General features: G+C 41.5%; 5 protein-coding genes across 9 annotated transcripts; 1 reads left to right on the top strand and 4 right to left on the bottom strand.

Annotated features, from left to right (window-relative positions):
* Positions 1–16,462: 16,462 nt before the first annotated feature.
* Positions 16,463–19,286, bottom strand: si:ch211-12e13.1. 3 transcript variants are annotated; one of them, XM_039001617.1, is made up of 5 exons: positions 19,196–19,286; positions 18,426–18,589; positions 18,010–18,252; positions 17,646–17,855; positions 16,463–17,483 (listed from the first exon to the last, which is right to left on the bottom strand). In XM_039001617.1, the coding sequence occupies exons 2-5, from the start codon at positions 18,472–18,474 to the stop codon at positions 17,281–17,283; spliced, it is 705 nt and encodes a 234-aa protein (XP_038857545.1). In that variant the 5' UTR covers positions 18,475–18,589; positions 19,196–19,286; the 3' UTR covers positions 16,463–17,280. The 3 variants fall into 3 exon arrangements, with proteins under 3 accessions (XP_038857545.1, XP_038857528.1, XP_038857536.1); XM_039001600.1 differs by having other exon boundaries at positions 18,753–19,280; XM_039001608.1 differs by having other exon boundaries at positions 19,072–19,280.
* Positions 19,287–19,383: 97 nt separating this feature from the next.
* LOC120053930 (immediate early response 3-interacting protein 1) lies at positions 19,384–20,831 on the bottom strand. Its single transcript, XM_039001286.1, has 3 exons — positions 20,673–20,831; positions 20,270–20,371; positions 19,384–20,100 (listed from the first exon to the last, which is right to left on the bottom strand). Exons 1-3 carry the CDS (start codon positions 20,761–20,763, stop codon positions 20,045–20,047), a joined length of 249 nt encoding a protein of 82 aa, XP_038857214.1. The 5' UTR covers positions 20,764–20,831; the 3' UTR covers positions 19,384–20,044.
* A 435-nt stretch (positions 20,832–21,266) lies between these two features.
* On the bottom strand, positions 21,267–34,912 carry LOC120053749 (mothers against decapentaplegic homolog 2). Of its 3 annotated transcripts, none has more exons than XM_039001163.1 (11): positions 33,548–34,912; positions 32,207–32,607; positions 30,106–30,195; positions 29,630–29,823; positions 29,273–29,407; positions 29,112–29,174; positions 28,887–28,940; positions 28,347–28,559; positions 28,048–28,185; positions 23,852–23,996; positions 21,267–23,503 (listed from the first exon to the last, which is right to left on the bottom strand). In XM_039001163.1, exons 2-11 carry the CDS (start codon positions 32,431–32,433, stop codon positions 23,380–23,382), a joined length of 1,383 nt encoding a protein of 460 aa, XP_038857091.1. In that variant the 5' UTR covers positions 32,434–32,607; positions 33,548–34,912; the 3' UTR covers positions 21,267–23,379. The 3 variants fall into 3 exon arrangements, with proteins under 3 accessions (XP_038857091.1, XP_038856941.1, XP_038857012.1); XM_039001013.1 differs by having other exon boundaries at positions 29,100–29,174; positions 33,548–33,997; XM_039001084.1 differs by having other exon boundaries at positions 29,100–29,174; positions 32,207–32,493; positions 33,548–33,997.
* Positions 34,913–35,781: 869 nt separating this feature from the next.
* LOC120050710 (very low-density lipoprotein receptor-like) lies at positions 35,782–44,221 on the top strand. Its single transcript, XM_038997280.1, has 21 exons — positions 35,782–35,827; positions 36,006–36,164; positions 36,379–36,608; positions 36,782–36,956; positions 37,265–37,477; positions 38,095–38,324; positions 38,607–38,736; positions 38,885–39,075; positions 39,210–39,396; positions 39,600–39,812; positions 39,939–40,110; positions 40,384–40,585; positions 40,911–41,075; positions 41,251–41,451; positions 41,760–42,300; positions 42,413–42,532; positions 42,745–42,852; positions 42,942–43,199; positions 43,461–43,800; positions 43,950–44,049; positions 44,148–44,221. Exons 1-21 carry the CDS (start codon positions 35,782–35,784, stop codon positions 44,169–44,171), a joined length of 4,005 nt encoding a protein of 1,334 aa, XP_038853208.1. The 3' UTR covers positions 44,172–44,221.
* Positions 44,222–50,784: 6,563 nt separating this feature from the next.
* Positions 50,785–55,398, bottom strand: LOC120054153 (RING finger and CHY zinc finger domain-containing protein 1-like). The gene is made up of 9 exons (XM_039001588.1): positions 55,327–55,398; positions 54,368–54,487; positions 54,130–54,245; positions 53,861–53,939; positions 53,499–53,543; positions 53,117–53,175; positions 52,895–52,924; positions 52,622–52,742; positions 50,785–52,346 (listed from the first exon to the last, which is right to left on the bottom strand). Exons 1-9 carry the CDS (start codon positions 55,375–55,377, stop codon positions 52,158–52,160), a joined length of 810 nt encoding a protein of 269 aa, XP_038857516.1. The 5' UTR covers positions 55,378–55,398; the 3' UTR covers positions 50,785–52,157.
* Between the last annotated feature and the right edge of the window lie 15,419 nt (positions 55,399–70,817).

The following is a 70,817-nucleotide window of genomic DNA, read 5'->3' as shown; positions in this document are numbered from 1 at the left end:
CAATGCCACTTTATATGTTTTCATACCCTACATTACTCATCTCATATGTATATACTGTACTCTATACCATCTACTGCATCTTGCCTATGCCGTTTGAGCATCACTCATTCATATATTTTTATGTACATATTCGTGTTCATTCCTTTACACTTGTGTGTGTATAAGGTAGTTGTTGTGAAATTGTTAGGTTATATTACTTGTTAGATATTACTGCATGGTCGGAACTAGAAGCACAAGCATTTCGCTACACTCGCATTAACATCTGCTAACCATGTGTATGTGACAAATAAAATGTATCTGATTTTTGATTTGATATCACACCAAGGCTATAAGAACTGAATCCATGAACATGGGACCATGAAATGTGTAAACTTGATGTCTATGTCCTTAGAAGTAGTCTATAGAAGCTGTCTGAATATAAAGTCACTGTAACCTTAGATGGCTGCACCAGACCAGTTGGTGGCACTATAGATGTCATTGGCACTAGTGGCACCATAAGATACTAGAGCAATAACTATTAACCTGTCTAGCCCCAGCGTTCCGCTAGCGGAACTCCTCCCACATTCCACTGAAAAGGCAGAGCGCGAAATTCAAAAAATATTTTTTAGAAATATTTAACTTTCACACATTAACAAGTCCAATACAGCAAATGAAAGATACACATCTTGTGAATCCAGTCAACATGTCCGATTTTTTAAATGTTTTACAGCGAAAACACCACATATATTTATGTTAGCTCACCACCAAATACAAAGAAGGACAGACATTTTTCACAGCACAGGTAGCATGCACAAAGCCAACCTAACTAACCAAGAACCAACCAAACTAACCAAGAAACAACTTCATCAGATGACAGTCTTATAACATGTTACACAATAAATCTATGTTTTGTTCGAAAAATGTGCATATTTGAGCTATAAATCAGTTTTACATTGCAGCTACCATCACAGCTACCGTCAAAAATAGCACCGAAGCAGCCAGAGTAAATATAGAGACCAACGTGGAATACCTAAATACTCACCATAAAACATTTCTGAAAAATGCATCGTGTACAGAAATGAAAGACAAGCATCTTGTGAATCCAGCCAATATTTCAGATTTTTTAAGCGTTTTACAGCGAAAACACAATATAGCATTATATTAGCTTACTACAATAGCCTACACACAACCGCATTCATTCATCAAGGCACGTTAGCGATAGCAATAGGCACGTTAGCGTTAGCGAATAAACCAGCAAAAGATATCAATTTTCACTAACCTTCATAAACCTTCCTCAGATGACAGTCCTATAACATCAGGTTATACATACACTTATGTTTTGTTCGAAAATGTGCATATTTAGAGCTGAAATCAGTGGTTATCCATTATGCTAACGTAGCTTCTATTTCCCAGAATGTGCGGATATTTCTATTAGACTCTCACCTATTCTGACCAAATAGCAATTCATAAACATTACAAAAAAATACATGTTGTATAGGAAATGATAGTAACACTAGTTCTTAATGCAATCGCAGTGTTAGAATTCTAAAAATATCTTCATTACGACATAAGGCTTATGTTATAGCGAGGAGAGTGGCCAAAACCTGGGCGCAAAACTACTAGTACACAGTTCGACACATATATGAAATAGCATCACAAAATGGGTCCTACTTTTGGTGATCTTCCATCAGAATGTTGGACAAGGGGTCCTTTGTCCAGAACAGTCGTTGTTTGGATTTAGAACATCGTTTTTCCCTCTTGATTTAGCAAGCACACTGGCCAAGTGGCACGAAGCTCCCCATCGTCAACAAACACAGACAACGCAACACGCCTAACGTCCCGAAAAAATTTCAATAATCTATTAAAACTATATTGAAAAAACATACTTTACGATGATATTGTGACATGTATCAAATAAAATCAAAGCCGGAGATAGTATTCGCCTATAACGACGGGTTTTCAAAAGGCAATTCCAGGTCCATCTGCGCGCTCTCCAGAAAAAAAAAATGGATGACTCGTCGTGCCAAGATGATTTATTCCACCTCAGACCAAGATAAACACTTCCTTTCTTCTCTCACGTCCTCTTGACATCTAGGGGAAGGTGTATGACGTGCATGTATACTCATACGTGTCATGCCCATTTATAGGCAGGCCCTTGAACAGAGCATCATTTTCAGACTTTCCACTTCCTGGTCAGAAAGTGTGCTGCCAAATGAGTTCTGTTTTACTCACAGACAAAATTCAAACGGTTTTAGAAACTAGAGAGTGTTTTCTATCCAATAGTAATAATAATATGCATATTGTACGAGCAAGAATAGAGTACGAGGCCGTTTAAATTGGGCACGTTTTTCCCCCAAAGTGTAAATAGCGCCCTCTATCCTTATCAGGTTCAACTGGACTTTGTCTCATGCAAATTAATGTCAGGTTTAAATTATACAATGTAAAATATTGCGATTAGTGTATCTGTATAATCACATATTGTTGCCCCATTATGTGGTCTGAATGCAGTGAAAAGTGGATATTTTTTTGGGAAAAAGAGAAACCAGAAGTCCTGCTGTTTGCCCAGTCAATGTATATATAAATGTATACATTAAGTAATGACTTTAATAATGATTACTTGTTGCATTCAAAGATAACCAACCTAGAGCATTAGACTAAACTTCACATCCTTGTGGTATTGCTAATTGGACATAAAAGGTAGATAGATCCTACATGATAGAGTGCTTGCTTTGTTATCCAACTGATCTTGCGTCCTTTGTCATCCCGTGAACCCCGTTTATTGCTGCTCACAGCTATATTTCTGATTACTTTTCTCAAAACATTTGAAAATAATATTTAGAAATTCTAAAAATGTGAAGTGTATTAATTGTACGATAATCAAAGGACAAAGATTTGTACATACAGTTCAAGTAAGAAAAGTTTATCTGAAGTGAAGAAGAGAAAGCAGAACATGAATGGAACATGAATAGAAATCAACACCTGATCACTCAAGGCCTTTCTATGCAGAGAACATATCATTCAGATAACAGTGTTCGATTCAAGAAGCATTCAAAGTATTCAAAGTTACTGTGAGAAATGCTGATTATTTACTATGCACCTTTACTACTGTATTACCCAACACTATAAAGAATGCAAAATCGATACAAAGACTGTGCAGTGACACATACTGTAAGTGAGACATGACAACATGACAAATAACCATAATTTAAAACCAATACACTTATTTTGTGCAGAATAGTGGGCAGCTTTTGAAGGCAATAGTGATTGATTCAGGAAGGTCAAAAAGTCCCACCGATGGTCACACAAAATGACAAAAACTAAAAATAACTACAGTTTGTGCTCTGCCTTTGTTACAGTGTGAATTGATGAAATGGTCATAAAAAGGAACAGATAGAATGATCATTGAATGGAAAAGAAGCAGCAGGACTGCTTTATAGTGTCAGTGTCTGTTTGTGCAGGGGGTGGAGGTTCCGGGGCCAGACTCTCCTCTTTACACTCATAGAACGTGTCATAGTGATGGACGGTAGTCTGCCACAGACCAGGTCTGCAATGTTAACATCCATGATGGACATGTCAGTGACAGTCTTCTCTCTTAGGGACATGTCACTGTCATCATCATCATCAATGAGGACAAACTCCTTAATGTGTACCTTCATTACACCCAGAAGGCTGTGCGTCTCCGACGACTCATCGATAGTGTGTGCATCCACAAAGGTCATAGTTGAAGTCTCTGTTAAAGTCTTGAAGTCTCTGTTGAGTTGTCCTCAGGCCCAGAGCAGGGCTGGCTAATGGAGGCATGACACATCAACATGGAGTTACTGTTCTTCAACATGGAGTTCTTTCCAGCTTTCTGGTCCTGTAAGTCTTTCTGTCCCCTGCCGTTCGTGACTACACCCGATGGAGGGCACGTTTCCTCCACCATCTCTGCTGGTGACCTTGCACAGACCTTGTCTCTGGGAGTGGGCACCATTCTCCATGGTGCAGACATCACCAGGGTAGACCTCATACACCACTTTCACCTTCTAGCCCTCATTGTAAACTGTCAAGCTGCTTCCATCAAGCTTCCTCTGGCCCTCCGCCACTGCAGAGGAGAGGTGGATGGCGCTGGTCTTACTTGAAATTTTTCTTTCACTTCTCTGAGGTGTGCTGCACTGAAATAGCAAAGGAAATGATCATCACCACACTTTGTCATAACATCACTTAGACATCTCTATTTTACTTGAGCTAAAAGAGCTACAGGCTTCCCAGCTTTTACGTTGTGATAGTTGTCCTCAGAGACCATGCTTAGTAATTATGAGAAATACTCAATTACTCAATTTCTGATTAGTAATTTAAAGATTTAAAACAATTGTCTGTACTGGTTAAAACCTTTAGATTAGTTTAGTACACAATACTGTACAAAACAAAACAGTCCATTCAGGAGTCTGTGAAATATTACTCATTATGGCAAACTCAGTGGTACAAAGAGGGAACATGTTTCCATTTAGTATTGGCCTTTTAAGATAAATTAAGTGAGTTCTTTCAAAATAACTGGAATTCCCATAGGCTCTGAACCCTTTCAGGAGAGGACAGCGTGGAGATTCTCCCTTTAAGTGAGTAACAGGGGGACAGTCACTAAAATGATCAGCTCCATAAGACACAACCTTCCCACATGCACGCATTCACCCTCACACACGCACGCAAGCGCACACAGACACGCACACATAGTGAGCATTTTTTAGTAGGAGTGACATCTGTGGCATTGTGTTGTGTGACAAAACTGCACATTTTAGAGTGGCCTTTTATTGTCCCCAGCACAAGGTGCACTTGTGTAATGATCATGCTGTTTAACCTCTACGGGATCGGTGTCCATATAACAGGACGGTTGTTGCTAACATGTGCTAATGTGACAAAAATGACATTGCAAGTAACATCCAACTTTCCAGGACATAGACATGTCTTATATGTGCAGAAAGCTTAAATTCTTGCTAATCTAACTGCACTGTCCAATTTACAGTTGCTATTACAGTGAAAAAAATACCATGCTATTGTTTGAGGAGAGTGCACAACAACAACAAAAACTTTTATCACGGCACTTGGTTTGATACATTCACCTCTGAAGGTAAAACATGTACTTACATTCAGTAATCTTGCCCTGATTTGTCATCCTGAGGGCCGCAGAGATAAAATGTAGCACAGTTTTGTTTGATAAAATCAATTTTTATATTCAAATGTAAGAACTGGGTTCTAAAGTTTGAACCCTTGCTGTTTCTGGCCCCACACACAGGTTAGTGTCTTTTCTGTAGGGAAGCTCATTTTCCATCATTTATGACCTTCCTGGGAGTGTGTAAACTTACATTTTTGTATTACCATATCATTTTTGCATGTTCTCTATAGTTATGTACTTGAAAATGTACATTTGTGCAGTATTGCAATGCTTCACTGGATCAGTCTGGAACGTTGCACATACACCACTGCCATCTAGTGGCCAAAATCTAAATTGCGCCTAAACTGCAATATTATATTATGGCATTTCTCATGCATTTCAAAGATGATGAAATAAACAAAGATTTGAAAACGCATGTTTTTTTGTTTGTATTATCTTTTACCATATCTAATGTGTTATATTCTCCTACAATAATTTCACATTTCCACAGTGTTTCCTTTCAAATGGTATCAAGAATATGCATATCCTTGCTTCAGGTCCTGAGCTACAGGCAGTTAGATGTGGGTATGTATTTTTAGGCGAAAATTATAAAAAAGCGTACGATCCTTGTTAACTTGAGGATCCGCCCCTTTAATTTTTTTTGTTGCCTAAACTGACATACCCAAATCTAATTGCCTGTAGCTCAAGCAAGGATATGCGTATTCTTGATACCATTTCAAAGGAAACACTTTGACGTTTGTGGAAATGTGAAAGGAATACTGGAGAATATAACACATTAGATCTGGTAAAAGATAATACAAAGAAAAAACAACCGTTTTTTTTTTTTGTTTTTTTTTTGTACTAGTGTAACGGATGTGAAATGGCTAGCTAGTTAGCGGGTACGCGCTACTAGCGTTTCAATCAGTTACGTCACTTGCTCTGAAACCTAGAAGTAGTGTTGCACCTTGCTCTGCAAGGGCCGTGGCCTTTGTGGAGCGATGGGTAACGACGCTTCGTGGGTGTCAGTTGTTGATGTGTGCAGAGGGTCCCTGGTTCGCGCCCGGGTCGGGGCGAGGGGACGGTCCAAAGTTATACTGTTACATTGATGCTGTTGACCCGGATCACTGGTTGCTGCGGAAAAGGAGGAGGTTGAAAGGGGGGTGAGTGTAACGGATGTGAAATGGCTAGCTAGTTAGCGGGTACGCGCTACTAGCGTTTCAATCAGTTACGTCACTTGCTCTGAAACCTAGAAGTAGTGTTGCACCTTGCTCTGCAAGGGCCGCAGCTTTTGTGGAGCAATGGGTAACGACGCTTCGTGGGTGACTGTTGTTGATGTGTGCAGAAGGTCCCTGGTTCGCGCCCGTGTCGGGGCGAGGGGACGGTTTAAAGTTATACTGTTACACCATCATCTTTGAAATCCAAGAGAAAGGGCATAATAAATGATTCTAGGCCAGGCGCAATTTAGACTTTGGCCACTAGATGGCAGCATTATATGTGCGACGTTTTGGAGTGATCCAATGAACCATTGCATATCTGTTCAAAATGTTGTATCAAGACTGCCCAAATGTGCCTAATTGGTTTATTCATACACTGTGCACTCTCCTCAAACAATAGCATGGTATTCTTTCACTCTAATAGCTACAGTAAGAATAAATGCTCACTAACAGGGATGTAAAAAATAATAGTGCACATAATTGGGGAGAAATAAGCTTATTGTGCGTATGGAAAGTTTCTGGGATCTTTTATTTCAGCTCATGAAACATGGGACCAACACTTTACATGTTGCGTTTATATACATACGCTTGCACCCCTATTTTGAAAGTGGGGATGCAGTTGTTGCAGATTGTTCAGGCACCTATGGTCTTGCCCATTCACCCTCTGAATGGCACACATACACAAGTCATGTCTCAATTGTCTCAATGCTTAAAAATCATTCTTTAACCTACACTGATTGAAGTGGATTTAACAAGTGACATCAATAAGGGATCATAGCTTTCACCTGAAGACTTTACATGTTCTGTTCATATTTTTGTTCAGTGAAGTTTAACCCCAAAAAGTTTGTTTGTTAAGTAGCCATATTGACGTGATCTGTTATTAGCTGGCTAGCCAATTTGACGTGGTCCATCAATCAATATAGCCTATCATGTCTGTCAGTAGTAATTGTGATTAAACACTATTAAAAACAATGTTGAAAAGAGGATAATGTAGCTAACATCGCTAGGTAAGCCTACACTGGTTGGAGAAAAAAGTACATTAGGTCTACTTACCACTATGTTTAGCTAACTGTTCAAAGTTTCTACCAGTAACATCATCAGCTAGTACATCAGCACCACCACCACTCATACTTGTCAGGTATAGTTGACTTTTATAGCACTTAAATATCCAATTAATGGTGGCCAATATTGAGAGATATCGTGAGGCTACCCTAACGTATCTGAAATGACATGATCAATTGATATTTACTGATCATGTAAAGCATGTAGTTACTTGCTGTAGAAATCTGATAGAGTTAGATGTGCGCAATTGTTTTGCATGGAATAATCGGAAGTTTGTAGGCCTGACTATGTTCTTCAAAAGGTGATGATATTCAGTTATGTAAAGTACTTAAGTAGTACTTTAAAGTATTTTTACTTAAGTTGTTTTTGGGGTATCTGAACTTTACAATTTATATTTTTGACAACTTTTATTTCACTACATTCCTAATGAAAATAATGTACTTTTTACTCTATACATTTCTCTTGACACCCAAAAGTATTTGTTACATTTGGAATGCTTACCATGAAAGGAAAATGGTCCAATTCCCACTTATCAAGAGAACATCCCTACTATCTCTGATCTGACAGACTCACTAAACACACTTGCTTCTTTTGTAAATGGTGGAGTGCAACCCTGGCTATCCATAAATTAAAAAAATAAGAAAATGGTGCCTTCCGGTTTACTTAATAAGGAATTTGAAAATATTTATATTACTTTTGAAACTTAAGTATATTTTAGCAATTACATTTACTTTTGATACTTAAATATATTTAAAACCAAATACTTGTAGACTTTTACTGAAGTAGTACTTTAATGGGCGACTCACTTTAACTTGAGTCAATTTCTATTAAGGTATCTATACTTTTACTCAAGTATGACAATTGGGTACTTTTTCCATCACTGATGATTTTACAACCAAATAGTTAAAATGTATTTAACAATCCCTTGAAAAAGGCACGCAGTTGCCAATTGTTTTAGCGGAGCTGGGGGTCTCCTTGCCCCCCAGCAGGCAACTGGAACGTTGTGCACCTTCTTGCGACATTTTATTGATAACAACCTATAAACATTGATGAGTACAAACTTGCAGTGATCGAGGGAAAATAAATAAATAATGAAAATATGATTTTTAAATGACACAATTATTGCATTATATTCTTGGGGGTATGCTGTGAAAAAGAGCTTGGTTGGTGACAGTTTTTGATGTTGCACACACAGCACAGTAGTTGAACAATAGGTTCTACTATCCTGCTATCCACAGAAGAGTGTGTTAAGTCACACCCACATATTAAAGCGTCACTGTGTTTTCTGGCTTGCATTTCATGATAGAAACAGTTGCAAAAAATCTGATTGTGTTTAACTAAATCAAAGCTAATTTGCTTAGTTAACACAAATGGAATTTAGATAATTTTTCATTTGGGAAATGTCTTACAGTGCATTCGGAAAGTATTCATACCCCTTGACTTTTTCCACATTTTGTTACATTACAGCCTTATTCTAAAATGTATTAAATTAATTATTTTCCTTATCAATCTACACACGATACCCCATAAGGACAAAGTGAAAACAGGTTTGTAGAAATTTTTGTAAATGTATTTAAAAAACTGAAATACCTTGTTTAAGTATTCAGACCCTTTGCTATAAGACTAAAAATTGAGCTCAGTGTTATCTTGTTTCCATTTATCATCCTTGAGATGTTTCTACAACTTGATTGGAGTCCACCTGTGGTAAATTCAATTGATTGGACATGATTTGGAAAGGCACACACCTGTCTATATAAGGTCCCACAGTTGACAGTGCATGTCAGAGCAAAAACCAAGCCATGAGGTTGTTGGGAAGTTCCTCTGTGGAGATGGAAGAACCTTCCAGAAGTACAACCTTCTCTGCAGCACTCCACAAATCAGGCCTTTATGGTAGAGTGGCCAGACGGAAGCCACTCCTCAGTAAAGCTCCAATCCAGATGTGTGGGTCATTACTGAGACGTGGTTAAGAAATAGTGTTTTGAACGGTGATGTTAACCTTTCTGGTTATAACTTTTTTCGGCAAGACAGATCTTCCAAAGGTGATGGAGTGGCAAACTTTACCAAGGAACACCTTCAGTGCTCTGTTGTCTCCACCAAGTCTGTCCCCAAACAATTTGACTTGATGGTGTTATCATCCACAATCATCACCGGCCTTTATCCTAAATGCACTAAGCTCTCTCCTGGCCCCTTACCCTAAGTCTGAATTTGTACTGCTAGGTGACCTAAACTGGGACATGACTAAAACACCTGTCCAAGTCCTAAAGCAATGGGACTTCCTAAATCCCACAAGGTATGACTCCAAACACCCAGAAAAAGCTACTCTGGTGTTTTCTGTAATGACCTTAGTGATCACTGTTTTGCAGCCTGTATTCGTAATGGCTGTTCAGTGAAACAACCTGTCCTGATTTGTCATAGAAGCTTGCTAAAAAAACTTTAATGAGCAAGCCTTCTTTCATTTTATTTATTTAACCTTTATTTAACTAGGCAAGTCAGTTAAGAACAAATTCTTATTTACAATGACGGCCTACCGGGGAACAGTGGGTTAACTGCCTTGTTCAGGGTCAGAACAACATTTTTACCTTGTCAGCTCTGGGATTCGATCAAGCAACCTTTCGGTTACTGGCCCAACGCTCTAACCACTAGGCTACCTGCTGACCTGGCCTCTGTAAATTGATATGCAATCCACTTGATCACCTCTGTCGAAAATGCTTGGACCTTCTTTTTTTATATTTTCATTGGTATTGTTAACAAGCACGCCCCAATAAAGAAAATGAGATTTAAAAACAGGTTCAGCCCCTGGTTTGACTGTGATCTGGCAAAGTGACCACCTCAATAATTCAATTTGGCGAAAGGCACACGTATACTCAGACTGACTGGCTCTCGTTCAGGCAAATGAGAAACAAGTGCATTCAGGCTATCCGGAAGGCCAAAGTTAGTTACTTTGAGGAGCAGTTCTATCTCTTGGGTCTAACCCCAAGAAGTTCTGGAAAACAGTTAAAGACCTGGAGAATAAACCGTCCTCCTCACAGCTGCCCATGTCTCTTCATGTTGATGATGTGCTTGTGTTACGGATACAGGTATCCTGTGTGTGTATTTGTTTTCTCTCCTTCTGCCCTAGTCACAGGTGTCACTCATCAGTCGCCAATCAGAAGACACACATGCTCCTTTCCCTTACCCAATCACATTCCCTTTCCCTTGGTTTAAAAACCCAGTCAGTTGTTTTCCCAAGCTCTCTCTCTCTCTTTTTTTGATGGAGCTAGCTCTCTTTTGTTTTTCTCCTACATGTCACATTTGTCTGTAATTATGTGAGTATGTATTGTTGTGGTTCATGACTGTTTGTTTGTTGGTGGGAAAAGGGGGTACAAAGCCAAGTTGCCCATGGGCATACATTACCCGTAGGAAAACTTTGTCTAAGTACCCTAGTTAGAACTGGGAGGACCACCCACTGTATTTTATTGGTTAGTTAGCTAGCGGTTAGTGAAGCAAGTAAGACTAGCTTAGGGGTTTTTGGATATTTATTATTTATTTCCTTGGGTCCAGCTCAGCCCCTTTCCCGTGTGTTTAACAAATAAACCATAAGTGTTTGACGGTAGATTTAGGTTGTCTGTTATTAGTTCTCACTGTTCCTTTTCACTATTATGATTTGCATGAGATATGTTACGGGTCTCGTTTCCATCCCCCCTAGACTGCAGGGCAAAAGGGGTTCGTAACATAAGCGGGGGCTCATCCGGGATCTGTCTTTACTGACACCCATGCCGCTCGTGCAAATTATTGTGGTGGTCTAGTTCAGTGTTGAGTGTCACCGCTGGGACTAGCTGATATACCATTAGAGTTTGCTATTTGTTGGCTCTTGTGTATTAGTGGTAGTTCAAAATGGCTACTTTTGATTTGAAATCCTTTTTGGATAACCCTACGTGGGAGGTTTTTGACAAATGTCATAGAATTGATTTACTGACCTTGGCTGACCATTATTCTGTATCTATTCCACAGAGTTTAGTTAAAGCAGAGGTTAAACAACTGGTGTTAAATGTTTTGTTGGAAGAGCAAGTGCTTGTGTTACTGCTGCCTGTGCCTACTACCCCTGTAGAGGATGTTGTTGCTCCTGTAAGCCCGTCGGTGTCTGAGAACGAGGGCGAGGCTAAAGCTCCAGCCACATTGCCCCGTTTTGATCCACTCTCCCCACAGTCAAACGGTGATGCCATAAGGGATGTCCGTTCGATACAGTTCCAACTGGAGGTGGAAGAGAGAGCCCTAAAATCTCCAGTTGGAAATGTTTAAACTTGAGGCAGAAAAAGAAAGAACAGCGGCAGTTGGAAATGTGTAAAATTGAGGCAGAAAGAGACCAGCGGCAGATAGAACTGGAGGCAGAGACAGCGAGGCTAGCCTCCGTTCCTGCTGTGCCTGTTAGTGAGCCGTCCTCACCAGCTGTGTCTTCCAACACCTTTGACATTAGTAGGCAGATTGCCTTAGTACCTTTGTTCAGAGAGTCAGAGGTTGACTCCTATTTTTGGGTTTTTGAACGTATAGCTGTAGCATTGAAATGGCCTGAAGAGGTATGGTGCCTATTACTTCAGTGTAAATTAACTGGTAAAGCCCAAGAGGTTTTGTCAGCGCTACCTCTTGAAGACAGTTTGAATTATGAAGTGGTCAAAGCTACTGTTCTTCGCGCCTATGAGCTTGTGCCTGAGGCATACCGACAGAGATTTAGGTCTCATAGAAAGTCTTCTAGTAAGACTTATGTGGAATTTGCTAGAGACAAGGGAAATCTGTTTGATAAATGGCATGCTGCTAGCAAGGTAACTGATTTCAACTCTCTCCGGGAGTTAATCTTGTTGGAAGAGTTTAAAAATTGCTTACCTGAACGCATTGTAGTTTACCTAAACGAACAGAAAGTATCCTCCCTGTCAGAAGCGTCTGTGTTGGCAGACGAGTTTGTGTTGAAGCACAAGAGCGTGTTTTCGCCTCATACTGAGAGTAGAGCCACTGAATTGCCTACGTTTAGTCCTAGTCGGCCAGCAGTACATCAAGCACACCAGAAAAATGAGCGTCCCTGTTTCTATTGTCATAAGATGGGACATATGATTAATGATTGCTTCCTGCTAAAACGCAAACAAGGGATGCCTCTTCGTGCCAAGCCGCCAACAGGTGTTGGTCTAATTCGTACGGTTGTGAGGTCTGAAACGAAACAGGTGCCTCAGGGTAAATGTAGTTTGAAAGTCCCAGGCCCCGACCACAGTTATGAACCGTTCGTTTGTGGGGTTTGTTTCCCTAACGAATGACGAAGCATCTCAGCGCCCGGTTAAAATCCTTAGAGATACTGGTGCGGCGCAGTCGTTTAAATTGTCTGATGTGTTGCCCTTATCTGACAATACCTACTGGGGTTCCAGTGTGTTAGTTCAGGGTATTGAAATGGGTTTTCAATACCCAATATGAGATATGTTACGGGTCTTGTTTCCATCCCCCCTAGACTGCAGGTCCAAAGGGGTTCGTAACAGCTTGTAACAGACAAGGAGCACATGGCTGAGCTCTTTAATCACCACCTCATTAAGTCAGGATTCCTATTTGACTCTACCATGCCTCATCGCCCATCCAACATTTCCTCATTACCCACACATTTCCCTCATTTCCCACACCTGCCCCACTACAAAGTTTTCCCCTGCATTCGGTCACTGAGTCCGAGGTGCTAAAGGAGATCCTTAAACTTGACCAAAAAAACATCTGGTTCAGATGGTTTAGACCCTTTCTTCTTTAAGGTTGCTGCCCCTATCATCGTCAAGCCTATCTCTGACCTTTTTAACCTGTCTCTCCTCTCTGGGGAGGTTCCTATTGCTTGGTAGGCAGCAACAGTGCATCCTTTATTTAAAGGGGGAGATCAAGCTGATCCTAACTTATAGGCCAATTTCTATTTTGCCCTGTTTATCAAAAGTGTTGGAAAAACTTGTCAATAATCAACTGACTGGCTTTCTTGATGTCTATAGTATTCTCTCGGGTATGCAATCTGGTTTCCGCTCAGGTTATGGACGTGTCACTGCAACCTAAAAGGTCCTAAATGATGTCACCATTGCCCTTGATTCTAAGCAATGTTGTGCTGCTATTTTTATTGATTTGGCCAAAGCTTTTGATACGGTAGACCATTCCATTCTTGTGGGCCGGCTAAGGAGTATTGGTGTCTCTGAGAGGTCTTTGGCCTGGTTTGCTAACTACCTCTCTCAAAGAGCGCAGTGTATAAACTCAGAACATGTCTCAGCCACTGCCTGTCACCAAGGGAGTACCCCAAGGCTCAATCCTAGGCCCCATGCTCTTCTCAATTTACATCAACAACATACTGTAGCTCAGGCAGTAGGAAGCTCTCTCATCCATTTATAAGAAGATAATACAGTCTTATACTCAGCTGGCCCCTCCCTGGATTTTGTGTTAAACGGTCTACAACAAATCTTTCTCAGTGTCCAACAAGCTTTCTCTGCCCTTAACCTTGTTCTGAACACCTCCAAAACAAAGGTCATGTGGTTTGGTAAGAAAAATGCCCCTCTCCCTACCGGTGTGATTACTACCTCTGATGGTTTAGAGCTTAAGGTAGTCACCTCATACAAGTACTTGGGCGTATGGCTAGACTGTCCTTCTCAGCAAATATCAAAGCTGCAGGCTAAGGTTAAATCTAGACTTGGTTTCCTCTATACAAATCGCTCCTCTTTCACCCCAGCTGCCAAACTAACCCTGACTCAGATGACCATCCTACCTACGCTAGATTACGGAGACGTAATTTATAGATCGGCAGGTAAGGGTGCTCTCGAGCGGTTAATGTTCTTTACCATTTGGCCATCAGATTTGCCACTAATGCTCCTTATAGGACACATCACTGCACTCCTGTGTAACTGGTCATCTCTGTATACCCGTCGCAAGACCCACTGGTTGATGCTTATTTATAAAAACCTCTTAGGCTTCACTCCCCCCATCTGAGATATCTACTGCAGCCCTCATCCTCCACATACAACACCCATTCCACCAGTCACATTCTGTTAAAGGTCCCCAAAGCACACACATCGCTTGGTCGCTCCTCTTTTCAGTTCGCTGGAGCTAGCGACTGGAACGAGCTGCAAAGAAACACTCAAACTGGACCGTTATCTTCATGCAAAGACTCAGTCATGGACACTCTTACTGACAGTTGTGGTGCTTCGCCCGATGTATTGTTGTCTCTACCTTCTTGCTTTTGTGCTGTTGTCTGTGTCCAATAATGTTTGTACCATGTTTTGTGCTGCTGCCATGTTGTGTTGATACTATGCTGTGTTGTCATGTGTTGCTGCCATGCTATGTTGTTGTCTTAGGTCTCTCTTTATGTAGTGTTGTGGTGTCTCTTGTCGTGATATGTGTTTTGCCCTATATTTGTATATGTTTTATTTTGAATTCCAGCCCTCATCCCTGCAGGCCTTTTAGTAGGGCGTAATTGTAAATAAGAATTGGTTCTTAACGGACTTGCCTAGTTAAATAAAAAATATTTTGAAAAGGTACGACAGTCTGCTTGGAGTTTACCAAAAAGCACCTAAAGACTCTCAGACCATAAGAAACAAGATTCTCTGGTCTGATGAAACAAAGATTGAACTCTTTGGCCTGAATGCCAAACGTCACATCTGGAGGAAACCTAGCACCATCCCCACGGTGAAGCATGGTGGTGGAAGCATCATGCTGTGGCAATGTTTTTCAGTGGCAGGGACTGGGAGACTAGTCAGGATTGAGGGAAAAATGAACAGAGTAAAGAACAGAGAGATCCTTGATGAAAACCTACTCCAGAGCGCTCAGGAACTCAGACTGGGGCGAAGGTTCACCTTCTAACAGGACAACGACCCTAAGCACACAGCCAAGACAATACAGGAGTGGCTTCAAGACAAGTCTCCGAATGTCCTTGAGTGGCCGTGCAGCGACGCTCCCCATCCAACCTGACAGAGCTTGAGAGGATCTGCAGAGAAGAATGGGAGAAACTCCCCAAATACAGGAGTGCCAAGCTTGTAGCGTCATACCCAAGAAGTCTCAAGGCTGTAATCGCTGCAAAAGGTTCTTCAACAAAGTACTGAGTAAAGGGTCTGAATACTTAAGTAAATGTGATATCTCTGTTTCTTTTTTTACATTTGCAAACATTTCTAAAACTGTTTTTGCTCTGATGAGGGGAAAAACAATTTAATCAATTTTAGAATAATGCTGTAACATAACAAAATGTGAAAAAAGTCAAGGTGTCTGAATACACTGTACCTTTTAAAATACTGGATAGTCATGTTCATATGTCCTTGAATAGTTCAAGAATCCATTCATCTGTCTCTGCACGACGATGGATGAGAGGTGTAAATGCTGCTTTGTGGTCACTGAGTGAGGAACAAGAAAATGAGGTGTGATATATAACAACAAAAAAAGTATGATTCATTCAAAGCTTTGCTACACAGCATACTAAGATGTAGTAAGACGAAACATGCCTTTAAGTTCACTACCATAAAGTTATGTTTGATTTTCTGATCCTCGGTCATATTCAACAACAATCACAGAGCAATGTTTCCAGCATGTGCAAGAGCTGCAGGCAAACTTAATAAAACAAAAATGTTTTACCAAAAGTTGTGTAGTCCTCTGTTGTGCAGTCTTCCTTCTTCAAAATGTTAGGGGGTTACAGTAATGTAAATCACGTCACATGTGGGACGTATTGGAAGGATTTCATCAGTAGGCGGTCAGACTAAATATTGTCAGGTGCTGTTCAGTTATCCAGTGATATGGTCTACTAACGGAGATGCTTTTCTTCACAACCCCACCCCCTCTCCTTCCCTCAAACACGGGGAAAAAACACATATACTCTCTGTGCAATGAGAGGCAGTCACGGGATGCTCTTTTGATTACACAACAACCGTATACAGTAAGGCCGAAGAGATCCAGGCTTCTGAGCACATGACTTAAGGTTACATAAAATTGAATTTCCAACTCTACAACTTTAGAATTACATACATCTCTATGGGCATGCAAACAATATAATATTACTTCATCTAATCCACTCACAATAAAGATAATTGTTTCACCATATGAACTGAAACTACAATTCATTTTAGTAATATTTATTTAACATTTTACTCCTAGGCAGAATCTAATCACCACTCTTTGAAGTTTGGCAGAAATATGTAGATACTGACATTAAACATATGGTATAGTTTAAATCATGGATCTCTACAAAGCATTTCAGTGAACAATACTGTTTATGTTCCTCTACAAATGTCCTGTCTACAGTTTTACAATGAGTAAAACAAGAGAAAAGACTTTCATATACATGAAGGCAGGGAACAAGAATATCAAACAGATCAAATATTCAAGTCTCCATTCCCTGTAGGGACCTTGTCTGCATCAGCATACGCCTGGTACTGTAGCTTATGGTGCTTCTGTGGACATAGTAACATTAGAGAGTTGTAGAAGACACAGAAAATGCCTTAACACCACGGTTCTTGTTTGATGTAAATATCTATTCTAGAGGGTAGCAGTATTGGGGTACGTTGGATTGAAGATACATTTGTGTAAATCCCCTGCTGGACCATGAAGCCTATGCCGCACTGACTAGGATGCCACATAACGGCAAAGATGAGATGTCATTCCACTAATAATTACACAATCATCCCTTATTATTATGACTTTCATCTACCTGATATTTATACAATGTCATGTCATAACTGATAATCTTAAAGCTGGAATCCTTATTGGTGAAACAGCCACAACCATTTGCGATATTACAACAAAGAAATTACTGCAAACAAACAGTTTTTTCAACTCTGACATTTAACACATAAGAGTACTGCAATTGTTTTACCATGCTACGTGATGCTCATCTCGGCAACAAAAACAATAACAACAGTGCTGGGGTGGCCATTGGTGCCGTTTTCATCTTTAATTCACATCCTCTACAGTAGTCCTGCAGATTTGTCCCGTGATGTGAGGTATCTTCCTCTCGTATTGCTCCATTTGGAATCTAACACATTTGGACTGCACTCCCGCACTCTCACAAAATTTGATGGTCACTTTTCCTGGTACCAACAATGGTTCCTTGAACTGGGTGGTGACAGAGATGGGGGCTCTAATGGCATCAACTCCTGTGGAATCAATGGATGTTTGGAAAATATCAATCAAGGTGATAGATTGAGGATAAATAAAGTATGGACAGCAACAAAAAAAATACTGTTTGAGCCACCATCATTTTGCCTATAAATAATTCAGTATTGAGGTAGAATCACTAGAATAAAAAACTACTTTACCTTTGTGCTTTTCAATTTCAGCCAAGCATTTAGACAGCATCCATAGACTAGGAGTTGGGGTACATCTGTAGCCCAAGAGTTTAGCAGGAAGAGTTAGGAGACAATGTGGAGAGTAGTCAGAGAAAGCCCACACAAACTTCAGTCCTGTAGTCCAGGGAACATTGATATCCACCGCCTTCATGTCATCTGGCTCTGATGTGTCCATGTGACCTGTCAAAGTGTAAGAAAATATATTGGTTTAAGATGTGGGTCCAGATGTTCTGTGCTATTCAAACTTGAATAGAACAATTTCATTCAACTTCCTCAGGTTTGTTGACTGGTGGCAAAATTTAGAATGAATTAACTTAAGTATTGGTCTACTCACCATCATACCACTCAGGTTTAGGTTGAGTGTTTGGTGTTCGGCCTCTGTCCTGGGAGAGCATTGTCAAAACACTCTCCCATACTGGCTGGTCAGTGCGTGAAATGGCAGTTAGAGAAATGTCAACCTCCACCCCATCTTCAACGACCCTGTACTCTAACACACGAGCCTGCAACTTGAAGGGTCCCTTCTTCAGCTCATCTATTGGCTGCCATGTTCTCAAACTCTGACGTACCCGGACTAGACCTAAGGAAACAATGCATTGAAGTGGGTGGATTTTGTATGAACTACACATCTGGCTGAATTGAATTCATATATTCTACAGAAATGTAGGAAGAAAACTGAGTATCTTGAGTGTTGACATTTGGATGGCCTTCAAATACATGCACTACCCAGCCAGCAGAGGATGTGTTACTTACCCACAGGGCTCAATCTGAACTTCTCAGCAGATATTAATATGTCAAGCATCCGCAGACAGAGGGTTTCTGGGTAACACAGAGGGATATCCCTGAACTCAATGTCTGGGTAGTCCCAGCCATATCCAGCTGCACTACAGAACCTCTTCAGTAGATTCTTGTTGAACCTTAGAGAAAAAAGTACAGCACATAGGAGATAATTGGTCCAAACGTGAACAAATAAACAACCATCTTTGTAAGGCAGTGTGTTGTTTGAAATGATTATAATGAAATCAAACCATAGCCCTAAAACAAATTGGACTGCTACATTGTCAAGCGCAATCAGTTTACCTGCAGTTAAAAATGGTGAAGGCAACTTCACCTTTGACATCGCTATCGCAAAAGTACAAATGCCCCTGTCTTTTGATAAGAGCTCTGAATACATATCTGAGAAAAATGTAGGCTAAACTTGGAATCCTCTGACGACTGTCAAACACCACATTAGCTTTCAGTAGTTTATAAGAGCAATACATGTTGGCGTAAAGAAAATATATGGCACACGCTGGGAGCCCAGCAATGAAAACAATGGTCATAATATTTTCCATTTTCAAGTAATACATGAGAAGCATCCACCGACTCAATTGTACTTGGTCACTAATATGTACTATACTGTTATAAGAAGGCCTCCTCGGGAGAACGAGTGCTAGTGCTGAAGTTTGCAGCTAGTTCGAGAGTACACTGCCATGCCATTCATACACGGCAATTAAAATAAAAAAAATCGCCAACGTGCACACCATTTTGCATTTAACAGATATTTCTAATCAAGTCACTTTGGCCTCCTTACTGAACTTTTGACACTTTCAACCATGATCAAAACGAAAGTTGTGTTGAAGTACGGAGTGCGTTATGGGACAAAAAATATAACGTCAACATGTAATGTCGTTGGGTAATATCAGTTATTGATATGAACAAACTCAAAATGTGTTGTTATTTAAAACATCTTTATTTTTTTCAAGTAATTGATTGAAAGTTACTGCAAAAAAAAGTAATACATAATTAAGTTGTCTACATGAGACACAAAATATGATATATCCCGATTTATGGTGTTTATGTCTGTTCAAATTATGTATATTTAACATTTTGTCCAGGAAGGTGTGAAGAAAAAAACTTTTCGTAACAACATAAGATTACAATATGTTAACAGCAACATGCATGCCATAATCAGCACTGTGACACAATCACAGTTTCATATTAGGAGAAAGAAAGTTTAACTAGTCGCGTGCTCAAAGTAAATGATCCTTTGACATTGTGGAAATCATCCAGCAGCAACATGCTTTGGACTGCTTTGTATAAACATCATTGACTAACAGGTGTCTTTGAAAGAAACTGAATGGCGTAAAGGAGTAAACACTGACTGTTCCTGCATCTGAACTGTTACTCAGTCTGACCATGTAAAGTGGGAATAAATAAAAAGGAAATCAAATGTAATGCTGATTCTTTGTGATACAGCAACAAGTGTGTGTGTGTGTAATCTTCTTTGTTGTGCATGTAGGGTTTCTCCTTCGGGAATCATGGAGACATCCCCCTGAGCCCTGAAAATGTCTTCTCTTAGTTCAACATCCAAATTCAGTCCAGTCTTCGCTTCAGCCAAACAGCAGCAACAACACAATGCAGACCGAATTGACAGCAATCAAGGGCACTGCAAGACGAGAGAAAATATGATGAATAATGCCACAAACCAGTCTCAGTTCAGTTAGGTCAACATCATAAAATTGTTTGAAGCAAACAAGAATAATTTATTTAAAAAAAAATAGTATGCATGCAGAACGATTTGATATTTATAAATGGTATTGATTTTTCAGTCGTACCTCTCATTACTGTCCTCACAGAGCGGACAAGGTTCATTAGCTGCACTTTAATGCCCGGTTCATCACCAAATCCCCCAATACTTTGGTCCACACCCCAGCCAACTAAGTTAGAAGGAACAAAACAATTACATTAATGCAAACAAAAATGGCCCTGGCCATAAGAGGCAGATCAACGTACCTGTAAGCTTTTCCAACTCATTATACTGGTGTAGTTAGCTAGCTAATTTAGCAGTAACGCCAAATTATGCTAAAATGACTCATATCAACCAAATAACGTTACTTTCTTGCTTCCCTGTCTAGGTAAGTAGTTATCTATCACCAACCCATTTCAGCCGACTAGCTAGCAAGCAAGCAAATCATTGTTGAAAGTAATGTTAAACAAAATGTGTAGACGGCCACTTACTTTTACTTAAAAATCTTTCTTCGTGCAATACGGCGACAGCATTTACACACAAAATCACCGCTTGAATAAGGGAATATAATGTAAACGCCATATCTGTAACGTGTTAGCTGACGTTAGCAGCTTCAAGTATTTCCTTATGACGTTGCCTAAATGTATGGCATCATGAGAAGAACAAATTGAACGAGCAGTTCGAAAGCGTGACTTTCTTGACGGAATAAAAAAGTGGGTGCCCAACAGTAAATGGCCAATGTAATACCAATACTGTATAATAATAATCCATATTCATGTCCAAAGGGGTAGCATTTTGTGACTATTGATTTAATGGTGTAAGTGCTTGAAAACGTTGCAGTAGAACTAGCTAACATTCCTGTGAGGTTATGGGTGTATCTAGCCAGACACACCACTGGATGGCTATCTCCGTTAATAACACCTCAATATCTCCTTCATTTGCACTTGATTTACTAGAAAGGTAAAGGCATATTGCCAGAAGTTAAATTTCTGTAGATGAGAAAAGGTAAACACGAGTACACCACTGTAAACCACTGAGATCAGTGGAAAACATTCCTGTTAATAAAGATGGAAAGAAACACATGGTCATCATGAGAATAAAAATCTTTATTAGTGTTTTATGAAGTCTGCATAATATGCCACACGCCTGAGAAGCTTATGGTCAGAAAAAAAACCTGCTCTATCAATAACGCCCTCTACTGGTAAAACTGAGAGAACTACTGTACTGACTGTTTTGCAAATATTTAACTGTTAAATACACACTACTGTATAATGTACGTCTGGTCCACTTCAGATTTGTTATGTACTCTCTTCACATTCATATATTGTAGGCCAATGGTACAAGGATTCAACACTGGACCCTAACACATGGTTCAGTTCCCCAAATCCAAACTCACTAGTTGCACTTACAAAGTACAATCACTAGTGCCGTAAGGTTAATAGATGAATAACATCAATAAAGGAGATGGGAGAAAATAGATGTTAAAAGAAATCTTGCAATAGCCACAAAATGACAATGTCAGACTGCAAGCTCAGTCTTGTTGTACATACTGTATTTTATAGACAAGAACAAATACAATGCACACTAATACAGAAAATATGTCCCAGTGTGCAGTTTCATTTCTCTCCCTTTTGTGATGTAAGAACATAGAATACTGCCAAGTTTCTGTAACATTTAGCTAAAAAATAAATCACTTTTTTTGGTTGACCACTGTTTTATGGTGGACCTTTTATCCTTTACTGAGCACCAAACAGCTTCCAGAAAGCAAATGTGTTTCAAGAGTGAAGAGATGAATGAGTCAAAAGAAGTTCATACAACATTCCTCAGTCACATAACCCATCCATACATTGCAGGAAAGCAGATATCATGTTACAGGCATTTATGCTTTGATTTGTGTACTTCTGATGCACCAAGTTGATTATTTTAAAGAGACAGAAACTGTCTACATAACATGGGGCTGTATTTTTCTTACCAAGGCAAGGGCTTAAATTGGATTCAAGTTGAACCTTAAAAAAACAAACAAAAAAAACCACTAATGATCCATGCTCTCCATGTCACTTAAAAAGAGACAGTCTTGAAAATATTAACTTTAATAAAAAGTTGAACGACAGAAGAAAGTTTAATTATATTTATATATAAAAATACATGAGAATACAAAAAAGTAGCAAAAGAAAGGGGATATAGGCTAAAAACAATATAGAATTAAATTCATTGATACCTTCCATTCTCCAAGTGAAATAACTTTTTAATAATTCACCTCGAGAGACCTGGACACCCAGTGAGACATCAAAAAAAGATTTTACAGCTGATATTCTCTGGTCCTTGCCCGGTGCATCCAAACCTAACAGAGCCTAGAATTCACTAGCCTGCATCTGAGGCGGTGTGTGGTCCAAATGAAACATGGGCTACCTATAATAACATTGAAGGTGTCATATACTGACAGAGCTAAAAATGTATGTCAACTACAGCCGGATTGATTTCGCAGCTTGTTTCGTTTTTTTGCTAAACATTCCTATATGTCCATTAAGAGGTGTCTTACAACGACACATCTGGAATAAAAAAAAAAAGACATTGACAAAAGGGTAAAGAGTTAATTAGGTAAATTAAACAATTACATTTTAAAAACATAATTGAGCATTTCCCTTCGAGGAGAAAGCGACAAATGCCATCTTCATTTCTTAACCACGCTAACTCCCCAGACAAAAAAAGATGGGTCCATGTTTCCCAGAGAGAAGTTACCTCATGGCCAAAAAGATGGATGGATGAGTTAAACCAAAATTCATTTAGCATTCACACTTGTGTTACTTATACAAGCATTCTCCAATACTGAGAAACTATTTGTAGAATATTTTTTGGTATTTCCACTGCCTCCAATAATTCATACCTGGACTTTAAAAATCAATATACATTTTATTTGCATCACAAATATATCTAATATTAAGGATTTGGGGAAAAGCAATTTAACAAAGATGACAAAGATGGGTAACAAAGTGCCTAATTCTATTCTGAAAAGTATGTCTTGCTGTGTGTGTGTGTGTGTGTGTGTGTGTGTGTTGACAGGGACGTGGAGCTAGGCCACAAATACTATGAAGTATGTTAATAGCAGAAATTATTTCTGCAGCTTCTTTTCATGATAGGACTTGCAAGTTAGAATTTGATGATCTATGAGTGGGCGACGTTTTGGGTCGTTTTCTAGGATTATGACATACTGGAGCAGCGTACAGAAGGGGAACCCATCTGAGTCAACACTTTGTCCAGCCATTGCAGAGGTCCATTCAAATGCAGTTCAATCCAGCAGGGAGTGCTTGTGACAGTCTGCCGTCTAGTAGACAAAAAGACAACAATGACAAATTGGTGAAATCACTCGGCATGCAAGCACAGGAATGTCACCAAAAAACAAATAGCCTGAACCTCTCTGACTTCTTCCATAACAGAAGTATTGTTTAAGAGGGACAAATCACATTTGAATACCCATCCCAACTCCTTAAACATTCCAAAGTTTCTACAAATACAGAAAAAAGGATCATTAGCAGGCTACAATGTTTTTTTTTAATGTATGCCAATGATTACATTAATATTACTGTCTTCCTCCGACTATTCATCTTCTACTAACTATGCCATTGTGTACAACTGAAAGAATAAAAAGTAACAAATCGGTCATCATGCTTGCCTGTATTCAGCCCCCCAGCCTTTGACAAAACTCATGCGGATGGTGCACATTCTGGTGAGCTGGTACACAGCCTCAAAGCCCTGGTTCACAGACTGGGCCAGCAGAGCAGCAAACTCCTGGTTGTTGAAGATCTTCAGGTTACAACCTGAGGGGCAGTGGAAGGAGAGGGTCAGTTGTGAAATGATTTATAATGCCCTAGTCAAATAAGCAGTGGTGTAAAGTACTTAAGTAAAAATACTTTAAAGTACTACTTAAGTAGTTTTGGGGGTATCTGTACTTTACTATTCATATTTTTCACAACTTTTACTTCACTACATTCCTTAAGAAAATAATGCACTTTTTACTCCATACATTTTACCTTATGCCCAAAAGTACTCGTTATATTTTGAATGCTTAGCAGGACAGGAAAATGGTCCAATTCAAGCACTTACCAACCCAACACATGGTCATCCCTTCTGCCTCTGATCTGGCGGACTCACTAAACACAAATGCATCTTTTCTATGGGTTCCCGAGTGGCGCAGCGGTCTAAGGCACTGCATCTCAGTGCTAGAGGCATCACTACAGACACCCTGGTTTGAATCCAGGCTGTATCACAACCGGCTGTGATTGGGAGTCAATTGGGCGGCGCAAAATTAGCCCAGCGTCATCCGGGTTTAGCTGGTGTAGGCCGTCATTGTAGATAAGAATTTGTTCTTAACTGACTTGCCTAATTAAATAAAACGGTAAATAAAATAAAAATGTTTTTTTTTTTGTAAATGATATCTGAGTGTTGGAATGTGTCTATCTACACATTTTAAAATGCCGCCTGCTTTGCTTGATAGAAGGAATTTAGAATACTGCCAAGTTTCTGTAACATTTAGCTAAAAAATAAATAACTTTTTTTGGTTGACCACTGTTTTATGGTGGACCTTTTATCCTTTACTGAGCACCAAACAGCTTCCAGAAAGCAAATGTGTTTCAAGAGTGAAGAGATGAATGAGTCAAAAGAAGTTCATACAACATTTTAAATTTTAAATAATTTTTTACTTTTGATACTTAAGTATATTTAGAACCAAATACTTACTTTTACTCAAGTAGTATTTTACTGGGTGACTTTTACTCTATATTTTTACTCAAGTATGACAATTGGGTACTTTTTCCATCACTGCAAATAATACATTTTGTTCAGATATCCAGATATTTATTTTGACTATTTAAAAAAAAAGTTTAAACTTGGGAACTGGCTTGCTGCGCAGCCTGCGCGACTTGGGAGAGAGGTGCCGCTCGGCATGCGTGCAGCAGTGAAGGGGCCGGTGAGTTTGATACGGGAGGGAGGGAGACAAAGCTTTAAAACAATGTTTGAGTGAACCCTGAATACAGAAAATTAATGGTGAACTCTTCTGGACACAGTAGACTCCTCATCACTCTACAATTCAGGTTCACTCTAGCATAATTTCAAGCTTTGTTTTACTATTGACAGTTACAGCTGATTTCGGGATTGTACAGTGCCTTCAGAAAGTATTCACACACCTTTACTTTTCCACATTTTGTAGTGGAATTTAAAATGGATTCAATTTAGATTTGTTTGTCACTGGCCTACACATAATACCCCATAATGTCAAAGTGGAAGTGCTTTTCGAAATTCTTACAAATTAATTAAAAATGAAAATCTGAAACGTCTTGAGTCAATAAGTATTCAACCCCTTTGTTATGACAAGCCTGAATAAGTTCAGGAGTAAGAATTAGCTTAACAAGTCACATAATAAGTTGCATGGACTTACTGTGTGCAATAAGTGTTTAACATGTTTTTTATGACTACCCCGTCTCTGTACTCCACACATACAGATAATTGTAAAGGTCCCTTAGTCCAGCAGTGAATCTCAAACACAGATTCAATCACAAAGACCAGTAAGGTAAAAAAAAAAAAATCCGATATTCAATATCCCTTTGAGCATGGTGAAGTCATTACACTTTGGATGTTGTATCAATACACCCAGTCACTACAAAGATACAGGTGTCTTTCCTAACTTAGTTGCAGGAGGGGAAGGAAGCCGCCCAGGGACTTCACCATGAGAACAATGGTGACTTTAAAACAGTTACAGAGTACTCCGGCTTCAACGCTCGTCGGATGTGGCAGGGCTTGCAAACTATTATGGACTACAAAGGGAAACCTGGCCGCGGGCTGCCCAGTGATGGAAGCCTACCAGAGGCTTTTAAGCGTGTTTCGAGGCAAGCAACACGGAAGCACGCATGAGAGCACCAGCTGTTCCGGATGACTGTGTGATCACACACTCCGTAGCTGATGTGAGCAAGATCTTTAAACAGGTCAACATTCACAAGGCCGCGGGGCCAGATGGATTACCAGGATGTGTACTCAGAGCATGCACGGAACAACTGGCAAGTGTCTTCACTGACATTTTCAACCTCTCCCTGACCGATTCTGTAATACCAACATGTTTCAAGCAGACCACCATAGTCCCTGTGCCCAAGAAGCGAAGGTAACCTGCCTAAATGACTACCACCCCGTAGCACGTCGGTAGCCATGAAGTGCTTTGAAAGGCTGGTCATGGCTCACATCAACACCATCATCCCGGAAACCCTAGACCCACTCCAATTGGCATACCGCCCCAATAGATCCATAGATGATGCAATCGCAAATCGCACTCCACACTGCCCTTTCCCACCTGAACAAAAGGAACACCAAGTGAGAATGCTGTTCATTGACTACAGCTCAGCACTCAACTCCATAGTGCCCACAAAACTCATGACTATGCTAAGGATCCTGGGACTAATCACCTCCATCTGCAACTGGATCCTGGAGTTCCCGACGCCCCCAGGTGGAAAGGGCAGGCAACAACATCTGCCACGCTGATCCTCAACACGGGGGCCCCTCAGGGGAGGGTGCTTACTCCCCCTCCTGTACTCCCTGTTCCCCCATGACTGCGTGGCCAAGCATGACTTCAACACCATCATTAAGTTTGCTGATGACACAACAGTGGTAGGCCTGATCGACAACGATGAGACTGACCTCCTCCCTATAGGCTGAGAACTGACAGTGTGGTTCCAGGACAACAACCTCTCCCTCAATGTGAGCCAGACAAAGGAGTGATCGTGGACATAGACTATAGGAAAAAGAGGGCTGAAGATGCCCTCATTCACATCGAGGGGGCTGTAGTGGAGCAGGTCGAGAATTTCAAGTTCCTTGGTGTACACATCACAAACAATCATGGTCCAAACACACCAAGAAAGTCGTGAATAGGGCACGACAATGTCCTTTACCCTCAGGAGACTGAAAAGATTTGACCTGGGTTCCCAGATCCTCAAAAAGTTCTACAGCTGCACCATCCTAACCGGTTCATCACCGCCTGGTATGGCAATTGCTCGGCATCTGACCGTAAGGCGCTACAGAGGGTAGGGCGTATGGCCCAGTATATCACTGGGGCCAAGCTTACTGACATCCAGGACCTACACGTGTCAGAGGAAGGCCCAAAAATTGTCAGACTCCCTTCACCCAAGTCATAGACTGTACAAATTACGTCAACTAACCTGTACCCCTGCACATTTGACTCAGTACTGGTACCGCCTGTATATAGCCTCTGTAGGTATTTTATCGTGTGACTTTAATTGATTTTTCAAAAATGACTTTTATTGAAAAACAGCCCCAGAGCATTATTCCTCCTCCACCAGCCTTTACAGTTGGCACTATGCATTGGGACAGGTAGCGTTCTCCTGGCATCCGCCAACCCCAGATTCATCCGTCAGACTTAAAATCCAGTCATTTGAAGGAGTGTCCACATAATTTTGTATATATAGTGTATAATGAGTAATCCAGGAATGTCACAAGTTAATTAGCGAGAAAACTTTAGAAAATAGCAACTCTACATATCGCTATGACTACAATAAATGGCTAAATTACTTCCGGACACTAAGGGTCCGCGGAGCTCCTCCTCACCACTCAAGTATTTGAATAATAATGTCCGTTCGGATATTCGAATAACCATGCCCATTCCTACTGGGCATCATGTATGGACTTTAAAAGAAAAATCATAACAAGTAAAGCCTGCAGAACCAACATGCAATCAGTTTTATATTGCCTGTAGAAACAAGTAGTTAGACTGACTAAATATGGAATATAAACACGTGAAAAACATTTAGTACTAAGTAATGATTATAGGAACACACTGAATATTAAAGAAATTGTGTTTGGCTGAATTACCTGGAGGAATTTTGCACACGGTTGCTGGGTGCCACCCATACCGCTGGTTGCAGTTTGGACTTTGAACAAAGATGGCGCTATCACTGAGACACTCAGCAAACACCTCACCACCAATATAATACAGCCTGACTCCTCGTCCTGTGGAAATAATAGAAAATTAGCATGAGTATTTCTGCTACAAAACATCTCTGTTCCCAGGCAAATCTGAATTGGCACCCTATTCATTTTAGCCATAGCCTTCAAAGGTTGTGCACTACATAGGAAATAGTGTGCTGTTTGTGACATAGCCCCTGTTGTACCTATATGCCTCCTGGTCATCTCAACAGTGGCGTTCCTGTTGACGTTGGAGAGCAGGCCAAGACAGAAACGCTCTGAGTTGGAAGGGTCTGTAAAACCGTCCACGGTCAGAGAGGGCTGCGAGGCGTGGAAGGTCTCTCCAACACGCTGGTTCAGCTCATAGTAAGCTATAGAGCACCAGAACGCAGGCTCAGAGTAGGTCACCGGCTGCAAGTCTGGGGTGAAAAAAGTGAGATGTCATGATGAAAGACAACTACACAGGTTGACAGGCATAGACCAATGATCTCCAGAGTTGGCACTGGGCTATTTAAATTGTACTCAATGGATGTTTACACAGGCACCCCAAATTCTGATATTTTTTTTCATCATGTCTTTTTCAGAGCTGGTCTCATTGGTCAAAAGACCAATTATTAACAAAACAAAAAATATTAGAACTGGGCTGCCTGTGTAAATGCAGCCAATGAGTTTAGTCAAATTTGTTCAGATGATCAATTACTGGTCCTTCAGACTTCGAGCAGGTCTAAAAAGACAATTGTTCTTACCCATGCTATGATTGACAGGTGAGAGGGTGCCAGGGGACAAATCAGCAGGAGAACCTAACATGGGAGAAAACAGGAAATGATAAAGTTGCATGGTCAGATTTATTTGCGCAAAGAATCTACTAAGATATTTAAATCAACAAATTTAAACTTGGCAACCATTTGTCTTTTATTATTTTATGTTAGAACTTCTTATTTGAGGTAAGTGGAATATACCTGTGTCCATACTTTGATTCATCGGTTGATCACTGGCTTCCCCATCCTCACTTATGTATCCAGGTGGTGGCGTTTCTATAGTAACAGGGGAGGGAAAAATACTGATGAGCTGAAACGGATACCTCGTTATCATGAATACCATTTGCATATCAACTCATGATAGATACACAAACCTGGTATGTAGTTATTTGGAGGCTCGATCCCTGCAGGAAAGTTTGTGTTCTCAGGTATGGAATGAGTGTAGTCATCCAATGGGGGCAGTTCTGTCAGAATTTCTGAGTGTCTTGGCACAAGGACAGGTGGCAGAACTAGAGGAAAGGTGGAGAAAAGATTCTTCAATGCCAAACAAAATTCAAAAGAAGTGACATCTTTACAAAACATAATTGAAGATTATGCTAACACCACTTTTAGCCTCCCATACAAATCTTTTTTCATGTCCAGAAATAAGAATGTCACAACTAGCTGTCAACATGGGCTTTGATGGCACATACAAGTCAGCACACACACTAGTGGTTCAAATGACAACCTACCTGGGGTCTCCACCCTCTGGTAGTGGTAGGGGTTGATGCAGACCTCATCCTTCTTGAGGTGGAAGGCGTACTCGCAGGCCTCAATGGCACGCAGCTCATGGTGGCTGTGCAGGTCGGGCCATCGCCACAAGCGGCAGTAGATGACATGAGGAAGACCCTTTCTGTGCGAGACCTGCAGGCGCCCATCCAGGGATCTGACAGGACAGGCAATGGAGGAAATAGGTGTGAAAAGTGAGTGCGGGGAAAGGAAGAAAAGGGGGAGGAATCGATAGGAGGAAGAGAAGGAGATGCATGTGGCCAGCAAAACAAAAGGTGGGGGTGTGGAGAGGGGAGGTGGGGTATGATGAAGTGAGATGAGAATGATAGAGGGATGAATGGAATTTGTGCTCTCAATGTCCCTCACCCCCCTGGAATGATTACTTCCCACATCAAGGTTGTACAACAGTATGTAGCATAGGACAGTTGAGGATAGTCACCTGGTTTGGTCAGGGTAGCTGTATAGGCCTGAGGTATCCCACTGTTCTATCGTATTTGGTGTACTCAGTCCCCATATTTCAGAGCAATTGCTGTGCACAGAAAAACCAAACAACAAAACAAAAACAAAATGATAAACATGGGGCATGAGTCATTCAGAAATACCAGTATGGGTAATGTAAACATTAAAAGGCATCTTTTATTAGAGTCATTTTCAATTAGGTATTTCATTCTTTCAGTCTGGAACTGAAAAAAAATAACCGTCAAATAAGAGAAGCCTTTTGACAGAATAAAGAAAAACAACAGCATAAGATGGGAGTACAGTAGTATACACAAAAAAACATTATACGAGACAAAAAGAAAACATTTCTGCTGTGGTATATCAAATTTTCGGAATAACTGAAACATTTCCACCACAGCTGTGTAGGTCGCAAGCAATTGACTTATCTTGAACATTTAAGTAAACACAGAAGACACAAAATGGGACTAAAAGGAAAGGAGGGAGCCATCTTGGAAAAAAGTACATTTCCAATTAACCACCCTCTATATTTCACTTTGTGATTGTAATGGACACGTAGAAAGGAATGATAAAAATAAACAACTCTGGAAATCAAATAAAAATGAAATGGGGAAATATGATGTGATAGTTGCTGCTCATACAATATCCTGACTTAGAATTCAGAGCTAATATAGCCTACCGCTGAAGTGGGACTGAATCTAAACTATTGGCTAGGCCTATATATTTTGTGTTCTAAAAGCTGAAATAGGTTCTAAACTTCATTCTAAATATATACGCATGACATGTAGATTGGTAAATTGCATTAAACTTTAATTTCTTTGCAAGACCATCAATTATAGGCCTACACAATATATGTATTCCATCTGTCAAAAAGCTCTATACAAATTTAGTCAGTGTCTAATAAACATACTAGACATCTGAACTGTTCTTAGCTGGTCATCATTGAACAAATAGGTATTTTACAGCACACAACATTTCCCAGAGAACATGTTCTACTCTAGGACATCAAGGTTAACTGGCTGATAAGGAATGTTCTCACCCTACACCCTCAGACAAATGTGATACAAGTACATAGCTGGAGGCTAAGTCAGTGTTTACAAAACAAACTGTTGCGCCATTTCTGAGAGTCAATGTTAGACAGAAAGTAGCAGCCTATAAAATGTGAAAGAATTTGGGAGTTGCTAAGACCTCTATGTATTGGGACCTTGTATGTTACATGCTGTTTAAGGAAAGATGAGGCGACAAGAGGGTTACCCGATACTAAATAATCACCTCCAGAAAACATAGAGGAAACTGCCAAAATAAAGGAAACATTTGCGTAAATGAGGGATAAAAAGTATATTGAAAGCAGGGGCTTCCACACAGGTGTGGTTCCTGAATGAATTATGCAAGTAACATCCCATCATGCTCAGGGTCATGTATAAAAGTGCCCTGTTGCGCATTATTTTGGCTACCATTGCTAGAACACATCTGTGACTTTGAAAGAGGGGTCTCAAAGGAGCATAGGGTGTTTAAAGGGTGGGTGTGTGTCAGTCACCAGATCTCACCCCAATTGAACACTTATGGGAAATTCTGGAGTGCAACCTGAGACAGGGTTTTACACCACCAATAAAACACCAAATTACGGAATTTCTCATGGAAGAATTGTGTCGTATCCCTCCAATAGAGTTCCAGACACTTGTAGAACCTACGCCAAAGCGCACTGCAGCTGTTCTGGCGGCTCGTGATGGCCGAACGCCCCATATTAAGACAGTTTGTCTGCGTTTACACAGGCAGCCCAATTCTGATATTTATTTCACTAACTGGTCTTTTGAACAATCAGATCAGCTCTGAAAAAGATCTGATGTTATTGGTCAAAAGACCAATTAGTGAAACAGAATTGGGCTGCCTTTGCAAATGCAGCCATAATGTTGGTGGAATTGGGCTGCCTTTGTAAATGCAGCCATAATGATGGTGTTTCCTTTAATTTGGCAGTTACCTGTAGGTTTCTGATGAATGGTCAACTGTTAATTCTACAGAACCATACAATGACTGTAGGCAAACCCTAGCTCTGTGTTACCTGGCATGGGGCTATGGTTACTTACCTGGGGATGGTGACACACTTGGTGTTGCAGTTCTGGGTGGTGATTGCCTTCTCCAGCTCGTCCAGCTGTCCAGTCTTCTTCAGCTTCTTCACCAGGCTCTTGACAGCCTTCTCACACCACTTCTCCTCCTGGCCGTTCTGCTCTCCTCCCCCGGCGCCACTGGCTGACTTCTTCCACCCCAGGAGCCTCTTAACTACCGGAGGGGTGAAAGGCAAGATGGAGGACATTTTGGTTGTAGCGAGGAGGAGTCTTGCGAGAACTCAAACACACACTGAGGCAGAGGGGACCTGGAGGAAGGGATGCACAGTTTAGCCCTTTCTCTGGTGTGGTCCCTCTGTTTCGTGAGGAATCACAGGGCTGGAGTGAGGAGGAACTGGATATGTGCAAAAGAGATGAGACACCTGAGGAGGTAAAATCAAACACAGGAATTTAGTAATCAATGTCTGAATAAAAAAAATTGTGATGACGAGTGAGTGCATTCAGTTGTGTTATGGGTGCATTTGAAATTTAATGGGTGGTCTTGAAAAACTTGTTAGATAAATCCAACCATCACAATTTCATTAGCAACAACTGTAGTTACATAATATATCTAATAATAGAGGCGACTTGAGCACTCAGTGGACTGAATCACTAGCAGCAAGTAAACATAACATACCATTGTTTGCGAATAGACATTTAGCCACAAAACAAACATTTCATACCAGTGTTGGTGGATGCTGTATAACACCACATCATTATAAAAGTGATTAGTTATCTACCGTGATATACTGTTCAATTGATAACCTCCATTGTTGGTTAGTTTATATATTGCAGCTAGTACCAAGCTAGCTACCTCGGCTAAGGGGCTAGTTAGCCCCATAGCTTGCTGATACTTTCAGGCCGGTTGGTTGATAATAGGCATTTTATCAGCAGTACAAATCTACTACGTTTAGTTAGTTAAGTTAGCAAATATTTACTCATAAGGTAGCAAGCCACGAAAGGCTGCAGAAATGATTGAGTACATGACTCGTATGGTGGGATTACGTTATCGCCAATACCTTTGTTGTGAAAACAACAATTACTGTAGCTAACTAACGTTAGCCACCTAACTCAGGCTTTCAATACAGCTAAATGACTGGTTAAATAACTTACAACGAAACAATGGTTTGATTGAGACATACAGCGCCATCATTGCCAGCTACAATAACAATCGTGTTTATTTTATGTTAACACTAGAAGTGATAAATAAGCCAACTAACGTTAGCTAGCTAGCCCAAATTAAAAAACTGGCTAACGTTAGCTTGCTAGCTGTCGTTAGCTAACAACATCAATGTCGAGGGAAAATTAAAAGCATTGCATTACCCTGATGATGAAGCTCACGAGCTCTTCTCTGTGTAAAGATATGTGCAAAAGACAAAGTGGGAAACTCCTCAAAAACAAAGGGATACCTTTTCTTTTTAAAAAAAACGATAAATGTAGCCGCTATCTCGACGAAAAGATTGTTGCCTTTTTTCAAATCTGATAACTAGCTAGCTGTTTAGCTTCACAAGCTATCAAGACCTGAACAAGAAACACACCCTAGCTGGCTAGCTGCATTCAGAATCTTAATCCCTCCTCTTATCACCTGATTGGATAAAACAAGACAATCATATTACTTTCGTAGACCGGATTGGTCGCCAGCAATGTCAATCTGTATTGTTTATTTGACAGCATGGTTTGTTTTACAATCTGTCATTGTCGGGGAGGAACTAGCACTCCATTGTTATTTTTTGTAGAATTTGTTATAGCCGTTAATCCTTTCTCATAATCCATAAAGACTAGAGGTGAAGAAAGACATATTGGGTGAACTATAACAGGAAGTGGTATCCTCTAATTTGTTAAGAAATTATGCACAATTGGGCCCACAGGAACAAAGATACGATTCCATGTAAAAATCCAGGCGAGGCTACTTTTTCACAACAAGGTTGATGAGATAATTTATGTTATGTTTTTGTTTCAAAGTAGCAACCGAGGCCGATGTATATTTCATTCCTCACTTGAAATAATCACCAATCTAACACATCTGGGTAAATTAAAGCACGTTTCAAAACTATTCCTAATACAGCATATGTCAGTAACCACATCGGTGAAGAAAGGATGCAATTAAAAAAATATTCCGACACGGCGACAGATTCAACATAACTCGAGGCTTTCCTGCAGAAGCAGAATTCCTGTCTGATAGTGATAGCAGAGAGGAAGAGGCGATGCGAGCTGGTTTCTTCCGCTTAAAATCGTCTCAAGTATTAAGCAAGTGAGGATTTTTGTATAGGGGGCAATGGGAGTGTCGAATTTAGTCAAGATAAAACCCATTGCTATTTTGATACGTGATCTAATAGAAGTATCGTAATGCTTAGTTTATTACGAATGTACTGATATGTGTGATGCACGTGACACTTTGTAGTTGTCACTATTGAAATTGGAGACGGCGTAGGCCTATCTGCATATCCATGAGGATAGCATAGACCCAAACGGCGTTCCATAACACAGTGATTCTCACACTCCATTGAATACATGTGGTTGACGTCAACACCCCTCATCGAACCAATCCAAAGAGAGGAATAGGCTTGACAGCCTGCCGTGTGACAACGAATCCCATTGTTAGGGCGGAGACACAAGCATCTCGTCATTATATCCAGTATCTCTGATGATAGGCAGGAGAAAAGGAAAGGAAACCAATGAGGGGGTTCGATAAATCCCACCCTGCCCCCCACGTAGGCGTGTTTTACACCGGCTGAAAGTTGATAGCATTCGATTTGGAACTTGGCTGCCTCCCGGGCATTCAAAAAAACTGGGAACTCAGAACTCTCCGACTTCAGTGGGTTCAAGACAACTGGGAACACGTAAAAAAACGAGCTCCGACTGGGAAACATTATTTTGAAAGGTTATCCAACTCGGAATTCCAGATCTGATGCCGCGTTCAAGTGCTAGTTGAAATTAGGAAACTCTGAAATGTTCGACTGGCTAACTGGTTATATTTATACACATGCCGCTTTTAACGAATCAGCAAGTCAGAAATTAGCTCCGAATGTAAAAACTGAACGGTCATCCAAATTCCCATTCGAGAACACGGTTCTCTTTCTAGACCTCCGACTTTCCGACCTGAAGATCACCGATGTCATGATTTGACCTAGTTTTTTTTCTCTCGAGTTCCCGGTTGTCTTGAAAGCACCTCCCTCCCCGCTTTCGTCCGATGACGTGACTGGCCTTTGCTCGGTTCAACAGGGGCCAGCATAAAGAACTCCCTCAGAGACGAATATTAGGGGGACAATCTCAATTGCATACTCCTTGCGTCCTCTCGCCTCATCTCTTTCCCGAAATGCCATTGGAGGAGAAGTCCAGAGGGGATGGACCTCTGGCTTTCTCATCCAATGAGTTTTGATAAGGAGGCAAAGAGAGAGGATGTGAGGAGTATGCAATGAGATTGAAATGGTCCCACACTACAAATTGGCCTACTGCTCCTCCCCCCTCACTGATGGTTCAATTGGTATCGCCTGGCATCATTATAAAATCCTTGACCTGTTCTGTTGTGTTATTTGGTCCACTTGCATTAATCAGGCATGGCTTTCTGTTTGCTTCTTTGTATAGCAATTTTGGAAATCACAGGTGAGCTAGTTGTACCAAAATGGATGTGAATAATCACCCCTCCATAGTTCACATTGGTGTATTTACTGAAAGATTATCTTGAATTCCCTTGAGTGTCGTAGTTCAGACCATCTCATATTTACATCTTAAACCTATAGACCGAATGTATGATTTGTTGTGCCCTACTTCTTCCAAACAGTATTGAGTGCAGCAGCGCAGATCCCATTGAACTGCAACCTGGGCACCAAACCTTGCAAGGATGGATCTGAGTGTGTACTCCACCAACATGTGTGTGACGGAGAAGCCGACTGTAGGGATGGTTCTGATGAGGAGGACTGCACTGTCGCATGCAATAATGGTAGGGCCCTGTTTGAGTACCTCTTCAAATGCATCCATTCCTATCTATGAAGAAATGGTTTCTACTCAATTTCTTTCATCTATTTTACTGTGTTAAATCAGGAAAGGGTCTATTTTAAAGTATTCACAGTAGTTATCCAAGATCTATTGAGTCAAAAAATGCACACTTTCAATCTGTCCGTGCATAACACTTGAAGTGTTTCATCATCCACTAGGCCAGTTTCTGTGTGCCCATGGGAAGAAATGCATTGACCAGCAGCAGGTGTGTGATGGTGTGGCCCAGTGTCAGGACCGCTCTGATGAGTTGGACTGCCTGAATCCCATGGAGGGCTGTGTTCACCACTGTGACAACAAGACCCGCTGCCTCCCAGACACCTTCCTCTGTGATGGAGAGTGGGACTGCCTGGATGGCACTGATGAATTCAACTGCGGTAATGCCCCCTCAGTGTCACTTGCCTTTAGTTGAATTTTGAAACCATGATCCATCCTTATTTATAGTTTACAGAAGTTGTGAGATGTTTATTTTTGCCTTCCTTCTGGTAGTAAGGTCAGTATTTCACCCTATCCCTAGATTCAGACTCTACTGATTATCTTAAAAAACATCACAATGTTGCTGAGGATGGCAACAATGGGAATACCACAATGTCTGCACCAGCACCCCCCAAGTGTCCTTTTGGCACTAAACCATGCCGGGACAGGATTGAGTGTGTTCTTTACAACCATGTGTGCGATGGAGAGGCGGACTGTAAGGATGGCTCGGATGAGGAAGAGTGTATATTAGAATGTGAACATGGTAAGAAAATCGTCAGTGATAATTAAAAAACATATATGAACAGTAGTTTGAAGTTTTGAGAATAATATTCCTGCCCTTGGTTTCATTGTACAATACATCATGACAATACTGCTCTTTAGTGTAAGATGCTTAAAGTAACAACCTTTGTACTAACTAGCATACTGGAATTTATTCACATGCACACAGAACATGGTTGCGTAGACCACTGTGCATGGTATGCATGTTTAGTGATCTGTCTTTGAAATGGTCCTCACAGGTCACCATTTATCAGTGTTATTGATTGCACATAAATGGTACTGTATATTCAGGCCAGTTTCAGTGTGCACATGGGAAGAAATGCATTGACCAGAGGCAGGTGTGTGACGGTGTGGCCCAGTGTCAGGACCGCTCTGATGAGATGGCCTGCCTGAAGCCCATGGAGGGCTGTACTCACCACTGTGACAACACCCGCTGCCTCCCAGACACCTTCCTCTGTGACGGAGAGAGGGACTGCCTGGATGGCACTGATGAGGCCAACTGTGGTAAGTTTCACTTCCAATGAACTACTGAACTGGGGCTATGTTGACCTTAAGTCCTAAAATGTGAAGGTGGGGGGGAAACTTAAGCTGACCTGGCACAATATTGGATCATGGTCTGTACAGGTGCATCAAAGCGGGGACCAAGTGACTAAAACAGCTGTTATCTCAAGGCCATGAGACTGTTAAATAGCTGTCACTAGCAGAGGCTGCTGCCTATATACAGACTTGAAATCATTGGCCACTTTAATGTCACTATTACAATGTTTAGTTATTTTGCATTACACATCTCATATGTATGTACTGCATTCCATATTTTTCTACTGTATCTTAGTCTAAGCAGCTCTGACATTGCTTGTCCAAATATTTATATATTTTTAATTCCTTTACTTAGATTTGTGGGTATGTTGTGAAATTGTTGGATATTTCTGCGCTTTTGGAACTAGAAGCGCAAGCGTTTGGCTACATCTGCTAAACACGTGTGTGACCAATAAAATGATTTGCTCGCTGAAAGAAATGATGGTTAATACTCCAACAGTGGCACAAACACCACAGGGTTTCCCACCGCTTTACTTTCACTGATCCAAACTAAGTTAAACTCAAATGTCCCCTTTGACCCATAGCTGATGATAGCTGCAATAGTGGTGAGTTCCGTTGCACCAGTGGTCAGTGTTTATCCGTAAGCATGCGCTGTGACGGGCATCCTGACTGTCGGGATCGCTCTGACGAGGAGAGCTGCACCAAGCCCCCCCAGTGCACCACCAAGCTCCGGTGCCCACAAAGCCAGGAGTGCCTGCTGGAGGAGTGGGTCTGTGATAGTGAGCAGGACTGTAAAGATGGCTCTGATGAAAAGGTGGGAATATTTAGGCTGGGTGCAATTGTTTCTGCTCTTGCCAACTCCTTGTTTGGCAAGACACATGTATTAGGAGTTGGCAAGTGAGCAGGAACACATTGGCACCCATGCTAGGTAATATTTGAGATTCCTGCGTTTGGAGGATGTAGACGTGACTAGACAGCTAAATGCATTTGACTCCCAATTGATTTTGAATGATGTCGTTGGAAACTAATGTGCTTTTGCCTTGTGATACAAATCAAAACTTAGATCTAATACACAGTATATTGACTTCTCTTTAAGAATTGCAAGATGGTCCAATTGAAGTGTGGTGATTTCCAGTGGGCCTGTACATCTAAGAGCCAGTGTGTTCCCAAAGCATGGAGATGTGATGGAACAAAGGACTGTGCTGATGAAAGTGATGAGGCAGGATGTGCGTATCTAAAGTTATTTCATCTATGTATGATTTGTTAATTACTGGATTAGTATGTGGTGACAATCTGTAACAGTAAATAAAAAAGCCTTTAACTGAGATAGTATTAGAAATCGATTAAGTTGGGTATTGTGTGTTTGTTTCCCAGGTGGTCAGGTAGCAACATGCCCTTCTCACCAGTTCCAGTGTGGTAGTACATGGGAGTGTTTGGACACAGCCCTGGTGTGTAACACGGTCAGGAACTGTGCTAATGGTTCTGACGAGGGTGGCAACTGCCAAGCCAAGTGTCCAGACAAAACCCAATGTGCCCATAACTGTTACAGCACACCACAGGGAACAGTGAGTAATGGGGGGGGGGGGGGGCTTGTGCAGTTTGCTACAACTACTATTACAAAGCTTCTTGAAGTACAGCTTTGTCATGTTTTAGATTTCTGAGTGACCCCTTCTAACGATTTCATTTTTCTCCGATGTAGAGGTGTGGCTGTAAGGTTGGTTACCGACTCCAAGAGGACACAGTGTCCTGTGTTGATATTGATGAGTGTGAAGGTGGTAGACCAGGTGTTTGCAGCCACCTATGTGTCAACACCCAGGGCTCCTTCCAGTGTCACTGCTACCTTGGTTACCTGCTGGAATCTGATGGCCGCCGCTGCAAGATCGCAGGTAATTATTAATAAAATAATCCAGATTTAGTGACAAATCATGGAAATTCCTTCTGCTGGATGGCGTCTTTAAATATATATTTTTAATTAAGGTAGACTGCACGAAAGTGAACAGAATTTGTGAATGCAGAGTATTGCCTGGAGAAAGTACTCTCCTATTCATTTAACATAGGCCTATAACAACCCACTTGTGTTTTCCCACAGGTGAGCCCTACCTACTGGCCTCTGTGCAGACTGAGCTGTTCCTGTTTGGGCTGAGAAGCAGCAGTCTGGATGTCCTGGTGTCCTCTGCTAAGAAAGCCATCCTGTCCCTGGACTATGACTGGAGGGATCAGAAAGTGTTCTGGGTCAGCCTGGATTCAGAGAGTATAAAATGGTCCTCTCTAGACCAGAAAAAGAGAGGAACTCTTGTCAAAGGTTAGTGTGGTTAAACTGAGAATCTGTAAAACTGGTTGCGACTGTAAAAATGGCACATCTTATAAAAAGCACAGGTCAGTGTTAACTAAAACCAACATAATCGTAATCCTTTTAATCTCGCTACAGGCATCAAATCTGATTGCATTGCTGTTGACTGGGTAGGGAGAAACCTGTACTGGATTGATGGCATTGGAGGTGGTCGGATTATTGCTGTTGGATTAAACTCTCTGGATCAGACAGTCATCCTTGATGAGGACTTCGAACAACCTCGCTCTCTGGCACTCCTGCCACAGAAGGGGTAAGTTTTCTTTTTTAGGTGTAACACAAACAGCACCCACTCAAACAGTATTTTATTCTAGTGATTTTGTATACATTTGGAGAAAGGTGATGTTGACTAAACTAATACATGTGGCTAAACCGTGTTGATCAGGGGCAGGCTCCTGCTTATTGAATTGGTTTCCACCTAGAGATGTCTAACTACTGTCCTATGATAGGATCATGTTCTTTGATGGCTTATGCATTACTGTCAGTAATCAATAATAAAATAACATTGATTTGGCTTTAACTGCAGGATCATGTTCTGGTCAGAGATTGGTAACGAGGCGAAGATTGAGCGGGCAGGAATGGATGGGTCTGAGAGGAGAGTAGTGGTCAGTCATAGCCTCAGCTGGCCAGGCGGTCTGGCTGTGGACACACTAGGGGAGAGGATCTACTGGACGGACGAGAAGCTCCGGTGCATCGGCTCAGCCAACCTGGATGGCGGGGACATTGAGGTACTACAAAAATGGGTTTGCGTATGACTAGATCAGACTTGTAGTGCGTGTTGCTGTATGCCAAGGTGCATGAAATTAAATCCACATGGGTTGGATACCCTAGATCCCTCAAACTCAACTCTGGATCTTGAAGCCAGTTACACTGCTTTTCTCATTGTTCTGCTCTAATCAGACTGGTTTAGACGTGGGACACCAGGTGTGTGCGTGCAATTAATGATCAGATGGAACACTAAAGCAGCAGGTTCTGGACCTCATAGGGTTCGTTAAGTACCCCAGGCCTTGATAAAGGCATTGTAACATTTATCTGTTCCTTTCACTCCTGAAGCTTCTGCAGATGATGGAGACCACCAACCCGTTCTCTGTCACAGTTTACAATGACCTGCTCTACTGGTCAGACACCAGGAGGAGAACTATTCAAAGGGCTCATAAAATCACTGGAAAGAACCGCAAAGTTCTACTCAAACGACCTGGACAACCTTTTGGACTGAAAGCAAGTATACTAGCCCCCAATTCAAATGCATATTAATGCATGCATTATGTAAACCATTATGTTCATTTCACCTAAATAAGATTGCAGAATTGAATGGGTTTGCTGTAATTACACAATCTCTCTTCCTTTTTTGACGATGTAAGCTTAATGATTTGGGTGTCGTTCTGGGATGCAGATCATTCATCCACTTCTGCAGACAAGCAATGAGAGTCCCTGTGAGAACCTTCGTTGCTCTCACCTGTGTGTGTTGGGCCCAGGCCCCAAAGGGGTCTGCAAGTGTCCCTCTGGTCTGCTCCTAGCTGAGGATGGCCTCACCTGCACCAACCTGGTCAACTCTCCCTTCCTCTTGGTGCTCTCGCCAACTGTTGTCACACAGGTATGACTCTGGCCACTGCAGGTTTACCCATTTCACTTGGTACTGCACTATATTCAATGCCACTAGGTACATATTGTGTGAAATAATAGTCTGTCTTCTAATTTGAATTGAGTTTTATTTCAGTATACATGGCAGCTTAAAGAGTTTAGGAATGCTTGGTTACCTTCACAAAAGCTGTCAGTAATAACCTGGGCTTTGAAAGGCTGTGGAAGCCCTGTTGACTTTCCTTGCCATTTGTGTGCAATTCAGGAATAAACACAAAGATTCTCCACCTTGTAATTCTACACTTTTTTTTTTTTTTTTTTTAGATCTACCTGCAGACCATGCACAGTGCTGTGGGTCTGAAGAGCTGGCCGGAGCACCTCGCCCTACCTCTCCCCAATGTCAACGAGGCAGCGATGTTGGATTACACCCTGCAAGATCAGACTCTGTACCTAGCTGACTCTGGCCAATCGTCTGTAGTCCTCTTCAAGCTGAAGGAGACCGGCTTGGTGCCTCGCGGCCAGTTCCTGCAACTCAAAGGGGACACAGTTACAGCCCTGGCTCTAGACTGGATAACCCTCAGCGTATACTGGAGTAGCACCAAGCAGCCACGGCTGCAGGTCACCTCTTCCAGTGGGGAACACACTGCTGTGTTAATTCAGGATATTGGAAGTCTGGAGTCCATAGCGCTTCACCCACTCAGTGGAAGACTCTGTTTTACCAACCTGGCCAAGCAGGGGGAAGGCGCTCAGGTGGAGTGTGCTTACATGGATGGGGTGAAGCGTGCTCCGGTGTGGAAGGATGCTCTTCAGCCCACCTCCCTGACTTTCTCCAACAAGGGCAATGAAATCTACTGGGCTGACATCGGTGAGGAACTCGATGTTTATAGATAAAAAATAAAAAAAGGTTTGTACTGTATCTATAGTAGTGGTGGTGAGGTAATACTTTATTTTCTATCAACAAGTCTATTGTGTTCTAGGTTATGGGGTGATCGGCTCTGTCAGAGTTGATGGTACTGGATACAAGGAGTTTAAGACTGGGGATGGCCTGACTGCATTTGCACTCAGCAACGGCATGCTCCTCTGGGTGACAGACAGTGGTAATGTGGATTATTTTTAAACTGCTGCTTCCACCCGAACTTAGTGCTATGTTATGTCTTACTGTGGTTAGTAGATGGCTCTGTTTAGTCATTAACCAAAGTAAAACTAACAAGGATAATGGTTGATCTTGAACCCAAAGTCCTTTCACCATGGTTTTGGATTATCATTGATGTTGAGTTTATCATGTACATGTTCCTATCAAATGTTTCAGACACAACCAAAGTTTGGTATAGAGATGATCCACTGACTAAGAAGCTTTGGTTTGAGGTAAACACTGAAATTGTCAGTTTGAAGGCGTACAGCAAGTCCAGCCAGATGGGTAAGAAAGGACACATTTGCACACAACCCACTCCTCTATCATTTACTGATGTGACCTTTCAACCTTTACTCTTTCTCATCCATTTCCAGGCTCCAACCTCTGCTCAGATGGGAATGGAGACTGCAGTCACTTGTGTCTGGCTCTTCCTGGTGGTAGGACCTGTAGGTGTGCCCATGACCATTGGCCAGTCAATGTCACACACTGTGCCGCAGACCACCACTGCCCAGCTGGAAGTAGACCCTGTCTGGACGGGCACACATGCTTCCCCCTGGAGAAGTTCTGTGACGGACATCCTGACTGCTCTGACACTTCAGATGAGAACTGCGAGTCTTCTTTCCATTATCAATGTTTCAATCTCCCTTTCCCATTGTTATGAGCTGAAGAAAAGATTATCACAGTTCAATTACAAAGATTTTAGCTATCATAACTCCGCATTCTTCAATCCTGGTCTTGGGGACCACAAGTGTTTACGCATCATTATTTAAATCTGGTGTGTGGTGCTAAGGAAAAAACAAATGTGCAGCTCTTGGACTCGCTGTCATAACTTAAACTAATTTGAATACAAACTGGTCTTATGTTTTCCTCTGTCTCAGGTGTCCATCTCAAAGGGAACTCTGTCAAGGCCAAAGCCCCAACCCAGCTTCCCAGTCCCAGCTTTCCTATATCTGCAGATCCTGGCTCCACCTCTCTGGACAACAGTTGGCTGGTGAGAAACCTGGATGCCCAGCAGTGTAGTGAAAAGCGCTGCAATGGGAATGGGGAGTGTGTGGAGACCAATGGGGGCGTCTCCTGTGCCTGTGGTTTAGGCTACAGTGGAGACTCCTGCCAAGACCAGCTCACCAAGACTATGCAAGGCCCACTCATCTATGGGGCCGTTGGCCTCTGTGCTGGGATTGTTGTTATCAGTGTCCTCGCTGCGTTGGTTAAGAGGAAGACTGCAAACACAAGGTACACCATACCAAACTGCTTGATACTGTAGGGCTTCCCCCTTAATGTCTCCACAATATCAATCTGTTCTCATGGTGTTTCAGAATTCTTTCTGACGTTTAGCCAGTTTGTGTCAAGATTGAGATTATATTCACCTTTTCCATTCCCAGGAGAGCCAACCATGTGGCAAAGCAGACTAGTATGACTGAGTTGGAGAAAGGTGAAGAAGCTCCTTCTACACAACCTTCACCCAACAGTGACTTTGCAGAGGTACAGTAGGCTGTTATACTGTATTTTTATTAAAGCAGGTGATTGAAAACATCATACAAGTGGATGTTTTGCTTCATACGTTTGCTTTTATTTCACAGGAAGTGGTGTCGTCTGTGGATTAACTAATTTATCAGCAGCCTCTTTCTATTCAATAAAGTTTCTTTTTCTACAGTTCTGTTTGTCTTTATCTACACAATCGCAATTCAAATCAACATTTTGATTTTGAGTATTTCTACAGAAGGGTAGTTGTGAGTTCTTGTGTAAAAAGAAGGCTAGATTTGACAATTGAGAAGATATGACTCATGCTTTATTGGTTTTAGTTATGAAGTCAAAGCTCTCAATATTTCTTTGTCGTGGTGCGGCTTGCCGCGAAGAGTGACCATATACCACAAACACCGTGTCCTTTTACTATTATAAACTGGTTACCAACCTAGTGCCTGTGAGCAATAATGAGTCATTCAAAAATCATGTTAAACACATCTCTACCCAACATGTCAAATTATCTATAAGGTCCCTCAGTTGCGCAGTGAATTTCAAACACTGATTAAACCACAAAGACCAGGGAGTTTTTCCAATGCCTCGCAAAGGGCACCTATTGGTATAAATAAAAAGCAGACCTTGAATATCCCTTAAGCATAGTGAAGTTCATTACATTTTCGATGGTGTATCAATACACCGTCACTAAGATAGGCGTTCTTCCTAAAGTCGTTGCCCGAGAGGAAGGAAACCGCTTGGGGATATGGCCATGAGGCCAGTGTTGAGTTAAATGGCTGTGATGGGAGAACTGATGGATCAACATTGCAGTTACTCCACAATACTAACCAAATTCAGTGGCAAGGAAGCCTATACGGAACAAAATATTCCTAAACATGCATCCTGTTTGCAACAAGTAATACTGCTGAACATTGACCAAAGCAATTAACTTTTTGTCTTTAGTGTTGTGTAAATACAACATTAAGTACCACTCTACATATTCAACTATAGTGGTGACTGCATCATGGGTATGCTTGTAATGTGTTAATGACGGGAGTTTCAGGCTGGGAAAAAATGGTGCTAAGCACAGGCAAAATCCTATGGGGAAAACCTGGTCTGCTTTCTACCAGACACTGGGAGATGACTTGTCCTTTCAGAAGGACGATGACCAAAAACGAGGCCAAATCTACATGAGTTGCTTACCAAGAAGACTGTTCCTGAGTGGCAGAGTAAAGTTCACGTAGTTAAGTTAACGCAAGACCTGAAAATGGTTGTCTTGCAATGATCAACCTGTGACAGCGCTTGAGGAATGGGCAAATGTTGCACAATCAAGGTGTGGAAAGCTCTTAGACGTACCTGGAAAGATTCGCTGCTGTAATCGCCTACAAAGTAATGAATATTTATATATTTATGCAAATACGCTCTTAAATTTCAAATCACTTTCATCAGGTGTTGTGTAGATGGGTGAGAATCTATTTTGAGTAAGGGCTGTAACGTAATGTGGAATAAGTCAAGGGGTATACATTTTTCTTGCAAACACACGGCTGAAATTCTGTTTCAGCTAACCTGCATCCAGGACCCAAACTACTTGGTTTGTAATTATATTTTGTAATTTTAAAGGCTTATGATTCTGAAATTAGTTTGTAGCCTTGAGCGACATGGCCTGGTGAATCACCTTTGTCAAAGCGTGCTGCATTGCGTGAGAGGGCATGTGTATTTGACAGTCTTTTCTATTTAATGTGCCAATCGACGCTTCAGTTACTAATTTCTCATCTAGTCTCTGGATTTGGTAACCACATATTGAAATTGAACATTCCTGTGGTGAAATATTTTATCTACAGTGTATTTGGAAAATATGCAGACCCCTTGATTATTTCCACATGTTACGTTACAGCCTTATTCTAAAATTGATTAAATGTTCCTCAATCTACACACAATACCCCATAATGACAAAGCGAGAACAAAATTGTAAAAATTAATAAATAGAACATGTATTCAGACCCTTTGCTATGAGACTTGAAATTGAGATCAGGTGCATCCTGTTTCTATTGATCATCCTCGAGATGTTTCTACAACTTGATTGGAGTCCACCTGTGGTCAATTCAATTGATTGGACATGATTTGGAAAGGCAAACACCTGTCTATATAAGGTCCCACAGTCGACAGTGCATGGCAGCAAAAAATCAAGCCTCGAGGTTGAAGGAATTGTCTGTAGAGCGCAGAGACAGGATTATGTCAAGGCACAGATCTGGGGAAGGGAACCAAAAAAGTTCTGCAACATTGAAGGTCCCCGAGAAAACAGTGGCCTCCATCATTCTTAAATGGAAGAAGTTTATATTGTGTATATTGCCATGGAAATTAGTCAAATGAATTATTGATCCCACCCACTTCATCTTGTCTTGCATATAAACATGCCCCATTCAAACATCTGTTCATAATGTCCTATTTGATTCTAGTCTTATCTGCACAGGATATGCAGTAGGAACATCAGCTTTCAATTTGTATTCATTTGGTCTGTAAACTCCTTTTTAATGCTGAAGAGGACACTCCAACTAATCAAGATCATGATTAGTGTAGCAGCTTTACTACTTGTCTTTTCCCATAGTACTGTTGAGGGTCCAACTGAAAATTAACTACATTTTTACTTACATTTATTTTACTCTTTGACAAATGAAGGAACATAGTGGAGATTCTAAGGACCACCCTTTATGCTTTCTTTATGGTGAAGGTAACATCTTCCAAACCAGTGAGTTAGTGTCCCTTTTATAATTGTCATCTAATAAATCTATTGCACCATACTGTCCAAGATTACATAGTGAGAGTGTAAAAGGTGTGCTGTGTTTGTCTCTACACCAAAATATTATTTATATTTGTGAAAATGGGTAATTCGGCACAGGTTCTATTTTAGAACTAAGTCTTTCGAGTCATCCTCAGAGGTCATTGGTCCACCATAGACAACCCTTCAGCCAACAGTCGCTGAGACCGCAATACCAGACACCTGGAAGGAGACAGACCTACCAGACAGTTTTAACCCTAACCCAGCCTCACAATCTTCCTCAGAGGCTGAAGCTACACAAACCTCCCTTCAAACTTACAACTCAAATCATGTCACGTGCACCGAATACAACAGGTGCAGAACTTAGTGAAATGCTTACTTAGTTACAAGCTCAACCAACAATGCAGTTAAGAAAATACCTAAAAAAAAAAGTAAAATAATTCAAGCGCAGCAGTAAAATAACAATAGCAGGGCAATATACAGGGAGTACCCATTCAGAGTCAATGTGCGGGGGCACCGGTGTCGAGGTAATATGTACATGTAGTTATTAAAGTGACTATGCATAGATAAGTGAGTAGCCGCAGTGTAGAAGAGGGGGGGAAATTGTAAATAGTCTGGGTAGCCATTTGATCAGATGTTCACGAGTCTTATGGCTTGGGAGTAGAAGTTGTTTAGAAGCATCTTGGACCTAGACATGGTGCTCCGGCTAGGGTGGCTGGAGTCTTGGACAATTTTTGGGTCTTCCTCTGACACTGCCTGGTATAGAGGTCCTGGATGGCAGGAAGCTTGGCCCCAGTGATGTACTGGGCGACACGCACTACCCTCTAGTGCCTTGCGGTCGGAGGCCAAGCAGTTGCCATACTAGGCAGTGATGCAACCAGTCAGGATGCTCTCGATGTTGCAGCTGTAAAACCTTTTGAGGATCTCAGGACCCATGCCAAATCTTTTCAGTCTCCTGAGGGGGAATAGGTTTTGTCGTGCCCTCTTCACAACTGTCTTGGTGTGCTTGGACCATGTTAGTTTGTTGGTGATGTGGACGCCAAGGACCTTGAAGCTCTCAACCTGCTTCACTACAGCCCCGTCGATGAGAATGGGGGCATGCTCGGCCCTCCTTTTCCTGTAGTCCACAATCATCTCCTTTGTCTTGATCTCATTGAGGGTGAGGTTGTTGTCCTTGAACCACATGGTCCTCCCTATAGTCTGTCTCATCGTTGTCGGTGATCAGGCACTGACACTGTTGTGTCATCGGCAAACTTAATGATGGTGTTGGAGTCGTGCCTGGCCTGGCCGTGCAGTCATGAGTGAACAGGGAGTACAGGAGGGGACTGAGCACGCGCCCCCGTGTTGAGGATCAGCGTAGTGGATGCGTTGTTACCTACCCTTACCACCTGGGGGCGGCCCGTCAGGAAGTCCAGGATCCAGTTGCAGAGGGCGGTGTTTAGTCCCAGGGTCCTTAGCTTAGTGATGGGCTTTGAGGGCAATATGGTGTTGACTACAGCTCAGCGTTCAATTAATAGCATTCTCACATAGGTGTTCCTTTTGTCCAGGTATGAAAGGGCAGTGTGGAGTGCAATAGAGATTGCATCATCTGTGGATCTGTTGGGGCGTTATGCAAATTGGAGTGGGTCTAGGGTTTCTGGGATAATGGTGTTGATGTGAGCCATGACCAGCCTTTCAAAGTATTTCATGGCTACAGACATGAGTGCTACCGGTCGGAAGTCATTTAGGCAGGTTACCTTAGTGTTCTTGGGCACAGGGACTATGGTGGTCTGCTTGAAACATGTTGGTATTACAGACTCAGACAGGGAGAGGTTGAAAATGTCAGTGTCGACACTTGCCAGTTGGTCAGCGTATGCCCGGAGCACACGTCCTGGTAATCCGTCTGGCCCTGTGGCCTTGTGAATGTTGACCTGTTTAAAGGTCTTACTCACATCGGCTGCGGAGAGTGTGATCACAGTCGTCCGGAACAGCTGATGCTCCCATGCATATTTCAGTGACACTTGCCTCCTCGAAGCGAGCATAGAAGTTATTTAGCTCGTCTGGTAGGCTCGTGTCAATGGGCAGCTCTCGGCTGTGCTTCCCTTTGTAGTCTGCAATTGTTTGCAAGACCTGCCACATTCGACGAGCGTCAGAGCCGGTGTAGTACGATTCAATCTTAGTCCTGTATTGAGGCTTTGCAGGTTTGATGGTTCGTCGGAGGGCATAGCGGGATTTCTTATGCCAAATAGATTTCTTATGCCAAATAGACGCCTCACAAGTCCTCAACTGGCAGCTTCATTAAATAGTACCCGCAAATCACCAGTCTCAACGTCAACAATGAAGAGGCGACTGTGCAAATCTGACTAGAAGGCCAGCATCTCAAAGAAAAAGCTATAACTCAGACTGGCCAATAAAAAGAAAAGATTAAGATGGGCAAAAGAACAGACACTGGACAGCATCTCGGAGTCGCCTCTTCACTGTTGACGTTGAGACTGGTGTTTTGCGGGTATTATTTAATGAGCTGACAGTTGAGGACTTGTGAGGCGTCTATTTAGCGTACCCCCGACGGCAAACCCCAGTTTCTTGGCAATTTCTCGCATGGAATAGCCTTAATTTCTCAGAACAAGAATAGACTGATGAGTTTCAGAAGAAAGGTCTTTGTTTGTGGCCCTTTTGAGCCTGTAATCAAACCCACAAATGCTGATGCTCCAGATACTCAACTAGTCTAAAGGCCAGTTGTATTGCTTCTTTAAATCAGCACAACAGTTTTTAGCTGTGCTAACATAATTGAAAAAGGGTTTTCTAATGATTAATTAGCCTTTTCAAATGATAAACTTGGATTAGCTAACACAACGTGCCATTGGAACACAGGAGTGATGGTTGCTGATAATGGGCCTCTTTACATCAATGTAGATATCCATTCAAAAAATGTATCTGCCGTTTCCAGCCACAATACTCATTTACAACATTTCTGATCAATTTGATGTTATTTTAAATGGACAAAAATGTGCTTTTCTTTAAAAAACAAGGACATTTAAGTGACCCCAAACTTTTAACGGTAGTGTACGTGCTTTCAGTTCGTCCCACTTATTTTCCAGCGATTGAACGTTGGCTAACAGTTCGGATGGCAAAGGGAGATTTGCCACTCGTCGCCTGATCCTCACACGGCACCCTGATCTCTTTCCGTGAAATCTCAGTTTCTTTCTCCAGCAAATGACTGGGATGAGGGCCTGTTCGGGTGTTGAGTATATCCTTACCGTCAAACTCATTAAAATATATATTTTTTTGTCCAATTCAAGGTGAGTAATCACTGTTCTGATGTCTAGAATCTCTTTTCGGTCATAGACGGTAGCAGCAACATTATGTACAAACAAAACATTATGTACAAACAATGCAAAAAAACGAAACAAAATAGCACGGTTGATTAAGAGCTAGTAAAACGGCAGGCATCCTTTCCGGCGCCATCTTTCATGGATCATTCATGAATCAGCAGATTCAATAAAAGGCCCAGAAAATGAGTATTCTTCACAACACCCAGTCATCATTGCAGTGACTGATTCTCCTAGTCTGACTTCTGATGGTGGCACAACAGCTCTGCCATCAGTCACTGACATAATCACGTTCCAAGAATTCCATGTGGGCACAACTCCTCCCCCAGCCCCACACATCATTGGGCCATCTCCTCCCCCAGTCTCTTCAGTACTAACTCAGCAGCCAGTTCTATTGGGAACCACTGACGGCATCACATCTGCGGTGCCAGTTTGCTTTACTGTATACATAACCAGCCCTCAGCTAGTTCCTACCAGAGAGAACATTTAAAGCTTATACAAAAGCAGGCAATAATTATTTTTCCCCCATGTTTCCGGTCTGTATCAGACTGTACATTTGTATAATTTGTTGGGCTTTCTATACATTTCACAGAATGTTAATTGCATTTGTTTTTTATAAAGAACACGTTACCACCACTATTCACTATTTATTTTGGAATAACTGACGCAAATCTGAAATTATATTCGTCACAATCATGGGTATTTATTATTAGTTACGTTAAAATGTCACTGAATCCCAACACCCGCATCAATGAATGACACCAATGGCAATACAGATGCAATATTTTCATACTCCACTTCTCTCCTTTGTTTGAGCAACAGTACAAACAATATGAGTTAAGCATGGAGTGAGATATAGTTGCCAACAGCCATTGTCTAACTGCAGTATTTATTCAATAATTTACATACATGTGTTATTCATGATAATCCACAGGACTAAGTAAAATGTATATTCAGCTCATACATGGAATGAACACAATTTGATGTTACACAGTATATAAAATATTTTTTTAAATACCTGAGTTTTACAAATAAACATTATATCCCATTACTATTGTAAAATATGCAAAGCCGCTCAAACATTGGCAAACTCCTCACAAAACATATACAAATATATATATATATACACATTTTGTGAAAGCATTATTGACAAATATGAATCCATTCCAACTTGGGACAAAATAGGGAAATAAATTGTGTGGCTGACTATATTAGATATTATAGGCATCTGATTTCCACATTAAAGACATGCTCCGGTACGTTGGCGACTAAAAAAGTATTTTTTAAACCTCCCGCTTTGGACTGGATGTGTCAATGTATAGTTCATACATGCATAATCTATGAGCAGAATTACTGTTTTACCTTAATTAGCCACAAAATCCCTAGTTTGAAAGCAACTGTTTTCTTGAAGCTGTTCCACTCCATTTTCCCTCCATTTCTCCCCAAATGGGCCAAGCCTAGCAATTTCAGTTCGAGTCAATAAGCTTCAGCCCCTCACATTTGAGTGACAGCCAACAAGAGGTCTGCCCAGCGTTATCCAATGAGGTTGCAGGGCGGGCCCAACGGCTCACCAAACACAGCAGAGAGCAATGATGTGGTGCACATATCTGCACGTCACGCAGTGCGCAATTTTCGGGGACCACTTTTGGCTAGCGAGTTCTAATTTCAGAACTACTGGCTAAAAGGTACCGGAGAATCTATAAGAGAATTAATTCCTCATTCACAATTCTCTTCTGCTGGCTTTTTATCTGAGGAACAAATAGTTCAATAGCAATGGCTTTTTAATGGGTATGTAATAACTGAAATTCAATCCCAAAACTGCTGTACAACACACTAGACTGTGGATAAAAGTTTAGGACCCCAAGTACCTGGAACCAGGTTCTGGAACCCAGGCATGACTAACTGTACTCTTGGCAGAGCAACGTTGGGAAAGATGTGGATAGTATAGTTAAGTCTGTGTAGACTGGGGAAGTAGGGTGGAGTAGAGAGATAACTATGGGGTAGACTCCTAATGTTTTCTCCATAGAATTATAATTATAGATATTCTAATTCTATGGTTCTGGCACTGGGGACTGGGGCTTATGCTCTGGCTCTTGCTGTGGCTCCTGGGGCTGTGGCTCCTGGAGCTGCTGTATCAGTCCCCCATCCTGCGCTGTGTTGTAGGACCCACAGCCACTGCACTTCATTCCCAGAACATGAAAAGGCACTGTACAGTGGGTTTGGCAGTCATTACATATGATCTACAGTTAGGGAAAAGGAGAAAGGAAAGGCTGAGCAAACCAGAAGAGGCAGAAGTAGTGCTCACTACTGAAACTTCAAAAGGGAAGTTTAAATATCCCTCATATCCAAATATACAAGCTTGAAGTGACTCACATTAAATAAACCAATGTAAATCTACACCAGCTCAGGGTAGTCACAGTATCCCAGAACACAAGGGACCACAAGAGGTCAGCATGTCTTTTTGTTTGTTGTAAAGTTCCATTTCACATTCAAAGTGAATACATGTGTGTCATACCTTCACAGTGGCATCCTGGTATTCAGTGGGCATGGGTGACTGAGCCATATCTTTGTCCATCTGCTCCCAGTAGTCCTCCATATTCCAGGCCGAGTGCATACAGAGTGGGCAGCGATATGCACTGTAGAGGAAATATAGAGGCAATATTCCTGGTCACACAGATCCCTGCTTATATGAAAGTCATGCAGATGATATGATTTATAAGTTATTGAAAGTAATTAGGATTCATATATGATTAGTAGCACAATATTTGAAAAGGAATAGGGACATTACCCAGTTCGGACCATGTCATCAAAGCAAGTTCTGAAAAACAAAGAAAACCAGTGAACATTCTAAAAATCGTTCCATAGACCAGAAGACAAGAGTAAGACTCCACTAATGCACCTGCTGTATCAGCCATCAGATTAACAGTGGCATAAATGCAATTTTTTGGGGAGGGGGGTCATATAGGCTAATGACAATGGTTTTGAGAGTGTTATGAAGAAAATGTCATACTTGTGTAGAAGATGGCCACACGGAAGAACGTGAGCTCCTATTCTTGATGTGTGCATATCCTTAGTTAGAGAGAACAAAACATTATGTATGTATTGATTATAAACTGTATGAGGAAAAGTACTTATGAAATTGTCAAATACAGGTTGTGAATTCCTATAAAACAATATTGTACACTGAGTATACCAAACATTAGGAAAACCTTCCTAATATTTAGCGGATTTGACAAGTGACATCAATAAGGGATCATAACTTTCACCTGGATTCACCTGGTCAGTCTGTCATGGAAGAGCAGGTGTTCTTAATGTTTTGTACAATCAGTGTATACTAAACAACATAATAAAAGTGAAATGCACAGCAATCACAAGACCTCTTGTTAACTTACCTCCATACACACTGGGCAGTTCTGTCTTGAAACATTTTCAACACACTGAAACAAGGAAAACAGTCTTGAACAGACAAATCAAGTGAAAGACAAGAGCCATGGCATTAGCAGTATTGTATTGGGGCAATTCCATGGTAACGTAATTATGCTGAGACTCAGAATTTTCACATAAATATATATGCCAAACAAAAACCATTGATTTTAGAGTTGTACGGTTTGCTAAACTTTGAAATCAATATTGTGTTTGATATATATTTGAAAGTGAAAAATCTGAGACTCAGCGTAATACCATTACCATGGAATTGACAATTTACAGACCAGTGACAGATATAATAAGGGTCATAGCGGAGGTTGACAATCACCTTGTGATTTCCTCGTAGATCACTGGCTAAACAGAGATTGCACTTCTGACAGTGGAAGTATTTCTCCCTTGGTCCAATCCTGCAGGAGTACATAACATGACCGTACATATTTGATATGCTATTCAAGTGTTTTAAGACACCAATATTCGCAAATAAAATGGAAATCTAAAATATGCTGGAGGTCAGAAGCTGGTCAGATATATCAGATGATGAACTTGGGTGAATTATATATGGAAATGTATATGTCAAACAACAGGACAGTTACTCACCTGCATATTCCACAGGGCTGACAGTGATACTGCTTCTTGTCTTTATCAAACAGGTGACAGATATCACAGTAATAGTCCCCAAATGTAACATTACACTCCTGGCAGGTTTTTTGTGTCTGAAAGAAGAACCAGATGTAAGAAATTAAATGGGACAAACAATGGGACCATATTGATATGTTGAATGAACAGTATAGATGGGACTCAGAGACTGACAACAGTTCCCCTCTAACAGAATTACCTGCTGTACTGTGTTGCAGACTGAGCACTGCACCTCTTTGACCAGGAAGCGGTCCATTTGATGGTCCTCTTCAGCATCATGACACAGGCGACAAACATACGCTTTACCACAACATGGAGCCTGGGGGACATAAACAAGTTTGGGCAGGGCTTGAAAAACAAACCAACACATTCCATGGGGGACCGTGCCTTTTCCTTCCACGCACCACACCTTTGGAACTCCTTCCTGACAATCTCAGAGCTGTTCAGACTGTTGGCTCTTTTAAAGCAGGCCTTAAGATTCTTCTTTATCAGCTGGTCTACCCTTCCTCCAATACTTTGATTGTTGCTTTTATGATATATATATATATATATTTTATATTTTATTTATTAACTTTTATTTTATGCACTTTGACATTATTCTTGTATAATCAAAAGCGCTTTACAAATGTAATTTATTATTACATTCATTTGACTGACAGTTGTTGGTGATCATGGTACTTGGTAGTCGCAACCCTGTGACAGCAACCTCAGGGTTGATGTAGATGTTAACCCTACAATTACAAAGAATTATACTTCTATGCTGTAACTTAGTTAAACATTCTGCTCTTGTGCATACATGAATTTACAGTAACGTTAGCTGACAAACCATTGATTTAAGACCATGACAAGCCGATCGCTAGCTAACGTTATTCAGATAGCTAGCATGGCTAGCAAACTAATGTTACATTAATGTAAAATGCAAAAACAATATTTACAACTATACAATTCCTGATTCATGACCTAACATATTTCAATGTCCTCTTCAGACAGCTAACGTTAGCAATTTAGCCAGCAACCTAACGCGCTAGCTTGCTAGTAGCTAGCTATATAGGTCTGGTATGACTGTGCAAACCACGTTAGCTATTATAAAGCAGGAAACACGAATAAGACAATCAATAACAGTCTTAATATCTCGTCGAAATAAAAACAACTTCTCACTTTCAAAAAACAGCTGCGTACGTAGTGATCACATCCAACAGGAGCAGCCATTTTCCCATTTACGACTGTTTCTTCTTTATTTTCTCGTATGAGCAGCTCGTGAGCGCATTACTGCCACCTAACGCGCTGGAGGGCACTCATGGTGCAACTATCTGCAACGCTGGCTGCAAACCGGATCAAATTAACGTCAGATTTGACTTTTCGTAGCAAGTTAGGAGAATTTATGCAGGTTAAGGTTAGGAAATGAGTTCGGGATAGCTAAAATAAAATACAAAAATCAACTTTTGATGTTCATTTGACAAAATCCCTTCTAGCTATGACCCTGCAACCGCTCTGGTTGCAACCCTCATGAAAATAACTTGGTGCAGGCAACCCAACTGTTCAGTACAGGCAACACAATTAGTCAGGTTTTCCTCCAACAAAATAACAATTTAACCCTTCTAACGTCTGATTGGCCAGCTGTTTTGTGGTATCAGAAAATCAATTTGCTTCAGAAAGTAGTGGTGTCCTGCCACAAGGGGGCACTGTTAACTTATTATCATAGGCCTACAAGGGACATCAACCGTATAGTACATGCTAACGCTAAGATTAGGCCCAGGTTTTCCCTCTGAACAGGGGAGATCCAAAATAATATAGTTGTGTTGTAGCTAAATTCTGTATTAGCTCTTTACAGTCCCTAAACTCTAATGACATGACATTTCTATCTGCAACATTCAGTGTGCTACGGATTCAAAGAGTGTGTGATGTTGATTACTAATAACGCATACTCAAAATCATCATGCTTTTTTAAACAATACAAAACATACGCATACAAACGACAACATACAGATGCACACAATTATCCACAACATCACCTCTGCCCAGACACCTGCTCACACCCCCATCTCCAGCACCCGCATCACTCTCCGCCACATGGCCTCAAACTGCATCATTTTGTTTCTCTCCATCACCCACACCCTTTCAACATTTAGATAATAGAGCATTTGACCTGTCCATTGCGTTAAGCATGGAGGATTGGTTGATTTCCATTTTTTAAGTCTATGTTTTTTCAACAGGATTGACGAGAAAAGTATCGTCCAACCCATCGGGTATCTCACTGCATCCTCATATGCCATGTCTTGAAATATGCAGTCAAACGGATTATATGGACATTTACATTGCAATCCGGTGCTATTTTCTTTTGGGAAAAGAGACTGGAAGAGTATACATATCATATGCACATCAAATCATAGAAATGATTTACGTTTCAATGTGCAGTAGTTTAGTTGATTCCCGCTAGTTTTCCTGGTGAAGGCCTATGAGATAAACTACTCTCCATGGTCCCTTTCTTAGTCAGCTAGGCTACTTACAAAGTGTGATGATAACCTATTGTGGTAAAATCTCTTTATCGGTGGGATTTCTAGAACTGGGTGAATGTCGGAGCTGTCTTTTCAACACCACGTAATATATTATAGAATATAAATGTAATTCTAAGGCATATACTGGGCCATTGACAGCCCAGTGCTGCATATCCATGGCCACTTTCACAGAAAACATTCCTCTATGGAACCATCAATCATAATATAATTTCCACATTGTCTTTTCTTACCCAACAACCAAGAAATAACATAGATATTTCCATGTCTTGTCCCAAACATGCCCTCTGCATCAAGTCAACTGTACTCTTAAGAGTTAACCAGAGGTTAGTACAGAATGTCTCATCTGTCATTCTGTATTACAGTTGTTTACTAATTGTTTGTGGCACATTGCTACTTGAATGTGTTGTCACAGTTCAGAGTGTGTCCGCTGCAGGCTAGAAACACGACCCAAATCAAGATGAGAATGAATTTCTCTATGCGTTGGGGGATAGCAGAGATAGCTGCTGAAATGGGCCATGTAAAATATGTAAGCTCTGTGTAGATGCGCAACACTAATTCATGATTCACAAATTGTCTCTTTTACATAATATTTTAAATGAAATAAACCTACACACACACACACACACACACACACACACACACACACACACACACACACACACACACACACACACACACAGAGAGAGAGAGAGAGTAGCATGCTGACTTAGTGATTAGATGTCAATATGTTCTCTCTGAGTAGGATACAGTGTCACAGCCACCACCAAAAGCCACAGAGCCAATTATGTCCCACCAACCCAGACACTCACTGCCTGCAATGGGAGCCCTAATAATGGCCTATCCCTGGGATGTTGAGCATATCATCTGTACTACAGTAGAAGGACAAAAGAATATCCGCATGTTAATCAAAAACAAATGGATTGGTCTGTGGATGTATTATTACTCTGGATTTTTGTATATTTAAGATTTAAAGACCTTAGTTTAAGGGAGGGAATATAGAGAATTTAAGGGATCTCAGTTCAAGTAATCTCCCCTCAGACTACAGAATGTGGGCTCTGCATCTGTCTCCCAGGCTGCTAGGACTGCTGCATTCCCTTCATGATTGTGCTGTGTATCATGACGAAGGGAAGTGTAGTTCAAGTAGGGTCAAGGTATTGGGGTTTCTATACAGCAGAGGCAGACAGGGTAGAGGCTTTCTGTTCTAGGAACCACGCAACCATAACAGCCTCAGAGGGCATGGATGGTCCCCCTTCCCTGTTACATGATGTGCTCCAACAGCCTCTCCCCCGAAGCCTGTCTCTGGAGCCCTCACCCTGGCTCTAACCCTGGGCTATCTGAGGTGCTGCTCTAACTAGGCCATGATAAGGCTAAACATGTGAAGTGGCAGGTCACTATGAATCTGTATAACTCAGCTCGAGAACACACACATGAGAACACACGAGAAAACACACACACACACACACACACACATACACACACGTGCCTGCCCTGGAACATCATATGTCATTCACTGTTTATTGTAAGGCCCACAATGTTTTTATGGACAATACACACAATTGTACAGTTGTGCAGTAGTCTATTACACATTCATAATGCTGTAACTAGTGTCTCCTCATTTAAAGACACTATTTATTAAGTGGTTAGGGTTGTTCCGAGTTGACAGTGTTATTATTTTGAGAATGTGATATCAATGCTTTGCTGTCTTTCATACAAAGGATCAAACAGATATGTTTCTTTGAAAAGTCCAGAGAAGTTAAAGAGAAACTGAAGACAGAAGGAATAGAACACAAGTGGAGCCTTGTTTCAGGCGAAGGGGGAGAAAACAAGATGATAATTACATAGCGACAAGGTACTGTGACAAACTGTAATTTGGTTGTGCCGCATCACGATGCATGGTGGAACTGGCACCATCACCAATCAGGGAGGCAGAGCCTTGGGAAAACACATTCTCACATCACGCCCCCTGCTTCCATCACCACTGGTTAAAGATGAACTCAGTCATGCTGAAACTGCCACGCCCGTTTGCGATATTACAACAACAAAGCATTAATTTAAACAATGAACAATCTTTTATCCCCTTGTAAATCATTGCACATCATTGCATGTGTGATAGAACAGTATCTATTGCAAAAAAATGTGTCACGATGCTGGATGTTCATCTCTTCTGTTTCATTAACAAAACAAAAACAATAACAAATGTGCTGGGGGTGAACAGTGGCGCTGTTTACCATAATGCAAATTCCAGCTTTAAGTATAATATGTTCTTATGTATAATATATATATATACAGAGGGTGGCTACTTCTTCAAAGTAGCCACCATTTGCCTTGATGACAGCTTTGCACACTCTTGGCATTCTCTCAACCAGCTTCATAAGGTAGTCACCTGGAATGCATTTCAATTAACATGTGTGCCTTGTTAAAAGTTAATTTGTGGAATTTCTTTCCTTCTTAATGCGTTTGAGCCAAAGTTGTGTTGTGACAAGTTAGGGTTGGTATACAGACGATAGCCCTATTTGGTAAAAGACCAAGTCAATATTATGGCAAGATTGCAGCCCAAATAAATGCTTCACACAGTTCAGGTGACAGACCCATCTCAACATCAACTGTGAATAAGGCCTTCATGGTCGAATTGCTGCAAAGAAACTACTACTAAAGGACACCAATAATAAGAAGAGACTTGAATGGGCCAAGAAACACGAGCAATGGACATTAGACCGAGGAAAATGTCCTTTGGTCTGATGAGTCCAAATTGGAGATTTTTTGTTCCAACCGCCGTGTCTTTGTGAGATGCAGAGTAGGTGAACGGATGATCTGCGCGTGTGTGGTTCCCACCGTGAAGCATGGAGGAGGAGGTGTGATGGTGTGGTGGTGCTTTGCTGGTGACACTGTCTGTGATTTATTTAAAATTCAAGGCACACTTAACCAGCAAGGCTACCACAGCATTCTGCAGCGATAAGCCATCCCATCTGGTTTGGGTTTAGTGGGACTATCATTTGTTTTTCAACAGGACAATGACCCAACACACCTCCAGGCTGTGTAAGGGCTATTTGACCAAGAAGGAGAGTGATGGAGTGCTGCATCAGATGACCTGGCCTCCACAATCACCCGACCTCAACCCAATTGAGATGGTTTGGATGAGTTGGCCCGCAGAGTGAAGTAAAAGCAACCAACAAGTGCTCAGCACATGTGGGAATTCCTTCAAGACTGTTGGAAAAGCATTCCAGGTGAAGCTGGTTACGAGAATGCCAAGAGTGTGCAAAGCTGTCATCAAGGGTGGCTACTTTGAAGAATCTTCAATCTACTTTGAAGAATTGATTTGTTTAACAGTTTTTTGGTTACTACATGATTCCATATGTGTTATTTCATAGTTTTGATCTCTTCACTATTATTCTACAATGTAGAAAATAGTAATATTAAAGAAAACCCTTGAATGAGTAGGTGTGTCCAAACTTTTGACTAGTACTGTATATATGTATATTTTTTATGTGACGACCCTCCCACTCTGTCTGCCGAATTCGTTCTCTTTACTCTTGTTTTCCTTAATAGGATGTCAGTGGGCGAGCCTTGCTTTGACAAAGTTAACCATTTTCACTGTAATGTCCAAAACGTCTTTCAAGCTGTCAGGAATTCCTTTGGCAGCAAGAGCCTCTTGGTGGATGCTGCAGTGTACCCAAGTGGCGTTGGGAGCATCTCCTTGCACGCGCGTTACCACTCCACTATGTCTCCCTGTCATGGCTTTTGCGCCATCAGTACAGATACAAACATGAGCAGCAGCTACGTTTGGCTACATACGGACTGTTAGTGGAATTCCCACGAGAGGGTAATGGTTAATGTGATTGAATGTTAATTATTTGACTAGGCTACCTGTATTTGACATTGTGATGTTATTTCGCTGAACACTAGATGGTTTAATTTTATTTCTGGCAGTAAAACGAGGCTACTCAGGCGAGAAAAAAAACTCACCCAAATGTATGGGCCCGTTGGAAATTATTAATGGAATGTTTTTAAATGTGAATCACATTTGTATTTGGCGTACCTCCGATGGCATTGCGCGTACCCCAGTTTGGGAATACCTGCCATAGGAGAACCGTTTTTGGTGCCAGGTAGAAACATTTTTGGTTCCATGTAGAACTCTCTGTGGAAAGGGATCTACATGGAACCAAAAAGGGTTATTCAAAGGGTTCTCCTATGGAGACAGCCAAAGAACCCATTTAGGTTTTAGATAGCACCTTTTTTTCTAAGAGTGTGCAGCAGTGGCCCTGGGTCTGACTCATACACCAACAGACACAACCCAGCATTATCAGCACTGGCTGTACCCAGTATATTATGGAGTGTGGGAAATGGCTGGTATACACAGGCCCTGACTACCCTTTAAGAATAAACACAAGTCAATATTTGTGTGTGAGATGTACCAGAGCTAGCATAATGTAACGGTTGTCCTCCTCCTCTTCATCCGAAGAGGAGGAGTAGGGATTGGACCAAAGCGCAGCGTGGAATGTAGACATAATTAAGTTTATTAAAGTAAAGACGAAAACCGAAAACACTTCAACAAACTACAAAATAACAAAACGACGTAGACAGACCTGAACATGGAACTTACATAAATACACAAAGAACTCACGAACAGGAACAGACTACATCAAACGAACGAACAAACCGAAACAGTCCCGTGTGGTGCAACATACACAGACACAGAAGACAACCACCCACAAACAAACAGTGTGAACAGCCTACCTTTATATGGTTCTCAATCAGAGGAAAAGTCAAACACCTGTCTCTGATTGAGAACCATATAAGGCTAATTACAAACCACCTAAACATAGAAACACAAAACATAGAATGCCCACCCCAACTCACGCCCTGACCAACTAAACACATACAAAAATAACAGAAAACAGGTCAGGAACGTGACACATAATGTGTATGTGATTTCAGATAGCATTTTGTTTGTGGTTGTGTTTGTGTACTATGAAACCCTAGGGGATTGCAACCACTTGGAACATTATGTCTCAAAACTGACAATGTTTAAAGTGTTTAAAGTGTGATATCTTATAATCTCTTCTCACCTCTGGATGTTTGTTTGCTTGTGTTTGAGACCACTACATTCCCAGCTTGGCATATCCCCTGTTCTAATCATTGTTTTTTGTTGTTGAGCATTTTACCATGCTGAATATGATTGCGATTGCATCCATACAGGAGAGGGTATGACAAAGACAATCAGTGATACAGTCGTGCACCATGTTTACCAGTGTAACGGATGTGAAATGGCTAGCTAGTTAGCGGGTACGCGCTACTAGCGTTTCAATCAGTTACGTCACTTGCTCTGAAACCTACAAGTAGTGTTGCCCCTTGCTCTGCAAGGGCCGTGGCCTTTGTGGAGCGATGGGTAACGATGCTTCGTGGGCGACCGTCGTTGATGTGTGCAGAGGGTCCCTGGTTCGCGCCCGTGTCGGGGCGAGGGGACGGTTTAAAGTTATACTGGAGGGGACGTACTAAAGTTATACTGTTACATTGATGCTGTTGACCCGGATCACTGGTTGCTGCGGAAAAGGAGGAGGTTGAAAGGGGGGTGAGTGTAACGGATGTGAAATGGCTAGCTAGTTAGCGGGTACGCGCTACTAGCGTTTCAATCAGTTACGTCACTTGCTCTGAAACCTAGAAGTAGTGTTGCACCTTGCTCTGCAAGGGCGGCGGCTTTTGTGGAGCGATGGGTAACGACGCTTCGTGGGTGTCAGTTGTTGATGTGTGCAGAGGGTCCCTGGTTCGCGCCCGTGTCGGGGCGAGGGGACGGTTTAAAGGTATACTGTTACATTGATGCTGTTGACCCAGATCACTGGTTGCTGCGGAAAAGGAGGAGGTTGAAAGGGGGGTGAGTGTAACGGATGTGAAATGGCTAGCTAGTTAGCGGGTACGCGCTACTAGCGTTTCAATCAGTTACGTCACTTGCTCTGAAACCTACAAGTAGTGTTGCCCCTTGCTCTGCAAGGGCCGTGGCCTTTGTGGAGCGATGGGTAACGATGCTTCGTGGGCGACCGTTGTTGATGTGTGCAGAGGGTCCCTGGTTCGCGTCGGGGCGAGGGGACGTACTAAAGTTATACTGTTACACCAGCAATACTGCACAGTCCAACCCACCACACCCCATACCATTGAGTTGTCTTCCTGGTGGCAATGTCATGTGTATTACGGTATGATGACACCACTAGAGTGAAATATTGCTGCGCTGACATCATCATTACACATCTTGTTTTGATTTCACATTTTAATTCATGAATTGTTGTCACTTAGTAAAGTCTAAAGCAATGTTTCTTAAACTATGGGTTAGGACCCAAAGTGGGCCTGTGAGAGGTTGGTTGAGAGTTATGATAATACATCGAAAATCACACTCTATTTCTTCTTCATTTGGGTAGTTTGAGTACAATTTGGGTCACAGGAGGACGGTGCATTTCTCATTCGAGTCTCGAGCTGAAAAAGTTTAAGAAAGCAATCAACTTGTCACTCCTTCCTCCTGTTCCTCTGTGGCTGCTGCTGGGTTGGACTCCCATCACATGTGGGGTCACTGTTCCTCTTGACTGAACATTACTGCCCCAGTCCCTCTCGTGCACGCGCAAGGACACTGAGACACTAAGTGACGATGACAGGCAATGACTTTGCATTACCCAAATGAAGCAACTCTGTGCTGTCTCCTCTGCTCTGCAGAACAAGTTGAGGATGCCATTCCTGCCTTCATCTTATTGTATAATAATGAGAATGAAGAATCAGCATGAGCTTGTCATTTAGTTCATGTCTGTGCTGTGTGGACGGTCTGAATTCATGACAGCAACTGAAGATACAGCAATTGAATGGGAGAGTCAGTTGTCTTGCCGATGATATGGCTGTGTGTGTGTGTGTGTGTGTGTGTGTGTGTGTGTGTGTGTGTGTGTGTGTGTGTGTGTGTGTGTGTGTGTGTGTGTGTGTGTGTGTGTGTGTGTGTGTGTGTGTGTGTGTGTGTGTGTGTGTGTGTGTGTGTGTATGTGTGTTCATCAGAGGGATGCAGCAGCGTTCAACTCAGTGTTACTAAAGTAAACAGACAACCTAAGATAATATGTACACTGTTCACTCTTCCTACATGTCTTCTGATCCATGAAGCATGTGGTACCCATAAACCCTTGTGGTCAAACGTGTGAAGCTTAATAAGGTCAAATATAAGGATGATTGATCATCTGATTTACTGACCCTATAGAATCAAAAAAGTGAACCTCTGTAACTAGCACTGTAGCTATAAACAAGTAACATGTAACTACAGTACATACAAGCAATATTTGAGTGCCCCAACAGGCTTTACTTTTCTACACCCTGCAGCCATCTCTGTAATGTTATATAGTATTACTGGTAGTACTACCGCTGTAGCTAGTGAATGAGTATGTGGTACAGCAAAGCAGATTAATCAAAAAAATTGTGAAAGAGAACGTGTGTCATACAGTGCAATCCTCTCCTCTCCTCTCATTTCCTCTCCTCCCACCTCCCACTTCTCCTCTCCTCCCCCTCTTCTCTCCTCCCCTCCCCTCTCCTCTTCTCCTCTCACCTCCCCCTCTCCTCCCCTTTCCGTCCTCTCCTCTACTCTCCTCCCCCTCTTCTCTCCTCCCCTCCCCTCCCCTCCCCTCCCCTCCCCTCCCCTCCCCTCTCCCCCTCTCTCCTTCTCCTTCCCCTCTCCTCTCCTTTCCTCCCCTCTTCTACCCCTCTCTCTCTCTCTCTCTCTCTCTCTCTCTCTCTCTCTCTCTCTCTCTCTCTCTCTCTCTCTCTCCTCTCCTCTCCTCTCCTCTCCTCTCCTCTCCTCTCCTCTCCTCTCCTCTCCTCTCCTCTCCTCTCCTCTCCTCTCCTCCTATCCTCTCATTTTCATAAATACTTTTAATTCTCTTCTCATTTTACACCTCTATCCCACTCTCTTCCCTCCCCTGTCCTACACTACTCTCTTTCTGTGACATCCTCCTCTTCTCTCATTCTCTGTTCCTTCCCTGTCTTCACTCATTCTCTGTTCCTTCCCTGCTGGGAACTTCAAATGGGAGGAGGGGTTAGGGACTGGAGCGTAGTGTAGTGGAGGAGCCGTGGGATTGGCTGAGAGGCGGTATCTCTCTCAGCTCATTGGCTGAGAGCCTGAGAACTCTCTGAGTTGAGTTCCATCCTTGTTCCAGGGAGCATAAGCAGTGTGGGACTGCTCTGGTTAACGACCAACTGCTCAGGAGAACAGAAGCACAAAGAGTGGACACTTTTCTGTTATTTTTTTATTTTTAGATTGCCAACTTCACAGTGAGGAAAATACATCGTGATGCAGCCAGCTGCAGAGTGACTTGCTCTATCACTCCCTCCCTCTTCCTCTCCAAAGGAAAAAGTACGTTGCTGTTTTGCCTTTTTTCTTTCCTCTTCCTCGTTCCCAAAGTGATGTATAGATGCATGCTGCCCATGCTGTGAGAGGGACAACTAGTGATTTGGAAACTACGCAATCATGTGCAATTCCTATCAGTATTGATGTGTCATCTGTGATTGTATTCTTGTGTGTGAGGTTGTGTGTATGTTTGTGTGTGTGTGTGCACGTGCGTTCGTCCGTGTGGAAAGGACATATAGAATGCAGGTACTCTAGGGAAGGAAGAGGTGCAGTGCGACTTCACAGTGACCAAGCTCATCAGCAAACTAATCACTGCATCGAATTCCATTGACAGAGTAGCTGAAGGTGTCCCTCCCAAAATCTCCTGATGTGACTTTCAGGCTGCAGGATGGCAAACGCTATCAAAAAGTGTGCTGCAGTCATACTTTTATCCAGACGAACAGAAATGGACAGAGTGCTGTTTTGATTTAAAACACTTTGATATTTTCCAGAGCTGGAATTTCTTTAACGCAAACATCACCACTGTGTTGTTAGTAATACATTAATACAGCTTATGGTCTAATAATGACTTTGGTTTTTATTCCTGTGTTAACTTCAGGTCACTTATACAGCAGGGTTTTAGGAAAGAGCTAGTGTATTTCCCTTCGTCATATCATTTTTCCTCAGTGTGTGTGTGTGTGTATATGTGCGTGTGTGTGTGTGAGAGAGAGAGTTTCCCTTATTAAACTGAGCCATGTGTATGGAGGGATTTCAGTGCCGACATAAATTGTATTTGAATGACGTAATTTTGAATTTGTATTAGGATTTTGAATTTGAATGTAATATTTTTGATTTTTTTATGTACAAATTCAATCATTGAATTCATAAATTGAACTTGTATTTCATGATTTGAAATTGAATTGACTGAATATTGCATTCAGTTGAAAAATTATATTTTCAGTATATATTCAGTTTCAATATTGGAGATATTGCATTCATTTTCTGTTTGTCAAGTAACAAACTATAATTTCAAGTTAATCAAAGTTTCATATATTCAAACTCTCAGATTCAGTTTTAAAATGAATTTCTCTAAATTCAGATTCAAAACCAGAAACAATATCCTGGTACTTTGCCAGCAAGGAAAGGTAAATGAGAACAGATAGAATCAAACCCTCACTGTGGTCAGAAGCTTTTGATGGTTTCTAAAGCCAATGTGACATTATTGTCTTTCTATGAATTTGGCTCTAGCATTTGAACCGTTTTTGCTAAAAGCTATTACCTCATTCCTGAAAGCTAAGACTCTCTGGAACATGGACATGTCTTCTGTTTCCCTCTATGATGATCAGAGGCTGCGTTAAGGCATCAGTATGCTTCAGTCCGGCGGGCACCTAGCCGAACTTGGCTAGCCAAACCAAACGAGCGTGCTTGCATACTCCCTTAAAAGACCATCGCTTGAAAAATGAGAAAACAGCGGCAATAGCACTTTGTCCATTTTGAGACGCAGTAGGCAGTATACATTTCCTCAAAATAGTCAGAATAAATCTAAGATAACTCAAGAAAGCTGTCATTAATTTTTCTGCTTTTACTGAAGAGATCTGTAGCGTAATTTTACATCTAACTAAGATGTTTGGTGCAATATTTTTTAATAAACGAAATTGCATGATAACGAGTTGTCTTTCATTGAATGACAAAAAATACTTTATTGACAAATTCCTACTGTTAACCAATCACCGACGAAGGAGCGTAGACTTCGGTTCCGAACTTTGGCTTGCCTCCAGAAAAAAATGTATGTGCCCGAACACCCCCCCAAAAAACTTACCGATGTCCAAAACGAACAAAAACATCACAAAATGTCGTTATGATATATGCACAAACTCTACCAAACTGTTTCGGCTGGGAAGCATGCCAATTTGGCCCACATAAAAAATATAGTTGAATTGCCCTGTCATAGCCCTTCTAAGGATAGCCGTTCCACTCCCTGTTTAATCTTGCTCTTGTGACTGGCTGGGTTCGAACCTGGTCTCCCGCATGTCACAAGACTGTGGTAGTAGAGCTGGGACGATAGACCGAAAACGATCGATACCGACCATACTTATAGCAGGCATTTTGCTAATATCGTTCATGACAATAAGTAGCCTATACAAGAGAAAAGTTTGAAATGAAATAATTTTGCTAATATGGCTGACTGTTAATGGGACAATTGATGGCTGCAACCATCAAACTAGTAGTGGTAGTTTAAAGGATAATAAAAAAAAACTGTGGTGCACATTAATGTTATGCACATTTGTGGCCTGCTGGAGGTCATTTTGCAGGGCTCTGGCAGTGCACCTCCTTGCACAAAGGCGGAGGTAGCGGTCCTGCTGCTGGGTTGTTGCCCTCCTACGGCCTCCTCCACGTCTCCTGATGTACTGGCCTGTCTCCTGGTAGCGCCTCCATGCTCTGGACACTACGCTGACAGACACAGCAAACCTTTTTGCCACAGCTCGCATTGATGTGCCATCCTGGATGAACTGCACTACCTGAGCCACTTGTGTGGGTTGTAGACTCCGTCTCATGCTACCACTAGAGTGAGAGCACCGCCAGCATTCAAAAGTGACCAAAACATCAGCCAGGAAGCATAGGAACTGAGAAGTGGTCTGTGGTCACCACCTGCAGAATCACTCCTTTTTGGGGGGTGTCTTGCTAATTGCCTATAATTTCCACCTTTTGTCTATTCCATTTGCACAACAGCATGTGAAATGTATTGTCAATCAGTGTTGCTTCCTAAGTGGACAGTTTGATTTCACAGAAGTGTGATTGACTTGGAGTTACATTGTGTTGTTTAAGTGTTCCCTTTATTTTTTTGAGCAGTGTAGATAAGTTCAGGAAGTTCATGTAAGGGATGACACGTTGCTTGCTTAACGAGTACAGCTTCCCCCTGATTAACCCAGTCATGTTAACTTTATAGTCAGTCATGTTAACTACCCTTGCCAGAGACTTGAAACTAACACGTCTAACACAAACTAAAACATGTCAAACTAACACGTCTAACACAAACTAAAACATGTCAAACTAACACGTCTAACACAAACTAAAACATGTCAAACTAACACAAACTAAAACATGTCAAACTAACACGTCTAACACAAACTAAAACATGTCAAACTAACACAAACTAAAACATGTCAAACTAACACGTCTAACACAAACTAAAACATGTCAAACTAACACGTCTAACACAAACTAAAACATGTCAAACTAACACAAACTAAAACATGTCAAACTAACACGTCTTCAGGTCTCAGGCAAGGTTCTCATCACATAAGCATGGATCACCAAACCACACTCTTTTGATGAATAACCTTCCTGGATCTTGAAGACTTGTATTAGTGTAGCAGATGGGGATCTGTGAAACTCACTCCTCAGCCTGAAGGTCTCCCCTTGCGAAATTAAAGAAGGCCTTTTTTAAAAGGACGATGGGTTGGAATGCTTCAGGAGGGCGGTCACGTGTGTTTTGGGGGCAGAAGTCCGGAATTCGAGTCTCCATATTATTCATGTATTATCCACAACATGGTGGTGATGTTTGCGTTAAAGAAATTCCAGCTCGGGAAAAGAGGAAAGTGTTTTGATTCAAAACAGAACTGTCAGTTTCTGTTCGTCTGGATAAAAGTATGACTGCAGCACACTTTTTGATAGCGTTTGCCATCCTGCAGCCTGAAAGTCACATCAGGAGATTTTGGGAGGGACACCTTCAGCTACTCTGTCAATGGAATTCGATGCAGTGATTAGTTTGCTGATGAGCTTGGTCATTGTGAAGTCGCACTGCACTTCTTCCTTCCCTAGAGTACCTACATTATATATGTCCTTTCCACACTGTAACAGTTGTCGTTGGTGGAAGGAGAAGAGGACCAAAGTGCAGCGTGGTACATATTCATAATAATTTAATAAAGAATGAATACCGAACAAAAACAACAAACCGACAAACGAACAGTTCTGTAAGGTGCAAACAAAAACACTAAACAGAAAATAACTACCCACAACCCATAGTGGGAAAACAGGCTACCTAAGTATGATTCTCAATCAGAGACAACGATCGACACCTGCCTCTGATTCAGAACCATACTAGGCCAAACACATAGAAATATAACGACTAGAACAAAACATAGAAAAACAACATAGAATGCCCACCCCAACTCACGCCCTGACCAACTAAAATAAAGACATAAAAAAGGAACTAAGGTCAGAACGTGACACACACGGACATACGCATGTGCACATAGACGTGTTAGTTTCAAGTCTCTGGCAAGGTTAGTCATTATATGTGTCTGACTGGGTTAAGACTATGTTAGCCTGTTGAGCTAAAGCCTAGGCATTGGTCCTGTGACTTGAATTGATCTCTTCAAGGAGACCAAAAGGGTGACCATGCTCATGTGATGAGTAACTTGTCTGAGACCTGAAAAGTTGCATTGTCTGGTGCACAGGAGACCTATGTTAGAACCCCCATCACTCAAACTAACATGTCTTCAGGTCTTAGGCAAGGTTGCTCATCACATGAATGGATCACCAAACCACTTCTGTTGCACTCTCATTAAATGGGGTGCTATATTCTTCGAACTATATTCTTATGTGGGCCAAATTGTGTTTTTTGTGACACTCCCTTATAACGCGGCCTGAGTCTTAGCGTAGGACCTGCCTCGTTAACTATTTTTAATAATACTATCAACAAGGCAGGTCCTACAGGCCCTAGTTTTGTTGCACCTGGACTACTGTTCAGTCGTGCGGTCAGGTGCCACAAAGAGGGAACTCGGAAAATTACAATTGGCTCAGAACAGGGCAGCACGGCTGGCTCTTAAATGTACACGGAGAGCTAACATTAATAATATGCATGTAAATCACTCATGGTGTCACGCCCTGACCATAGTTTGCTTTATTTGTTTATATGTTTTGTTTGGTCAGGGTGTGATCTGAGTGGGCATTCTATGTTGTATGTCTAGTTTGTCTGTTTCTGTGTTTGGCCTGATATGGTTCTCAATCAGAGACAGGTGTTAGTCGTTGTCTCTGATTGGGAACCATATTTAGGTAGCCTGTTTTGTCATTGTGGGTTGTGGGTGATTGTCTATGTGTAGTGTTTGTGTCAGCACGATTGGTATTTAGCTTCACGGTTGTTTCGTTGTTGTTTTGTAGTGTTCAGTTTTTCCATTAAAATGACAAACACTTACCACGCTGCGTATTGGTCTTCCAATCCTGCAAACTTCTCCTCCTCAGATGAGGAGGACGACAGCCGTGACACATGGCTCAAAGTGAAGGATAGATTGAATTCATCACTACTTGTTTTCGTAAGAAGTGATGACATGCTGAATGCACCGAGGTGTCTGTTTAAACTACTGGAACACTGTGCTTTATTATGGACAGACTTCTCCCCATCTTAGCTACTGTTGTATCAACATATTTTGACCATGACAGTTTAGTCACCTCAACTTGCTCAATTTCCACATTATTTGTTTGAAGAGTTAATTGAGGTTTAGGGTTAAATGAATGATTTATCCCAAATACAATGCTTTCAGTGTTTGAAATATTTAGGACTAACTTATTTCTTGCCACCCATTCTGCCACTGGCTTTACGCAAAGCCAGTGGCATGTCATTAGTAAAGATTGAAAAAAGTAAGGGGCCTAGACAGCTACCCAGGTGAATTCCTGATTCTACCTAGATTATGTTAGAGAGGCTTCCATTAAATAACACCCTCTGTGTTCTGTTAGATAGGTAACTATTTATCCACAGTACAGCAGTGGGGGTAACACATCCGTTTTTTCAGAAG

The sequence above is a fragment of the Salvelinus namaycush genome, chromosome 1, assembly GCF_016432855.1.
Source record: "Salvelinus namaycush isolate Seneca chromosome 1, SaNama_1.0, whole genome shotgun sequence".
NCBI lineage: Eukaryota > Metazoa > Chordata > Actinopteri > Salmoniformes > Salmonidae > Salvelinus > Salvelinus namaycush.
This window is presented reverse-complemented; position numbering and strand designations above follow the sequence as displayed.

Excerpts from the sequence above, each read along its gene's own strand:
- si:ch211-12e13.1 (XM_039001600.1), bottom strand. The coding sequence starts at position 19,030 with ATGCTTCTCATGTATTACTTGAAAATGGAAAATATTATGACCATTGTT. Across the intron at positions 18,253-18,425 it reads GTTCAGATTGAGCCCTGTGG|GTCTAGTCCGGGTACGTCAG; the intron begins GTAAGTAACACA and ends TTGTTTCCTTAG. Across the intron at positions 17,484-17,645 it reads TGAAATTGAAAAGCACAAAG|GAGTTGATGCCATTAGAGCC; the intron begins GTAAAGTAGTTT and ends TTGATTCCACAG.
- LOC120053930 (XM_039001286.1), bottom strand. The coding sequence starts at position 20,763 with ATGGCGTTTACATTATATTCCCTTATTCAAGCGGTGATTTTGTGTGTA. Across the intron at positions 20,372-20,672 it reads AGAAAGATTTTTAAGTAAAA|TTGGCTGGGGTGTGGACCAA; the intron begins GTAAGTGGCCGT and ends CTTCTAACTTAG. Across the intron at positions 20,101-20,269 it reads TGTGAGGACAGTAATGAGAG|TGCCCTTGATTGCTGTCAAT; the intron begins GTACGACTGAAA and ends CTCGTCTTGCAG.
- LOC120053749 (XM_039001013.1), bottom strand. The coding sequence starts at position 32,433 with ATGTCCTCCATCTTGCCTTTCACCCCTCCGGTAGTTAAGAGGCTCCTG. Across the intron at positions 30,196-32,206 it reads AAGTGTGTCACCATCCCCAG|CAATTGCTCTGAAATATGGG; the intron begins GTAAGTAACCAT and ends TTCTGTGCACAG. Across the intron at positions 29,408-29,629 it reads CCAGAGGGTGGAGACCCCAG|TTCTGCCACCTGTCCTTGTG; the intron begins GTAGGTTGTCAT and ends CCTTTCCTCTAG.
- LOC120050710 (XM_038997280.1), top strand. The coding sequence starts at position 35,782 with ATGGCTTTCTGTTTGCTTCTTTGTATAGCAATTTTGGAAATCACAG. Across the intron at positions 39,397-39,599 it reads CCGCCGCTGCAAGATCGCAG|GTGAGCCCTACCTACTGGCC; the intron begins GTAATTATTAAT and ends GTTTTCCCACAG. Across the intron at positions 41,076-41,250 it reads GACAACCTTTTGGACTGAAA|ATCATTCATCCACTTCTGCA; the intron begins GCAAGTATACTA and ends TCTGGGATGCAG.
- LOC120054153 (XM_039001588.1), bottom strand. The coding sequence starts at position 55,377 with ATGGCTGCTCCTGTTGGATGTGATCACTACGTACGCAGCTGTTTTTTG. Across the intron at positions 53,940-54,129 it reads CAGCCCTGTGGAATATGCAG|GATTGGACCAAGGGAGAAAT; the intron begins GTGAGTAACTGT and ends GTACTCCTGCAG. Across the intron at positions 52,347-52,621 it reads ACCAGGATGCCACTGTGAAG|ATCATATGTAATGACTGCCA; the intron begins GTATGACACACA and ends CCCTAACTGTAG.